General features: G+C 37.0%; 2 protein-coding genes across 2 annotated transcripts; both read left to right on the forward strand.

Annotated features, from left to right (window-relative positions):
* The first annotated feature begins 22,918 nt into the window (after positions 1-22,918).
* On the forward strand, positions 22,919-43,328 carry LOC127429154 (voltage-dependent anion-selective channel protein 1-like). Its single transcript, XM_051678019.1, has 9 exons — positions 22,919-23,008; positions 27,602-27,671; positions 28,053-28,102; positions 29,617-29,769; positions 30,275-30,327; positions 32,491-32,718; positions 33,932-34,082; positions 42,037-42,094; positions 42,476-43,328. Exons 2-9 carry the CDS (start codon positions 27,605-27,607, stop codon positions 42,565-42,567), a joined length of 852 nt encoding a protein of 283 aa, XP_051533979.1. The 5' UTR covers positions 22,919-23,008; positions 27,602-27,604; the 3' UTR covers positions 42,568-43,328.
* Positions 43,329-44,058: 730 nt separating this feature from the next.
* LOC127429153 (keratinocyte-associated transmembrane protein 2-like) lies at positions 44,059-53,441 on the forward strand. The gene is made up of 3 exons (XM_051678018.1): positions 44,059-44,211; positions 46,619-47,274; positions 51,968-53,441. The coding sequence occupies exons 1-3, from the start codon at positions 44,106-44,108 to the stop codon at positions 52,097-52,099; spliced, it is 894 nt and encodes a 297-aa protein (XP_051533978.1). The 5' UTR covers positions 44,059-44,105; the 3' UTR covers positions 52,100-53,441.
* The last annotated feature ends 18,648 nt before the right edge of the window (positions 53,442-72,089 follow it).

Consider the following 72,089-nt stretch of genomic DNA (forward strand, 5'->3'; position numbering starts at 1 on the left):
CATCACTATTGTAATCTCACATTCTTATTATTAGTAGTGCTTGCGGAGCAAAGCATCACTTTTGTATTCTCACATACTTATTATTATTATTATTAGTGGTGCTTGCGGAGCAAAGCATCACTATTGTAATCTCACATACTTATTAATATTATTATTATTATTAGTGGTGCTTGCGGCGCAAAGCATCACTATTGTAATCTCACATACTTATTAATATTATTATTATTAGTGGTGCTTGCGGAGCAAAGCATCACTATTGTAATCTCACATACTTATTAGTGGTGCTTGCAAAGCATCACTATTGTAATCTCACATACTTATTAGTTGTGCTTGCGTAGCAAAGCATCACTATTGTAATCTCACATACTTATTATTAGTGGTGCTTGAGGAGCAAAGCATCACTATTGTAATCTCACATACTTATTATTAGTGGTGCTTGCGGAGCAAAGCATCACTATTGTAATCTCACATACGTATTAGTGGTGCTTGCGGAGCAAAGCATCACTATTGTAATCTCACATACTTATTATTATTATTATTATTAGTGGTGCTTGCGTAACAAAGCATCACTATTGTAATCTCACATACTACTTATTAATATTATTATTCTTAGTGGTGCTTGCGGAGCAAAGCATCACTATTGTAATCTCACATACTTATTAGTGGTGCTTGCAAAGCATCACTATTGTAATCTCACATATTATTAGTAGTGATTGCGGAGCAAATCATCACTATTGTAATCTCACATACATATTAGTTGTGTTTGCGGAGCAAAGCATCAATATTGTAATCTCACATACTTATTATTATTAGTGGTGCTTGCGGAGCAAAGCATCACTATTGTAATCTAACATACTTATTATTATTAGTGGTGCTTGCGGAGCAAAGCATCACTATTGTAGTCTCACATACTTATTAGTAGTGCTTGCGGAGCAAAGCATCACTATTGTAATCTCACATACTTATTATTAGTGGTGCTTGCGGAGCAAAGCATCACTATTGTAATCTCACATACTTATTAATGGTGCTTGCGGAGCAATGCATCACTATTGTAATCTCACATACTTATTATTATTATTATTAGTGGTGCTTGCGGATCAAAGCATCACTATTGTAATCTCACATACTACTTATTAATATTATTATTCTTAGTGGTGCTTGCGGAGCAAAGCATCACTATTGTAATCTCACATACTTATTAGTGGTGCTTGCAAAGCATCACTATTGTAATCTCACATACTTATTAGTGTTGCTTGCAAAGCATCACTATTGTATTCACACATACTTATTAGTTGTGCTTGTGGAGCAAAGCATCAATATTGTAATCTCACATACTTATTATTAGTGGTGCTTGCGGAGCAAAGCATCACTATTGTAATCTAACATACTTATTATTATTAGTGGTGCTTGCGGAGCAAAGCATCACTATTGTAGTCTCACATACTTATTAGTGGTGCTTGCGGAGCAAAGCATCACTATTGTAATCTCACATACTTATTAATGGTGCTTGCGGAGCAATGCATCACTATTGTACTCTCACATACTTATTATTATTATTATTAGTGGTGCTTGCGGATCAAAGCATCACTATTGTAATCTCACATACTACTTATTAATATTATTATTCTTAGTGGTGCTTGCGGAGCAAAGCATCACTATTGTAATCTCACATACTTATTAGTGGTGCTTGCAAAGCATCACTATTGTAATCTCACATACTTATTAGTGTAGCTTGCAAAGCATCACTATTGTATTCACACATACTTATTAGTTGTGCTTGTGGAGCAAAGCATCAATATTGTAATCTCACATACTTATTATTAGTGGTGCTTGCGGAGCAAAGCATCACTATTGTAATCTCACATACTTATTATTAGTGGTGCTTGCGGAGCAAAGCATCACTATTGTAATCTCACATACTTATTAGTGGTGCTTGCGGAGCAAAGCATCACTATTGTAATCTCACATACTTATTAGTGGTGCTTGCAAAGCATCACTATTGTAATCTCACATATTATTAGTAGTGATTGCGGAGCAAATCATCACTATTGTAATCTCACATACATATTAGTTGTGTTTGCGGAGCAAAGCATCAATATTGTAATCTCACATACTTATTATTATTAGTGGTGCTTGCGGAGCAAAGCATCACTATTGTAATCTAACATACTTATTATTATTAGTGGTGCTTGCGGAGCAAAGCATCACTATTGTAGTCTCACATACTTATTAGTAGTGCTTGCGGAGCAAAGCATCACTATTGTAATCTCACATACTTATTATTAGTGGTGCTTGCGGAGCAAAGCATCACTATTGTAATCTCACATACTTATTAATGGTGCTTGCGGAGCAATGCATCACTATTGTAATCTCACATACTTATTATTATTATTATTAGTGGTGCTTGCGGATCAAAGCATCACTATTGTATTCACACATACTTATTAGTTGTGCTTGTGGAGCAAAGCATCAATATTGTAATCTCACATACTTATTATTAGTGGTGCTTGCGGAGCAAAGCATCACTATTGTAATCTAACATACTTATTATTATTAGTGGTGCTTGCGGAGCAAAGCATCACTATTGTAGTCTCACATACTTATTAGTGGTGCTTGCGGAGCAAAGCATCACTATTGTAATCTCACATACTTATTAATGGTGCTTGCGGAGCAATGCATCACTATTGTACTCTCACATACTTATTATTATTATTATTAGTGGTGCTTGCGGATCAAAGCATCACTATTGTAATCTCACATACTACTTATTAATATTTTTATTCTTAGTGGTGCTTGCGGAGCAAAGCATCACTATTGTAATCTCACATACTTATTAGTGGTGCTTGCAAAGCATCACTATTGTAATCTCACATACTTATTAGTGTTGCTTGCAAAGCATCACTATTGTATTCACACATACTTATTAGTTGTGCTTGTGGAGCAAAGCATCAATATTGTAATCTCACATACTTATTATTAGTGGTGCTTGCGGAGCAAAGCATCACTATTGTAATCTCACATACTTATTATTATTGGTGCTTGCGGAGCAAAGCATCACTATTGTAATCTCACATACTTATTAGTGGTGCTTGCGGAGCAAAGCATCACTATTGTAATCTCACATACTTATTATTATTAGTGGTGCTTGAGGAGCAAAGCATCACTATTGTAATCTCACATACTTATTATTATTAGTGGTGCTTGCGGAGCAAAGCATCACTATTGTATTCTCACATACTTATTATTATTATTATTAGTGGTGCTTGCGGAGCAAAGCATCACTATTGTAATCTCACATACTTATTATTAGTGGTGCTTGCGGAGCAAAGCATCACTATTGTATTCTCACATACTTATTATTATTAGTGGTGCTTGCGGAGCAAAGCATCACTATTGTAGTCTCACATTCTTATTATTAGTAGTGCTTGCGGAGCAAAGCATCACTATTGTATTCTCACATACTTATTATTATTATTATTAGTGGTGCTTGCGGAGCAAAGCATCACTATTGTATTCTCACATACTTATTATTATTATTCTTAGTGGTGCTTGCGGAGCAAAGCATCACTATTGTAATCTCACATACTTATTAATATTATTATTATTAGTTGTGCTTGCGGAGCAAAGCATCACTATTGTAATCTCACATACTTATTAGTGGTGATTGCAAAGCATCACTATTGTAATCTCACATACTTATTAGTTGTGCTTGCGGAGCAAAGCATCACTATTGTAATCTCACATACTTATTATTAGTGGTGCTTGCGGAGCAAAGCATCACTATTGTAATCTCACATACTTATTAGTGGTGCTTGCGGAGCAAAGCATCACTATTGTAATCTCACATAATTATTATTATTAGTGGTGCTTGCAGAGCAAAGCATCACTATTGTAATCTCACATACTTATTATTATTAGTGTTGCTTGCGGAGCAAAGCATCACTATTGTAATGTCACATACTTATTAGTGGTGCTTGCAAAGCATCACTATTGTAATCTCACATACTTATTAGTTGTGCTTGCAGAGCAAAGCATCAATATTGTAATCTCTCTTACTTATTATTAGTGGTGCTTGCGGAGCAAAGCATCACTATTGTAATCTCACATACTTATTATTAGTGGTGCTTGTGGAGCAAAGCATCACTATTGTAATCTCACATACTTATTAGTGGTGCTTGCGGAGCAAAGCATCACTATTGTAATCTCACATACTTATTAGTGGTGCTTGAGGAGCAAAGCATCACTACTGTAATCTCACATACTTATTATTATTAGTGGTGCTTGCGAAGCAAAGCATCACTATTGTAATCTAACATACTTATTATTATTAGTGGTGCTTGCGAAGCAAAGCATCACTATTGTAATCTCACATACTTATTATTATTAGTGGTGCTTGCGAAGCAAAGCATCACTATTGTAATCTAACATATTATTATTAGTGGTGCTTGCGGAGCAAAGCATCACTATTGTAGTCTCACATACTTATTATTAGTAGTGCTTGCGGAGCAAAGCATCACTATTGTATTCTCACATACTTATTATTATTATTATTAGTGGTGCTTGCGGAACAAAGCATCACTATTGTAATCTCACATACTTATTAATATTATTATTATTAGTGGTGCTTGCGGAGCAAAGCATCACTATTGTAATCTCACATACTTATTAGTCGTGCTTGCAAAGCATCACTATTGTAGTCTCACATACTTATTAGTGGTGCTTGCGGAGCAAAGCATCACTATTGTAATCTCACATACTTATTAATGGTGCTTGCGGAGCAATGCATCACTATTGTACTCTCACATACTTATTATTATTATTATTAGTGGTGCTTGCGGATCAAAGCATCACTATTGTAATCTCACATACTACTTATTAATATTATTATTCTTAGTGGTGCTTGTGGAGCAAAGCATCACTATTGTAATCTCACATACTTATTAGTGGTGCTTGCAAAGCATCACTATTGTAATCTCACATACTTATTAGTGTTGCTTGCAAAGCATCACTATTGTATTCACACATACTTATTAGTTGTGCTTGCGGAGCAAAGCATCAATATTGTAATCTCACATACTTATTATTAGTGGTGCTTGCGGAGCAAAGCATCACTATTGTAATCTCACATACTTATTATTAGTGGTGCTTGCGGAGCAAAGCATCACTATTGTAATCTCACATACTTATTAGTGGTGCTTGCGGAGCAAAGCATCACTATTGTAATCTCACATACTTATTATTATTAGTGGTGCTTGAGGAGCAAAGCATCACTATTGTAATCTCACATACTTATTATTATTAGTGGTGCTTGCGGAGCAAAGCATCACTATTGTATTCTCACATACTTATTATTATTATTATTAGTGGTGCTTGCGGAGCAAAGCATCACTATTGTAATCTCACATACTTAATATTAGTGGTGCTTGCGGAGCAAAGCATCACTATTGTATTCTCACATACTTATTATTATTAGTGGTGCTTGCGGAGCAAAGCATCACTATTGTAGTCTCACATTCTTATTATTAGTAGTGCTTGCGGAGCAAAGCATCACTATTGTATTCTCACATACTTATTATTATTATTATTAGTGGTGCTTGCGGAGCAAAGCATCACTATTGTATTCTCACATACTTATTATTATTATTCTTAGTGGTGCTTGCGGAGCAAAGCATCACTATTGTAATCTCACATACTTATTAATATTATTATTATTAGTTGTGCTTGCGGAGCAAAGCATCACTATTGTAATCTCACATACTTATTAGTGGTGATTGCAAAGCATCACTATTGTAATCTCACATACTTATTAGTTGTGCTTGCGGAGCAAAGCATCACTATTGTAATCTCACATACTTATTATTAGTGGTGCTTGCGGAGCAAAGCATCACTATTGTAATCTCACATACTTATTAGTGGTGCTTGCGGAGCAAAGCATCACTATTGTAATCTCACATACTTATTATTATTAGTGGTGCTTGCAGAGCAAAGCATCACTATTGTAATCTCACATACTTATTATTATTAGTGTTGCTTGCGGAGCAAAGCATCACTATTGTAATGTCACATACTTATTAGTGGTGCTTGCAAAGCATCACTATTGTAATCTCACATACTTATTAGTTGTGCTTGCAGAGCAAAGCATCAATATTGTAATCTCTCTTACTTATTATTAGTGGTGCTTGCGGAGCAAAGCATCACTATTGTAATCTCACATACTTATTATTAGTTGTGCTTGTGGAGCAAAGCATCACTATTGTAATCTCACATACTTATTAGTGGTGCTTGCGGAGCAAAGCATCACTATTGTAATCTCACATACTTATTAGTGGTGCTTGAGGAGCAAAGCATCACTACTGTAATCTCACATACTTATTATTATTAGTGGTGCTTGCGAAGCAAAGCATCACTATTGTAATCTAACATACTTATTATTATTAGTGGTGCTTGCGAAGCAAAGCATCACTATTGTAATCTCACATACTTATTATTATTAGTGGTGCTTGCGAAGCAAAGCATCACTATTGTAATCTAACATATTATTATTAGTGGTGCTTGCGGAGCAAAGCATCACTATTGTAGTCTCACATACTTATTATTATTATTATTAGTGGTGCTTGCGGAACAAAGCATCACTATTGTAATCTCACATACTTATTAATATTATTATTATTAGTGGTGCTTGCGGAGCAAAGCATCACTATTGTAATCTCACATACTTATTAGTCGTGCTTGCAAAGCATCACTATTGTAATCTCACATACTTATTATTAGTGGTGCTTGCGGAGCAAAGCATCACTATTGTAATCTCACATACTTATTATTATTATTATTATTATTATTCCGAACAAAACTTCGTCACGTAACGCATCCCGCACCGTTTGTAGTAGACCCATGAATTAGGTGTCAAATCGACCTGCCTGTTGACGACACCTGTGTTATGACTTTTTTAAGGGATTGGGGGTACAGTGCACCCCTGGGGGGCAAAAAACGTCCCGAAAATGTGCCATAGGCATACTATGGCAAGGGTCTCGCCCATGAAAAAGTTTTTTTCCCCCTACTATGGCAGTCAATGCAAGAAAGTTGCCAGATCATATCTCCCAATCAGAATGACATAGATACATGGGGGCGGGCTCATTTCAATCGAGATACCAATCACTCTTTACGTATCATCTTGTAAATGGCATAGCCACGCCATAACAACCATTTATGGGACCCTAGCAACCAACCCCCATTAACTTCCATTCAAAATGTCTCAGAAGGATATCTTCAGAACAGAATGTCGTGAACACTTGGGGATTGGCTCTTATGAGTCAGGTTAGTAAGCAGCCAATAAGAATATCTCTGTTCACTGGCTAGCCACGCCCTGGCAACTATTTAGAGCACCCTAGCAACCAACACTATTGCTTTCACTTAGTGTGATATCTTCAGATCAGAATGTCCTAGAGACATGACAGTTGGCTTGTTTTAATTGGGTTAGCAATCAGTCTACAGCTATCATCATGGGAACTACTTAGCCATGCCCTAGCAACCATTTAGAGCATCCTAGCAACCAAACACCTTTGACTTCCATTCAAAATCACTAAGATGGGTATCTCTGCACCAGAATATCGTAGACACTTCCGGGTTCACTTATTTCACTCAGGAGAGCAAGGAGCCTCATTAAGTATCACTCTGGTAACTGCCTAGCAACCAGATGGAGTTACCCTAGCAACCAAGTAACAAATCACATATCTCTGCAACAGAACATCGTAGAGACTTCCGGGTTGACTTATTTCACTCAGGATGACAAGGAGCCATGTTAAGCATCACCCTGGTAACTGCATAGCAACCAGATGGGGTTACCCTAGCAACCAAGTAACAAATCACATATCTCTGAACCAGAAGATCATAGAGACTTCCGGGTTTACTTATTTCATTCAGAATGGCAAGTATCCATGTTAAGTATCACCTTGGTAACTGCCTAGCAACCAGATGGGGTTACCCTAGCAACCAAGTAACAAATCACATATCTCTGCACCAGAATATTGTAGAGACATCCGGGTTGACTTATTTCACTCAGGATGGCAAGGAGCCTTGTTAAGTATCACTCTGGTAACTGCCTAGCAACCACATGGGGTTACCCTAGCAACCAAGTAAAAAATTGCGTATCTCTGCACCAGAAAGTCGTAGAGACATCTGGGTTGACTTATTTCACTCAGGATAGCAAGTAGCCTTGATAAGTATCACCCTGGTAACTGCTTAGTAACAAGATGGGATACCCTAGCAACCAAGTAACAAATCGCATATCTCTGCACCAGAACATCGTAGAGACTTCCAGGTTGACTTATTTCACTCAGGATAGCAAGGAGCCTAGTTAAGTATCACCATGGTAACAGCCTATGAACCAGATGGGTTACCCTAGCAACCATGGAACAACACCAATATCTCTACAAAAAACATCCTGCTGTCATGGGGGTTGCCTCTTTCAACTTGGGGCAGTTGGTGGGACATTGTGGTGAGAAATTTTGCCACGGCAAGCACCACTCACATTTTCTTCAGGAAATGTACCTATCTAGTTATATTTATTATTCCTCCCCAATGGTAGTCTATGGAAGACCATAGAACCATTCGTAGGAAAATTATGAAATTTGGCACACTGATAGGGGTGGCCAGGAATAGCCCCCATACCAAATTTGGGGTCTCTAGGACCTAATCTATAGCGCCACCACCATGTCAATAAAAGTGTATCTTTTTAACAGTTTGGCCTAGAGACACAATTCTTTTTTGTCTGATTACTCTCCTTTTGATGATTCAAATGGACCCTTACATTAAAACTGAGCCACTCAGTTGAAAACTAAACACTGTTAACTGAGTGGCTCAGTGTGTTAAAGCATTGGTTTTATAGTTCAAAAGGTTGTGGGTTTGAATCCCTATCTCTACAAGATGTTCTGTAAAAAGTTCTGTAGGTCTGGTGATTTTTGTATTGGCTTAATGAATGGTTGCTGGGTTGTTCCACATTCAAATTCTGAATTTGATCTCTGTTGAAAAGTTACATGAAAACAAAGTTGATCATATTGACTGTTGTGTTTGGCTGTAAAAAAATTCTTAGCATAGCATGCTCTTCTTGGAGGCTGTTAGCCCAGTGGCTGAGCCATGAAATGTAAAATGGAAGGTTCCTGGTTCAATCTCCACCTCATCAAGTCATGCATTAGAAATGTGTGTAGTTCTGAAGGTTTTTGTATTGTGCTTACTGAATGAAGGCAGGACTTTTCCCCAATCAAATGTTGATTGGATCTCTGTTGAAAAGTTACATGAATATAAAGTTGATCATGGTAACAGCTGTGCTCAGCTGTGATTCATCTAAGCTTGGTATGTCCCTTCCTTGATAACAATATTATGGTGCTGTGAATAACACACTGAACTGTTGAACAGAAAGTCTTGGGTTCAGATCCATCCAGAGACAATGTGATCTGTGTTTACTCTTTGAGATCTTTGAGTTGTGCAATGGTTTCCATGTCAGTCCATGGCACTGTAATTGCTGCTTGCAGCTATATTTATTATTATTATTCTGGCTGGGAGTCTATAGCAGCCCTATGAAACGTACATAGGAAAATTATGATATTTGGCACGCTGATGGGGTGGATATTTGGCACACTGGTAGGGGTGGGCATTTGGCCCACTGGTAGGGGTGGGCATGAATAGCACTTATACCAAATTTGGAGTCTCTAGGTCATACTTTATAGTGCCACCACCAGTTCAGAAATTCACGATTCTTTTGCGTGTATCTTTTGAACCGTTTGTCCTATAGACAACATTCTTTTTGTCGATTACTCTCCTCCTGATGATTCGAACGGGCCCCTTACATTAAAACTCAGCCCGTTACAGTGGTCATTTGCATTATGACATTTTCAGTTTAAGCTTTTCACATCCTTCAAACTTTGTCCATTTTGTCCAAACGATGGCTCAAAATAATCTCCAGACATTTTCATTTGTGCTACCATTCAGAAATTATGCCAATGTGAAATTAACGAGGTCAACATGAAAATGTATTTAAGGCTGTATCTCTGCGATTCTTTGTCCTATCGAAATGAAACTTGGTATACTTCATCAGGACCATGATCCGAGGTAACATGCAAAGTTTGGTGACAGCGTCACTTATGGGTCAAGAAATGTCAAAATTAGCTATTTTTGCCTGTAACTTTTGAACCATTTGTCCTAAAATTATGAGTTTGGTGTCTTTGGATTCCTTAGGTCATTTCAACTATATACATTTTTCCAACATCAGCCATACAACCTCTCCGCCATTTTGAAATTTATGAAAAATAATGTATATATTAAACGCTTTTTCTGATTTGAATGAAAATTGGAAGGAGTCTTTGGCATCATGTCCTGAGGGTACCTAAGCAGTTTGGAGACAGTGCCACACAGTGGTCAAAATTCTTAGTCAATTTAAACAAAACTTTTAATGTATCATTGCTTCCTTATTCTAAGTCATCTGAAATTGGCAGAGAACAATGTCTAAATGTATTTATTACATTTTTTTATGATTTAAAACCTGCTGCTCTCTGCTTGGAATGTATCTTTGGCACTTTTGCGCTGTGTAAACTGAATGGCCCACTGGTTAACGCATTAGAGCATAAGTCAAAAGGTTGTGAGTTTGAGTCCAGGAAAGAGTGGTTTTAACATTTGTGCTTCTGTTGATCTCTGAGTTTTCATATTGTGCTTACTACAATTCAGTATGTACTATATTGTGAATTCCTGCTTCAATTAAAAAAAAAAAAGCTAAGCTCTAACTATCATCTCAGAAATAGTTGTATACCCTCAACCATGAATGTCTGGCCCAGTGGTTAAAGATCTGGGCTTTAGTTCAAAGGACTGGGTGAACTCTGGTTTGATACCTGTTTCAGCTGGTATATATGTTGTGACTCTGTTGTGCCAGAGCTCTTTGCTTAGGCTGAGCATTGCTATTTACCGCTATATTTGGTGATTGGATCAATTCAGAAGACACGGATTACACCACTGTACTCCTATGGGTCACTTTTTGGAGCTTCAAAGTTTTGGGATGGCACGTTTTGGTCATTTTTGGTTGAACTATTAATTTAATGCATGAGCATCTTGCAAAGCAAACTCAGCATGTGATATCTTGACACAGACCTCAACACTTGACACACAATCCTCAGTAATGGTGGCAATCAACAAATATCTAAATAAAAGTTTAGCTCTGAGTCTGAACATCACCACACAACAATTAACTAATAGTAATGATGAAAACAACAACAACAGCAAAGATAAAGTCTGCAAACTGCAAAAAATATGCCTATAACATTAACCATAAAAGTGTATTCATGCCGCAATGCATGCTGGGAGCTGGCAAATCAGCATCATTGTTTAATTTTAAATAATTTGTTCAGACAACTTTGTTAAGCTAGACGGGGCAACATTTAGGGTGTTATTGTTCGTCTAACATGTGTTTAGATTCAGAGTAATAATTTTTTTTTTTTTTAGTGTTAAAGGAATAGTTCACCCAAAAATGAAAATTATCTCATTATTCACTTACCCTGATGCCATCCCAGTCTTTTTTCAGCAGAACACAAATGAAGATTTTTAGAAGAAGATAGAGCTCTGTCGGGTCCTTATAATGGAAGTACATGGGTGCCAGCAATTTGACGGTCCAAAAGTCATATTTAGGCAGCATAAAAGTAATCCACATGACTCCAGTCGACCAATTAATGTCTTCTGAAGCAAATCGATATGTTTGTGTAAAAAATAAATAAATAATGAAAACGTTATTAACTTTTAAAAAGAACTTCCTGCCAGCAGCTGACGCAAAGTGTAACGTAAGCCTGTCGGCGAGTTCACACGAGAATTCGGAAGCGGTGCTTACTTATAACAGAAGACTGAACGTCATGCGAGAGTTCGGCCATTTCAAACAGCATCAGAGCCCTGGATGGAAGTGCCGACTTAAAGTTAAAAACATTTTAATTATTGACTTGTTTCTTACACGAACATATCGATTTGCTTCAGAAGACATTAATTGGTCGACTGGAGTCGTGTGGATTAATTTTAAGCTCCCTAAATATATCTTCTGGACCATCAAAGTGCTGGCACCCGTGTACTTGCATTATAAGGACCTGACAGAGCTCTATCTTCTTCTAAAAATCTTCATTTGTGTTCTGCTGAAGAAAGACAGTCATACACATCTGGGATGGCATCAGGGTAAGTGAATAATGAGAGAATTTTCATTTTTGGGTGAACTATTCCTTTAAAGACCATGCAATAAATGATATGAAGTTACCTGGCACAAATGTTGTTGATTCAACATATGTTTTTGAATTGATGTTGCAAATACGCTTGTTAATTCAACTTAAGTATACAAATTGATACAATGACAACTTAAAACACTCTAAAATTTTAAGTTTTGTCTACTAAAAAAAAGCACCTCATATAATATAAAAATTTGGTTCATTGTTTCAAATAAATTGATTGAACTAAAAAAAATTCAGTAGAATTACAGAAATCATGAATATCATCCACTTAACTCAAAACATTTAAGTAATGGAGGATATATGTTAGGATTCATGTTTTATTGTACTCAATTTATTTGGGTTAAAACAACATCAGGGATAACAGTATTATAAAACATAACATGGGCTATTAAACTATTAAACAGTACTATTCATTAAATTGAGATAATAAATAACTGCAGTACAATTTATAGCCTATAATATACATGGACATTAGTTTTTATTACACAGATAGACAATAGTTAGTACTTTAAATAAATCCTACTTAATGCAAAATTAAGTACATAAAAATCCATATGACTGGTATGATGTACATATTTGTAGAGAACTTTATTTGGAGTTTGCAACAAAAAAAAAATGCTGTTTTGGATTAGAAGTCACAGGAATTTTGTGTGGATGACTTTTATGCTGCCTTTATCTGCATTTAGGAGCTTGGTACTTGGTCAAAATGTTGGTACCCATTCACTTGCATTGTATGGACCTACAGAGCTGATATATTCTTCTAAAAATCTTTGTTTGTGTTCTGCTGAATAAAGAAAGTCATACACATCTGGGATGGCGCGAGGGAGTAAATGATGAGAGAATTTCATTTTTGGGTGAAGTATTCCTTTAATATCATGTTAACATGTATAGCGTTTATGTCTTGTGGCTACAATTTTAATCTTTATGGACTGGCCCCATTCACTTCTATTGTAAGTGCCTCACTGCAAAAAAATTATTTTTTTTTTAAATAAGCGAGGGACGAGTCAAATTATTTTTGTGATAATCAACATTATGTCATGTTCTGTTGTTTGAGCTTAACTTGTATTGAACCTGGAACATTCATTTACATGTATTTCTCTTATTAACTGTGACATTCAGAAAATGTGCTTCATTTGTAGATGGAAACACTTGATTGCTCAAGAGTTGTAGTGTTGCATACGAGCAGGAAATGCTCAGTGCCAGGTAACTGTCTGAGTTAACGCATCTAGAGGTCTTCAACACCCACACAACATCTCTCACCGTCACAATAACACCAACATTTTCCACTCGCTCCCCATCAGCACTAACACAACTAACGAATCTAGGGCAAAAGTGCTGGTCAAAAAATAGCTCATGTTTTCCACAACTTCATGCATAAATAATAAACCTTTTCTTTTGTTTACTAATAGGATATATCTTTTTTGTGTGATGTCACCAAATGCCTGACAGAAATAACTTAAGATTGATATTTTCATAGATCTTTCCAAATGGCATTTTATCTCTCCTTTTCAGGGGACTAGCTAATGAATAGTAGTCTACTGTGGCCACTGAGTTCCAGTTCTAAGCTAAACTACAGAGTGAAAAGATTTGATTATAAACAAGATTTTTTACATTTTTCAAAGAAAATGAGAGAAGTGCTTACCCTTGCAAAGGTTGGTGCCACAGTGTTGTGGGTGTTTGCCAGGTCATTACAGGGTGTTTTGAATGATTGTTTGAGTGTTGCTTTGCAGTTACTGGGCTGTTCTGGATAGTTAATAGATAGACATCCAAACGCAGACACCATATTCAGCTAATCGGGATACATCAACTGCGCCGCCACCTTGTAACTGTCAACAAGGAGACCTGTTTGAATGTAAGTCACTGGAGGAGAAGCATCAGGGTGCTGCATAAACTGCTTTTGTGTGGAAACAGTTCATCATATAATAAATTGACTGACTGGATGATAATCTTCAATACGATTTCTATGATGTATACATTTGTAGAGAATTTTATTTGGAGTTTGCAACAAAAAACTGTTTTGGAAGAGAAGTCACTGGAACTTCATGTACACACTACATGCAGTGAGGAACTGACAAACTTAGAAACCTTTTATGAAAGTGGCTGACTTGAGATATCCTGTGCCAGTTTGATTGCCCTGTTAACCTGAACAATTCCTAAAAATAATACATTCTGTAAGTAGGCTTCAACGGGCCTCCCAGGGTAAAATGCACTTTTGACTGTATTTTTTCCCAAAACACTAAACAGTAAGAGAAAATACCAAAGCACTTTCCTAAACACGTCTTTGTCACTATGTATTTACTGCAAAAATGTTCCTGGTCAATGAGGTCATCGCATGCATTGCTTTTGAGTTTGATTTTGAGGTAATTGTTTTTTAACATTTAATTACTTTTCAAATATTGCAAATTTGTGTAGCTAATGAGAATCCCTGAAATTATCACATTCATTTTGAGACAAAATACTTGCCATTTTTAGTTTCGTTCAAGTTGATTAAATCAAAACTTTTTCAATAACTGTCCAATTATTTGATCTGTCACTATGCACTATTTCATATTCATATGCATACTTTGTACATACAGTATATTTCTTCTTTCTCCTATTTTATTGTGTATTTTATTGTGTTGTTTAATTGTGTTTTTTTACTTCTATTTCTACTCCTTATCTATATATATATATATATATATATATATATATATATATATATATATATATATATATAATTTTATCGTAAACTGTAAAACTGTGGTGAGAAAAGTTGTACCAAGAATTTCACTACATGTCATACTGTGTATGGTTATGTATGTGACCAATAAAACTTGAAACTTGAATTAGTAAAAGGATAGTATTTGGGGTAAAAGCCCCTTGTTTCAGACGTTAAAGATCCCCAAAAGACCCACTATTTAGTGGGGGGAATAAATTAGTTATGAAGAATGTTATGAGTAGACTCACGTAGACCAATCCAATCACAATGGAGATTCATTTATTTATTGAATGCTTGAGATGTTATGAAATGCCAAGTGTGATTGAAATGATCAGGAAATGTTAACCCTTTTCTGAAGTGGTTGTTTTGAGTAAGGATTATCTTCATTTGAAATAATAAAAAAAGCAGCTTGCCTTCTCAAAAGCTTTTACATAAGCTGACATACACTGGCGGCCAACAGTTTGGAATAACGTACAGATTTAGCAATTTCAAGCATTGTATAGCCTTCATTCCTCAATACAATGATTGACTGATGAGTTTCTAGAGAAAGCTGTTTCTTTTTTGCCATTTTTGACCTAATATTGACCTTAAGGCATGCCAGTCTATTACATACTGTGGTAACCCACAATGTTAAGCTTCATTTAACGAATCAAATAGCTTTCAGCTGTGTTTGATATAATGGCAAGTGATTTTCTAGTACCAAATTATCAATTTAGCATGATTACTCAAGGATAAGGTGTTGGAGTGATGGCTGCTGGAAATGGGGTCTGTCTAGATTTGATCAAAAATGACTTTTTTCAAATAGTGATGGTGCTGTTTTTTACATCAGTAATGTCCTGACTATACTTTGTGATCAGTGTTGAATGCCACTTTGGTGAATTAAAGTACCAATTTCGTTCTGAAACAGCAAAATCTGAACATTATTCCAAACTTTTGGCTGCCAGTGTATTTTTCAATGTAACTATTGCCCCTATATCTACAAAATATTACTACACTGAAAAAAGGGAAGTGATATATATAAATACAGTCATCAAACTTTTATAAATACATTGCTATTAAATGTTCAAATGGATTCAGACATCTAATGGATGGTGTCACTAAACGTAATTTTCACTGCTTGCTCAATTAATATGTTAAGATAATGCAACACAATTCTTTAGCATTTTGTTTCAACATAATTTAATTGTGTACAATCCATCTATGTTCACTAAATCCAACTGTGTTGGTCTATGTGAATAGTATTTGTTGCATGAATGTATTGCTAAATCCGGGCAGGGGATCTCCAGTTCACAGCATGCACAGCAATGCAAAATTAAGTTTATGAAATCCATATGATTGGTATGATGTACACATTTGAGAACTTCATTTGGAGTTTGCAACAAAAAGAAATGGCTGTTTTGGAAGAGAAGTCACAGGAATTTTGTGTGGATTACTTTTATGCTGCCTTTATGTGCATTGTGGAGCTTCAAAATTTTGGGCACCATTCACTTGCAGTGTGAGGACCTACAGAGATTATATATTCTTCTAAGAATGTTTGTTTGTGTTCTGCAGAAGAAAGAAAGTCATACACATCTGCAATGGCATGAGGATGAGAAATGATGAGAGAATTTTTAGTTTTGGGTGAATTATCCCTTTAAGTTGACATAAATTAATCCAACATATTTATTTTTTTCCAGCATATTATCCCCTCAGGTGGGCTTTTACCCCAAGTGTGATGTAGTCAGAGCTAAAGGGTGTCAGGTATGACACTCAGCACTTTAAGCTGTGACTATATCATATTAAAGCACAAACTCCAGTGCCTTGCTTTTGTAAAGTGGCTTCTACATAATAAAGATATTAGGGCACACATTTTAATTTAAAAACATGATTTTATTAGGCAAATTCATTACGTGCCATCCTATCAATAGACAATATAGTTCCTGACATGTACGGTTAATAGTTGGTCTCTATGGATGGTCTCTATATCTCTTTTATAAAAACTCAATAATATGAAAAATAGATTAATCAAAGAGTTATTGTTGAGTTACGTAGTAAGTATTTTGTAAGACTGAACAAGTTTTTATCATGACACATCTCTCCACAGGCAACATGTGCGGATGTCGTCTTCACAGTCGGGTTTGATAATCATCTTTCTCGGTAGAAACAAAACAAAAGACAACAAAACAAAGATGCCAAAGTGTGCACTGCCATGTTTGTTTAAGGGGAAAAAAGAAAAAGCGCTGACCACATACGCTTGACATTTCTGATACCTTTCAGTATTTACTGAAGACAGGAAGCATGCAGTTCTTTTTTTCATTTTAATGTCAACAACTTGGGTAATGTTTCTTGATAAGGATGTAGTGGAAAACCGCTTTTCTCTCTGTTTTGGCATATTAGATGTAAATAGTCAATTTGATAAGGATGTATGCCATTTTTCTTACATTAAAACAGTAGTTTGTAGAAGCTTGCAGTGCAGTAACATGTCATACTTTGTTTTATGTACTTCTGGGTGTTCTGTAATATACTCCAAAGGAAATCATTTTTGATGTCAACACCACTGCTTACGTAAATGACTTTTCATTATGCACACCATGGCTAAACACTGAAATGCCAGCATCTCTAATTGTTTTTCAAAGAAATAGTCTCATGCAAATAAATAAAATGCAAAACTCCTTTTACATTTGCAAAGAAAATACTCATATGATATTCAAATATTCAATAGAAAGAAAGAGCTCAAATTTTATCCTTGCCTGTAATGCTTGTTTTTTGGTTGTTAGTTTTTTTTTTTCAGATACTGGGCTTTGATAATCGAGATATATTTAAGGCATATTGGACGGTAGTTGTATTTAGCATATTTAAATTCTTTAAATAACTTACACAAAGACATCCTCTTCTCTCAACTATACAATAGTAAACAGTAAAAGGTTAAACAAATATGACCAAACGTCAATCAGCCGCTTAGTACAGAAACCCCCTGCAGATGAAGCCAAGCCCATATTTAGACTATCCAAAAGTCATACTTCAATGTTCCTTTCATCCCAAATCATCAAAAGCGACAACTACCAATCACACTGGCCAAAAATATCAACACGACACAAAATACTATCCAAATCAGGAAATCATGTGCAGTGCTGAAATCCTAAACAGATGTTTAAATTAACAGCTTGAGCAGACAGAAGTCCACTGTCATATTTCTCACAACAGTCATTCTACTCCAGGGGCGTAGATTCCGGGTTGGGGCATAGGGGGTAGACAAATCTACGCTCTTGGTCTACTCAGTCTAAACTGTATTATGAATCATTCATCCAAAACCCACTGAACACATGGATATAAAAGTGGATTATGGATTTGATCAAATCTTAATGAGCTAAGGATGACCACAACAGTGCTGACATCCAAGACAATATATTTCCATCCACAATGTTTATTGCAAACCACAATTATTTGTCCACACATAACATAAATAATTAATAATGCATTAAGTAAACATTACCGATTCATTACATTTTTATGTAATAGTTTATTATAATGCATTTTTTTAATATCTAAACAAAGCATGTCTTAGATATTAACTAAAGATTTATATTGATTTACAGTAATTTAGCTGAAGTATATGAAGATATTAACCAAAATGACTTATTTTGTTAATGGAACATTACAAGAGCACACTTACGAAAAACATTCCTATGGATAAACGGAATGTCCATTTATGTGTCATTTTCCACCAGCAAATACGTCTCCTACCAAAGACAGTTAGATTGATTACACTGCCATCGTCTGGTTACTATTACAAATTGTCATGTAATGCGTAATGACAACATTAACACTTATAGGCTAGTAATAATATTCATGTAAATATGTAGATATAATGTAGAGACTTTCCATGTTTTATAGCCTGTTTTTTTTTTTATTTCCTATTGCACTCATTATAAAATAATTGTTTGATTCACTTTTCTTATTACTAGAATTACTTAAATTAAAATAAAAAAAGTAAATAACAAAAATTTATAATTTCATATAATCATTTAAGGTATGTTGCTTGGAGGCAACAATTTTATCACACTTTTCATTTGTATAATTGACTTTACACCATCTGCTATATGGCACAGTCTAATAGAATGTAATAATTACCTATCTTAATGATCTAAATTTAACTTAAATGTTAAAGTGATAGTTCACCCAAAATGTAAAATTCAGTAATTGTTTACTCACCCCTGTGTTGCTACAACCCTATATCAGTTCCCACGCTTCCTGGAAAACCTTGAATTTTGCAATGCAGTTTTCTAGTCATGGAAAATGATTATTTGTCCTGGAAAATATTTATAATAAAACTGCTTGACTGTGTGGCTAACATGGTTTTTGTTACATGTACAAAAACATGGTAATGATCAGGACTCGTGATAGGTGTTTTGTCTCTGCCAGCAGCTGCACATTGTGAAACAACGTCAACGGTTGACCGTCATGAAATAAGCCCTGTACCTTACATTCTCTGCTCATCTCTGATTTGCTCCGACAAACTGGTTTAAGTACTGATATAGTGAAAAATATATATTTTTTTCATTCTAACATTGCTGTTGTGTTAACTACAAAAACATCTGAGTTGTAAACCTTAAACAACGGTCGACGGTCAGACTGCTGATTTTTTTATTTTTTATGAATTCACAACCTGAGGTGGTAACATGGTGATGTGGCTTTCACACCTCGGGATGTGAATACATTTTCAATAATAAATGAACGATACGAGTCCACTTATACCGCAGTTACCATATTTAGGGTCCTATGATTTCCGTGATGTGAAAAACTCGGTTGGAGTCATTGAATCCAGTCATAATATGGCATTAGCTACATGTATAAAATGCATAATGTCTCAGAAATTTGACAAATTTGGGACAAAAAAGAATGTTTGAATGCACAAATAATCAAATAAAAATTGCAATATATCCTAATGTGATTTTTAAACTTCAAAAGGCTGAAATTGTATTAAATATGATCTGCATGTGCAGCGCGCTTTAAAATAAATGTGTGTAATGAATTCAGAAGAAATAACCATTCAGGAACCATAATATACATCGTGACCTCAGTGTTTTTGCTTAAATATTACACCCGTTGGGCAAATAAAATGTCCAGGAAAATTGTGCTTTGAAAAGAGTGGGAACCCTATATATGACTTTCTATCTTTTTCTTAACACAAAGGGAGAAATTGTGAAAAAATATTGTGCTCAGTGATGTCATACAATGGCAGTTTATGTGACCACCTCTTCAAGCTTCAAAAGAACACAAAAGTATAATTCAGAAGTCTAATAAATTATTTCACGAGACTCATGATTGTTATGAAAGCATATGATAAGGTTTGGTGAGAAACAAACCCAAATCTAATGTATTATTTAGTGAAAATATTCACTGACAGGGCACTAGACAACAGTTCATGCAGCCCCCCTCACGACATTGGGGCGTTCAAGCGAAAACTCGTTTGTTTATCTAAAAACAGGTCCTGCACAGCGATAGTGACAACAGAACACAACACAGCTGCACACAAAACAGAGAACAGAACTTACTAAACATGTCTGAAGAGTTTGTAGTCGAAGAATTGATGCATTTCTATGCCCAGCCTTATTTTTTTAAATGTTTTTGGATGGTGCCAGATCACAGTGGACGGAGCTACACGCACAATGCCAAAAATAGAAAACAAGTGATCAAAAGAATGTACCATTGTTCGTCACGGCTGGTTAGGACAAAAACTCTGATAGAGATCATAGGAAAGATATCGCGTGTTGTTTGCCGTCAGGTTAGGACACCTGTGACTGTGGCTGCCTGTAGCCTCCTCTATATTTCTGTTTGATTTCCAAGTAGTCCGTTCAAAAAAATAAGGCTGGGTTTCGCTTGAACACCCCAATGTTGCGAGGGGGTTGCATGAACTGTTGTTTAGTGCCCTATCATGAACGCGCACAGGAGATCAATGGTCAGTGGATATTTTCACTAAATAATACATTTGATTTTGGTTTGTTTCTAGCCAAACCTTATCGTATGCTTTCATAACAATCATGAGTCTCATGGGATCATTTATTAGTCTTCTGAATTATACTTTTGCACATAAAATACCTAACATAACTGAGAACAAAATTTTTTCACAATTCCACCCTTTGTGTTAAGAAAAAGAAAGAAAGTCATATAGGGTTATAACAACACAGGGGTGAGTAAACAAGGACTGAATTTTCATTTTTGGGTGAATCTTTTAATAATTTTAGTTATGTTGCTTGGAGGCAACAATTTTATTACACTTTTCATTTGTATTGTAGACTTTACACCATCTGCTAAATGGCACATTCTAATAGAATTGTCCAATTACCTATCTTAATGTGAACTTCTGCAGTTAATCCAGACTGAATGTCAAAGACATTAGTCATTAAACTTACAGTTCATACAAAATCTTTGTTTAAACACTGGCACCTAACACTTACTTAGTTTACAAATTTTAAACCATGACTTGCATTGCACATAAATAACTAATATTGCCATTATATTCATGCTGTTTAACCAGAGGGGAACTGGCCCCCACTGTGAGTCTGGTTTCTCCCAAGGTTATTTTTCTCCATCAACCAACATCTTATGGAATTTTGTGTTCCATGCCACAGTTGCTTTCGGCTTGCTCACTGGGGTTCTAAATACAATTATTATTTGACAATTTAATGATTTATACACAATTTACAATCATATTTAATTAAACTACACATTGATGACTAAGACTTTATAGATATTACAGTTTCATTTTCTGTTAATGCATAATTTTCTGTAAAGCTGCTTTGAAACGATGTGTGTTGTGAAAAGCGCTATACAAATAAAAATGTCTTGACTTAATTACCTACATTTGACTTAAATGTTTAGTAAATACTTAAAAATTGTATAGTTTAATAATGGATACTAGAAGAAAAAAAATCAAAATAAATAACATATACATTTAAAACACATTAAAACAATGACTTATACAAATAATAAATATAACTCTTAATGTTTTAAAATTAAAGGAATAGGTCACCCAAAAATGAAAATTTGCTGATAATTTACTCACCCTCAGGCCATCCAAGATGTATATGACCTTCTTTCTTCATCAGAACAGGATTTAAGATTTTTAGGAAAGCATCCCAGGTTTTTAGCTTCATCCAATGCAAGTGAATGGACACCAATTTTTGACAGTCCAAAAAGCACACTTAGTCATCAAAGTAATCCACACGACTCTCGCCAATCAAGTAATGTCTTCTGAAGTGAATCAATATGTTTGTGTGAAAAACTAAGCACTAATTAAAACTTTATTAACTTAAAAAAATTGCTTCCTGTAAACACCGAATGACTCACGTCACTGTCGTTTGTCGTCATCACATTGGCGCGTTCATGTGAGAATTCAGAAGTTCCGCTCTGTTCACCAAAGAGGAACGTTCTTTACGCGAGAGTTAGGTCAATTCAAACAGCAGTTCAGAAACGCAGATTTAAAGTTAAAAATGTTTAATTAGCGATTTGTTTTTCACACAAATGATTAACTTCAGGAGACACTTGATCTCGGGGGGGGGGGGGGGGTGAGTCATGTGGATTACTTTGATGCTGACTAAGTGTGCTTTTTGGACCATCAAAAATTGGTGTCCATTCACTTGCATTGGATGAAGCTAAAACCTGGGATACTTTCCTAAAAATCTGAAATCCTGTTCTGATGAAGAAAGAAGGTCATATACATCTAGGATGGCCTGAGGGTGCATAAATTATCAGCAAATTTTCATTTTTTGGGTGAACTATTCCTTTAAGCTTACTCACTAACAAATCTGAATAATATTTTTTAATGGGTGAAAAATCGATAATAAAAAAAAAAAAAATCTGTCCGTTCGTCCGTCCGTCCATCCATCTATCTCCATCTTGTGGAATCTGCTGTGCTGATGCTCAAGATTATTTCGTAGGCGTGGCGCTGTTGTCGTACGCTCTATCCGTAACGCCTACGCTATTTGCGGACGTTCTTGCGTAATCCTCGCATACTTCAGTGTGCCTGTCTCATCCTACTGGTTGAGTCCTGACTGACCGGGCGCTGTCCACACCAGCAACAGAGGTACGTTTAAATGTAACATATGATATTTATCATGCAGTACAATTAAAACACTCTGTTGCACTATAGATTTTATACGTTTTATATTTAATATTTCAAAGTATAATTGAGCAATGCCCGTGTGATGGTGCAGCGCATCAATGTCGCGAGCAAGGCCTGAACCCACAAAAACGATCATTCATTTAATGCTTTACTGTAATATGCATGTAATGCCATTGACGATGTTAGGATTGCACTCACTGTCTTTATACACTGGCATCGAGTATACAGTGTGATATGACCAAATGTGCATGTGTGCTTGAAATGAATTGATCCTGCGCTCGTGCTCACGTGCACGTATCAGTCATTGTCTCACAGCACAACGAAATTATTCTTTGTGACCAAACAAGCAAAATATCAAACTGTCACAACAACTTCCAGAAGATGTGGACCATTAGTGTTAGTTTTAGCTTGTGGGCTTGTTCTTTGCTCTATTTGACTTCAAGCTCCTGTGATAATGTCCTAAAACCTGTGACATTGACCTCTCAACACATCAAACGCACAATGAGCTCATATATTATCATTCAGAGTTGAATTCTCTCTTTTCAGATTACAATCATGAGAATATCATAGCGGTGATTGGGATTTGATATTCCAAGGCATTCATTCATTTGTAAGGCTAAATAAACACAATGGTTGGTGTGCTTTGTCTCCATATGGGGTGGATGATGCTTGAAAGTGCTCTCTGGATTTGTGCTACTGACATAAGGTGTTTATTTGATGTTAATATGATTTTGCATCCACTTTGTGGTTAATTATGAGAGAATTATTCACATGTATCTCATGTTTGCAGAGTATAGAATGGGCCTTGTAAAGCAGTGGTACTCAACTGGTTTTGCTTCATGGGTCTAGATTTGTTTCCATTGCACATCAAGTGGTGGCCCTCACCACAGTACCAAAATTGTTGATCATTTAAAAGTAAATGAACATGTCACTATAAACCAAACATTGGAATTTATTAGTACTGCAAAGGCCCAATAATATGCTGAATTATTGAGTGTTTGGTTTCTAAATGTCTCTTAAATTTTGAGTTTCATAGACTTGACAGCCAGTAATTCACCACACATTCATACTTGTTGCAAGTTCAATTTAATGTTGCCTGTGGGTGTATTTAATGTAGTCTAGGTTGTTATTATTTTTATTTTTACCTTACATAGTTTTGTTCATGGCATGTCATGCAACCTGCTCATGTTGGTATCTGCCTAGTTTGGCTTGCTTCTACCAAGTGACACATTAATCGGTTCATTGGGCTGCAGTTCAGCAGAGTTTTGGGCCTGTAGTCAAGCATTAGGCTATTTTAATTTTTTTTACAAGCACAGCAAATCTGCCAACTCTTTCTGTAAAAATGACTCGAGCAGGGGGAATGTGGTGTTTTCCATTTTGAAAATGACCCATGAGGGCCAATGGTCTGTGTTATACCCAAACATGTAACCAAATATTGAATCATTCATCTGAATATATAAGGGTTATGGCCTTGGTTACACTCCTCTCACAGGACTTGTGAGAGATCTATATATACTGTAGGCTACCTTCTATTGTATAAACTGGTAAAATTCAAAATGTATAAATTCTACAATTGTGTGATTCTCATGAAATCTGTTAAGAAAATGTCCAGGTCCAAATTTACTCAAATCAAAAGAGACAAGTTTTTGCAGATTTTAACCTAAAAAAATCTTTGTACAACAGCATCTTTTTTATAATTATAAGAACCATTATTGAAAACAATAGGAATAATTAAAGGAAAATGTGCTTAAGTGTGTTGAAAATAATGTCACAATGCAAAAGTCTCAATGGTCCTAAAAATAGATTATTTTCTTTATGCAAAATTAGGGGTGTCCTGATACCGATACTGGTATAGTAATCGGGTCCGATATTGTGCTCATTTACTTGTTCTTGTCAATATGCTCTGACCATCTGACGTATGAATGTCATTCCGTAAACATTCAGTGCACAAATTAAATCACGTTATGTCCTAGTGTGATTGTTGAACTGCAAAGGCTGAGACTTAATGAGATAAATATATCTCATATCATATTTTTTTTCAAGGAAAGGTTTGCAAAAAATGTCCCTACTCCCTGAGAGATATTACTGAAATAAGTGTTGTAAGAAATCTCACCTGTCTCTGTGACAGCTGTAGACCTTGTAAACAGCAAACAAAAATGATTCCGCAGACCACGGACAATGACACTTTCGACCTGTCAATCATTTTGCACATTCTCATAGTATTGTAGTTGCAGCGAATTATTGAGATATACTGCCATTTTTAAGCCATGTTGTTCATAACAGTTGTCAGTTGAGGATGCTATTTTGCTGCTGTTGGTTTTAAAAACTGTTTCTGCACTATGTCGGCCTCAGTAAAGCTCATTTGGTATCTTTGGAGTACGGGATTTTGGAAAAAGGGGGCGTGGCTAATCCAACGGCTTAGTCTCGTGGAAATAAAATGGATAAAATTGCTTACAGCACCTTTAAGGTTATTTTAAAGCCACACACCTTTCAGCCCTCCAAAGCTCTCACAGTGGATGGTAAAGTCTTCGAAGGGAATAGGGCATAGGGATGATCACTTCTGAATGAAACACCCCATGTCACACAGCGACCTGCTTTTCCAGAGGTGAGAAGCTACCGTCAAAAAACACACAGAAACGGAAAGGGCTTCACTCCAAAATAAAAGCTTCTGCCAAAATAAAAGCTAAATTTAAATAGGGAAAAAAGTATAACAGAAATATATCACTACTGTATAGTTATGTAATATTCATTGTAATACTACTACTACTACTACTACTAATAATAATAATAAATCAATAGTAATTGTATTATATTTAGCCTAATCAGTATCACACATCTATGATGCTCTGTTATGCAGCACTTTGACAAAATAACTACAGTACAGTGTTGTATTTGGGATTGTGCTGTGAAGATTTGTATAAAAGCACTTCATTTCATAATAATACAATTATGTTGAAAATTAATTTTTCAATTTCCATTTGATTTAAAGTTTTAATAAATGTTATAATTTGATGATAAATTGAAAAACTGTTGAATATGGAATGCAGAAAAAAAAAAAAAAAAAATAGGTATCTGTATCAGCGAGTACCAAAAATGAAGTGTCGGTACTCGTTTTCCAAAAAAATAGTAGCGAGATATCCCAATGCAAAATAGATTTATTTTTTTTTTGATTGATTTTGGGTAGGGATGCTTCGATCAGTATTTTTACAGCCGATAACGATCACCGATCTTCTTGTCACCTGATTGGCCGATACCGATCCCGATCATTTCACCTTTTATCAGGATCTCTGTCATAACTGGCTGTATGTAAGCTTTCTGCACACTGTCACTATTAATTGAATTTTCCTCTTCCCAGTAATATCACTTTGCCTAGTTTTTGCTGACAAAGTTTAGAAAGTTTAAAAGGCTTATTAAAAAAACTTTTTTTTTAAATAAGACTTTAAAAAAAGTATAGGCTAACAAAATATGTTCTGTATTAAGATAGATAGAAGCTTAGTGTCAAACTGATAACCCATAGGTGCAATTAAACTTAATGTGCCATTAATGGTTCTTTGATTCATTGTCATTATTTCATTTAATTATTTTTGTTCCTCATTTCTATTTTATTTTTGCATTATATTTAATACATTATATTGTGGTATCTTAATATTGTATAAAGAATTATATTTATAAATCTCTTCCCTGCCTTTTCATTTAGTTTGATGATTGTATTAATAGTTAATTTTTCACTTGTTGCTGCTTTAACTTTAATGAAGGGAACACGTGCCCTCTCATGAGGGCAAGAGATGAAAGAGCGCATGTTTCTGGACTCTACAGATGCTACTATTGTTAATGCCGTTTAATCGGGAGATATTTAATAAAGACATTTGAATTACACCACATCTTGTAACTTGCAGTATTACTGAGATGCCTGTGCCCAGCGGAGACTGAGAAGCTGCCACCATGAACGTTAATAAAGACTTTATCACAGCTCGGCCTGTTTTCCCTTTGCCTTGTCGTGTGTGAAATGCCACATTAGCAGTACAGTACACAATGTTCATATTTGCCATACCCTTCCGACTGCATCGTTCTTAACTGCTGAATCAAGTTTGTTGTCTTACAAAACACTGCCAGTGTTCCCCACACTCTGTAATGTCATGACAGTGCTGCTCATGTCTTAAAGGAGCCATGTGTCTTTTGCGACGTGAGCAATTGGTTTATGCGGTCGGCCAAATTACCGATCACGTCCTATGACTCAATCGGTGAATATCGGCCAATACTGATCGGTGGCCGATCGATTGGAGCATTCCTAGATTTGGGGTTAAATATGACCAGAACGTTTTCTTGACTGGTTTTGTCAGAATCACTCAATTTATGTTTCAATTATTTCTCAATCATCCATTGTTAAATGATTATTGTATTATTTTGCTGATTTGCTATGTGTAAAACAATTTTGCATTTGAGCGTTGAGTTTTAATTGGCCCATAGGTTTCTGAGCCACTTCCTGCATGTGTCTTAGACGTGGCCTCTCTCATAGTATAGATACATACACATTTTCACCCTACTCTGTTGCAGACAATGGCTGTTCCTCCAACATATGTAGATCTGGGCAAGTCTGCCAGGGACATCTTCACCAAAGGATATGGTATGAATTCATTCTAAACAGTTTAAAGAAACGTTCTTTGAAATCAGAGTTGATTTTAAGAAAAACCTCTAGTAAATCATTCATTTCAAAGAATAAAGTAAAGGATTGCCTGTAAAATAAGTCACAGCTGAGATATTGAGATACTCTCTGAGGCTTCAAATAAATGGAGTGCCTGTGGGGTTTCAGATCAATAATTTTCATATTGGCCTGGTGGTATTGGGCCAGTGTTGCCTTTGATTGGTTAAACTCTGAATGTGTTGAAACCATCCTTAATCAATTTCTGCCATGACCTAGTGTAAGCCTAAAGTGAGATCACACATTGATCACACTTGCTGTTGTTTGGTGTGTTAATGACATGTTTGTCTTTTTTTCCTTTTAAAGGTTTTGGTCTTATTAAGCTGGACTTAAAAACAAGGTCAGAAAATGGACTGGTAAGTAGCCAACAGGTTCTGGTTTCAGAAGCCTTAATGTCAATACAAACTAACATTCTTAAGTTGTATGCAGATGGATTTAAAATGTTGAGAAGCATAACTGACAATATCAAACTATCCTAACAAATGGCAACATGGTATACACGCTGACGTTTGTTGGGACAGTGTGAATTAGTCTATAGACACAATCTACACAAGAAAGTCACTGCACATTTCTGCCCAGAATAATTTAGTTAAAATGAGTAATATAAACATGCAGAACGCTGTAGAAACACTGCTGCTCTGAAGTAGTACAAAGCCAGAATGTTGAAATGATTTGACTTGGCAAATCAATAATCCGACCTGAAGCTATTCTAGCATACATTTGAAACATTATTGAGGACATCAGCAGCTGAAGGAAAGAGGTTGTTGATCAGGTCTGGAAGAGCAGCTCTTGGACAAATGCAAAGCATGTGGTGTCTATGAGAAAGATGTGACCGAGAGAGTTAAGCAAAAATGTTGCAAACATAATATTTATTGTAATAGATTACATTTTGCACAACATGAAAAAATGAAACTCGCCAAATATTTTCAAGGTATACGTGCCATAAATATGTCACAAACACAGAGGTCCACACTGAATACTGTCAATGAGACACTTTAAAAGTGTTAAATCTTGCCTCTCTTATTTAAAGCTCTTTTTGGATTTCTAATGATTAATAAGTTGAATAATTATTTGGAGAAATCTTTGCTTCTCACTTTGAAACTTAATGAAATAAAGCCTTTTGACCAGTATGAGTAACCTCCTGAGACCTAGTAAAAAAAAAAAAGTATGGCATTTAAATGTTTGGTGCGCAAGAAAAATGTTTTGAATTGTGTATTCTTATTTATCATATTATTCTTATTTTTAGTATTACAGTTACATAATAGTGATATTATGTTTCACCTGATATCATTATAAAATCATATTAATATTCATATTCTGAAGTGATCCAGTTGGTTTTGGATGATAACAGACCAGAATATAACTCTATTGGCACTATAAATCATGACATCTGCAAACTCCTTGGCAATCACGATTTCAAGCTCAATTACACTTCCTAGCTTGACGCATGCACAGAGCGCTAGATGGCGCTAGGATGTGTAATCGAGTTTGAAATCATGACTGCCAAGGAGTTTGCAGATGTCATGATTTATACTGACAATAGAGTTACATGTTGGTCTGTTCTCACCCAAAACCAACTGGATCACTTCAGAAGAAGACATTGATTAAACCACTGGAGTCATATGGATTACTTTTATGGACCTTTATGGACCCAATTCACTTGCATTGTATGGACAAATTCTTCTAGAAATCTTAATTTGTGTTCTGCAGAAGAAAGTCACACATTTGGGATGGCATGAGGGTTAGAACTATCAATGTTTATCTTGGATTGGTTTTGTCAGTGTGAACTCATTATTTTACAATTACATTCAATGTTGTCTTATTAATGTAAATAAGAAAATAACCTATATACTTTTTCATTTTACTGTAGGAGTTCAAAAGCTCTGGCTCAGCTAACACAGAGACCAGTAAGGTGGCAGGGACGCTGGAGACCAAGTACAAGTGGGCAGAACACGGGCTGACCTTCACTGAGAAGTGGAACACCGATAATACTCTCGGTACGGAGATAATTCTAGAGGACCAGGTAAGACACATCAATCAGTCTAAGACTAGTAAGTACTACATAAGTACACACGGCTTGAGCTACTGAATTAGGTTCCTATCTAGGGAGTTACCAAATAAATACAGTATTGATAAAAATGCTTCTTTTCAAGGGGTGTTAATACAGTACCACAAACACCATTCCAAGTAATTAGCTGGGATTGCTAAGGCCATCATCACTATTACTATTTCTCATAGGTAGAGTTACACAAAGTATTAAACTTTGGGGCGTAACTCTTCCCGCACAGTTTGTGCTTCGGACATGAATGATACCTCAAGCAATGCGACCAGTTGAGGAGAGATGTGCTTGTACTTTTCCAAGTGATTGGACATAAGGTTTTTGCTGTGTGGATGAAAAAAACTGAGCAAAAGAGTAGGACTGTGGAGCCAAGACTACAGCTTTATATCATACTTTATTATACTGTACTGTTCTTTAAATCAGTTACTAACTTGACATTTAACATGGATCATGGATATTTTTTCCTTAGTTGGCCAAAGGGCTGAAGCTGACATTTGATTCATCATTTTCTCCAAACACTGGGTATGTGTCTATGTCCGGCCCCTGGAACAGGCCTACTAAAATAGAGCACAGTCTGGTTCCGGAAGTAAAAATCCCCTTCATTTTTTCCATATGGGAATTGATTATTAACAATAACTTATAAACCTTTAAAGACAGACCTACCATGACTCCAAGGTTGTAAATCCCATCAACTGTGGTAATCACATCAATGTGCATCTTTTGAAGCCAAAAGTCTCCGTTATCTTCATTTTTGTTTCATAGTGGAATTTTTGACCCATTAGGATTGTCACGATACCAAAATTTCAGTAGGCTGTACCAATACCTGTGTACACCAATGAGCCAAAACATTATGTCCACCTGCCTAATATGCTGTTGTTTCTCCGCGTGCTGTCAAAACATCACCGACCCGCCAAAGCATGGACTCTACAAGACCCCTGAAGTTGTCCTGTGGTATCTGGCACCAAGACATTAGCAGCAGATACTTCAAGTCCTGTAAGTTGTGAGGTGGGGCTGCCATGGATCAGTCTTGCTGGTCAAACATAACCCACAGATGCTCAAGTCGGATTGAGATCTGGGGAAAACCTTGAATGTTCCTCAAACCATTCCCGAACAAATGTATGCAGTGTGACGGGGTGCATTATCCTGCTGAAAGAGGCCACTGTCATCAGGGAAGACCATTGCCATGAAGGGGTTGTACCTGGTCTGCAACCATGTTTATGTAGATGGCACGTGTCAAATTGACATCCACATAAATGTTATTCGCTTCACCTGTGAGTGGTCATAATGTTTTGGCTCATTAGTGTAATTTCATGATTCTCGATACCAATTTGGATACCACACAAAATAGGTAATATGCTATTGAACACACTCCTTAGCCTATATAACAAAGTTAAATGCATCAATGTAGTAATAATAATAACAATTGTCATTGCAGTAAATATTCAGTATATTCAGTAAATAAAATTTTACTTTACTGTATTGTAGTAATCTATTACTGCCGCGATTTCTTTAATTTCATGCATCAAGCTTTTATTTTGATTCAAGCTTTTATTTTGACAAAAGCTTTTCCATTTTATTGATTTGTTTTTTTTTAATGGTAGTTTCACACCTCTGGTTAAGACATTGGTTATATGGGCCAGTGTGATAATTAAAGCGCAAAATTCAGCGATTAAAATTACATAAATACAGTGTATTTAGTCTGCAGGCTCTGCATGATTCACAGTGAATGTGTGCTCTCTTCTGTCATCTTCTACAGCAAGCACAGCGTGCGATGCTCATAAAATGTAGTGTTTTCTGCTTATGAGGGACTTCACACTCCCTTAGATGCGTGCAGCACATGCAGACTGTATATTTAATTAAATCACATCCTTTTGTGGTTTAATAATCATACTAGGACATATCACAATTTTTATTTGATTAATTATCCATTTCAGTGTAAAAGGAGTAATGGAGCATATGCTCAAATAAACATGTGAGCATTTGAAATCAGTTGTCTGACAGTCAGCGTGCAGGGACTGAATTGAGTCATTGCTCTGTACTACTGGTACTGCTGAAAAATCTGGTATCGTAACATCTTTTTTATTTTAGTATTGACTTGGTACTGAAGTACCGGTACTTTTGACTTCCCTATTACCAGTGATCGAGATGAAGAAACATCCACCAATCAGAGAATCGTGTCAAACAAAGAATGCCAATAGAGCTCTGCAGCGACTGCCCACTTTCATGACGCACTATGAATGACACAATTGAGTCGGTCTTCCGACATTCTCAAACTACTTGTGTATTTGCATATATCATAATATTTTGCAATAAATCTAAATATATTGTTTCTATACAAATAATGAACGACTTTGAATCAACTGTTAAAAATATTATTCAATTACGTCATTCACAATGCTTCATGGGATTGTAGTTAATTTTCAAATACTTTTCTGCTTTAAACCAAAGATTGTAATGTTGTGATTCACCTCAGGGCTGGATGGTTTGGTTTATGCTTAACTCTTTGATGAACAAGTTTATGAAATCTCTAGAAATGAAAGAAATGGGGAAAAATACTTCCAGAACCAAGAAGTGGGTGAGCATTGTTGCGCTCTATAGTGTTATACAAACACATCATAAAAACATATTGCCAGAAGATGTCTGAAAATATTTCCTCTGATATTTAGTTGTGTTCTCTTGTCATAGCAAAAAGAGCGGTAAGATCAAGAGCAGCTACCAGCGTGAGCACATTAACCTGGGCTGTGACGTGGATAATGACATCAATGGCACTACGGTGCATGGAGCTGTGGTGGTGGGCTTGGAGGGCTGGCTTGCCGGATACCAGATGACTTTTGAGGCCGGCAAGAACCGCATCTCTCAGAGCAACTTTGCTGTTGGCTACAAGACTGATGAGCTCCAGCTCCACACAAATGTGTATGTTCTCAACACATGTCCACGAATCTTTACAGCTAAATTAGAAGTGTAAAGCAGTGTCCATGTCTGATTTGTTGTGCCAGTCTCAAGGTTAGAAAGGTGGGTTATTTTTATACATGTTTATTCCCTGGCGATTGGATTTGTCAAGGGCTTTGCAGCAGGATGGACACTAACGTTATTTGCTCCCTGCTGGTCAGATGGAAACTAACAGCTTGTTTCAATCTGTGAGGGTTTATGGGAACTTACAGAATGAGTTTGGTTACAGTTATGTTCAGGGCTGCAACATTTGCATGTTTAATCGGTCTAATCAAATAATTCTAAAACATTAATCAAATGAAAATGGAACAGTTCATTTTCAACATAACATATTGCATTATTTTGATCAGATAAATGGCTTCTGTACACATCCTCCCTGCACTGTCCAAAATACAACTTCAGAGTTATTTTTTGTCAAATAAAGTGCTGCACAACAGAGCATCACTTTGATGAAAACATTTATTTTATACAACAGCACTCTTTGAAAGATATTGCTTGAATATAATATAATGTAGTATCATTTTGTTATAATAATAATCTGCAGCACACGCAGACTGTAAATTTAATTAAATCGCATCCTTTTGTGGTATAATTGTGCACTCATACGTTAATTTTATCTGAAATATGTCAAATTCTGAGAAGTGTTTTATAGTTAATTCAATTTTATGACTGGATTCTGCAATTCCGTCCATGTTTTCCGCATCGTGGAAATCATAGGGCCCTAATAAAACAGGTTTCCGGAACACTCCCCCACCTGTCATTGGTCAGGCAAACATAAAGTCCTGCCCAAACTTACACAATTGGTTTAGCTAATATTACTGTATAAAACTTGACTGGATGCTCAATGTTTTGCTAGCACTGGAGTGTTTACAGTTTTCAGGAAAATCAAGCTACAAATCATTTACTTATCTTGACTCTGTGTAGTAAGCTGGAATATGAGAAAGTATTTAACATCCAAAAAATTGCACAGGTTAGCTTCAAAGTTGAAATATCCTTCTGGATAGATTAGTAGGCTAAATATTTTTTCTAAATATTACAGTGTTCTAATTGATTTACTGTTGTTTGATGAATGTGGACATGCATTGATGTATGAGTTGAGTACATCAATTGTAAATTACTAATTTTAGTCATGTAAAAAGAGTCACCTCATTAATTCAGTGGTATTTTCAAATGACAGGAATGATGGTACAGAGTTTGGCGGTTCCATCTACCAGAAAGTCAGTGATAATCTGGAGACAGCAGTGAATCTGGCCTGGACCGTTGGCAACAGCAACACTCGCTTTGGCATCGCTGCCAAGTATCAGATCGACGATGACGCTTCCTTCTCGGTACGTGTTCTTACTGTGCTCAGGATGGAATGCTGAGCATGTTGTATCTGCTTATTGATTTGGGACTGGACTATCATTGTACAAGTCACTAATGTATACACTCTTATGATCCGTAATGTAGAAATGACTAAGTTCAGGCATGCAACTCTGAATGGCGCAAGCTGATAGGTTCTTTGAACTTGTTATCTGTTTGCCAATCAGCTCACTCATATGTGATATGTGAAGCCAGTCGGCTCAAGGCGTAAGCTGATAGGTCCTTTGACATGTAATCGTGTAGCCAATCAACTTGTGTAGTCTTAGCCTAACATTTAAATTTGCCATCCGGTTTCACTGCAGCACGCTGTGGGTGTTTTCTCTGAAACCCTCCTCCTCCCCAGCTCCACTTAGCAAGTATCCGTACTTGCTCTGCAACAGCAGCGTAGCAGATCTAGCACACTAAGACCAATAGCCTATCAATATGTTATAGGGCTGGGCGATATGACAATATATATATCGTGGCAACGATATAAAGTGTCAATCGATAGAGATTTTGCTGGATCGTGTATATCGTGATATGTAAATATCCATGTGCGCAGCATGGGCTTATCTATCAGTGGGCAAGACTCCACGTGAGACTGAGAGAACTGAAGAAACATGGACAGGGTTTTTCCGGCATTGAAAATGTTTCTGCGGCCACCCATACAAATTGAATAACCTTCATCGTGTGTTTGGTGCTTTAAAATCGCTAAATATTCTTTTCTTTTTTTTTTTTTATCCCCTTTTCTCCCAATTTAGAATGCCCAATTCCCACTGCTTAGTAGGTCCTTGTGGTGATGCGGTTACTCACCTCAATCCAGGTGGTGGAGGACAAGTCCCAGTTGCCTCTGCTTCTGAGACCATCAATCCACGCATCTTATCACGTGGCTTGTTGTGCATGACACCGTGGAGACTCACAGCATGTGGAGGCTCATGCTACTCTCCGCGATCCACGCACAACTTACCACGTGCCCCATTGAGAGCGAGAACCACTAATCGTGACCACAAGGAGGTTACCACATGTGACTCTACCCTCCCTAGCAGCCGGGCCAATTTGGTTGTTTAGGAGACCTGGCTGGAGTCACTAAGCACACCCTGGATTTGAACTCGCAACTCCAGGGGTGGTAGTCAGGGTCAATACTTGCTGAGCTATCCAGGCCCCCAAAAAAAGCACTAAATATTCTTGTCATGTGACGGTGACAGCTATGGAGCGCCGAAGTGTGCACAAATCCAGCAGGCTTCCCGATGTTTGTGCTCCAGAGACAGGCGAGCGGGATAACTCGAGCTACTCAATCATTTTTTAATCATTTTGACATGGCGTACAGGAAAATGCAATCTGCAAACTGTTTCGCATGACGATAATCACTTGTAATACAAGTAGTCTGTTTTACCACCTCAAAATTAAGCATGCAAAAGAATATTATGAAAGCCAAAAGATGAACCGCATTAATTCAGTCATTTTTGTTTTATTAATTTATTTAGCAATAAGTGATATTTATTTGATACTTATTTTCTTCAAGAAGTGTTTTAGTTGGATGTTTTTTTTTTTTTACCTACATTGGCAGCCAAAAGTTTGGAATAATGTACAGATTTTGCTCTTGGAAAGAAATGGGTACTTTTATTCACCAAAGTGGCATTCAACTGATCACATTGTATAGTCAGGACATTGTTAAACTAAGTTAAACTACTTCAAAAGAGTTCTCATCAAAAAATCCTCCACATGCAGCAATGACAGCTTTGCAGATCCTTGGCATTCTAGCTGTCAGTTTGTCCAGATACTCAGGTGACATTTCACCCCACACTTCCTGTAGCACTTGCCATAGATGTGGCTGTCTTGTCGGGCACTTCTCGCACACCTTACAGTCTAACTGATCCCACAAATGCTCAATGGGGTTAAGATGCATAACACTCTTTTCCAATTATCTGTTGTCCAATGTCTGTGATTCTCTGCCAACTCTTAACATTTTCTTTTTGTTTTTCTGTTTCAAAAGTGGCTTTTTCTTTGCAATTCTTCCCATAAGGCCTGCACCCCTGAGTCTTCTCTTTACTGTTGTACATGAAACTGGTGTTGAGCGGGTAGAATTCAATGAAGCTGTCAGCTGAGGACATGTGAGGCGTCTATTTCTCAAACTAAAGACTCTGATGTACTTATCCTCTTGTTTAGTTGTACATCTGGCCTTCCACATCTCTTTCTGTCCTTGTTAGAGCCAGTTGTCCTTTGTCTTTGAAGACTGTAGTGTACACCTTTAGTTAGTTCTTTAGTTTTCTTGGCAATTTCAAGCATTGTATAGCCTTCATTCCTCAAAACAATGATTGACTGATGAGTTTCTAGAGAAAGCTGTTTCTTTTTTGCCATTTTTGACCTAATATTGACCTTAAGACATACCAGTGGCAACTCAAAAACAAACACCATGTTAAGCTTCATTTAACAAATCAAACAGCTTTCAGCAGTGTTTGATATAATGGCAAGTGATTTTCTAGCACCAGATTTTCAATTTAGCATGATTACTCAAGGATAAGGTGTTGGAGTGATGGCTGCTGGAAATGGGGTCTGTCTAGATTTGATCAAAAATGACTTTTTTCAAATAGTGATGGTGCTGTTTTTTTATATCAGTAATGTCCTGACTATACTTTGTGAGCAGTTGAATGCCACTTTGGTGAATTAAAGTACCAGTTTCCTTCCGAAACGGCAAAATCTCTACATTATTCCAAATGTTTGGCGACCAGTGTGTGTTTTATTTTCTTTGTCACATTGCTTTGAGATGATCTTAAGTTTCTTGAGCAAAGTTTATAATAATAATATTGATATTGGTCAACAGCATTTTAATCTGAAATGTGGCATACTGTTATATTTAGCATTTTGGAAAGGTTGATTTTTGAAAACAAGTTGATTTTTATTTCTTTATTTCTTGCTCCAAATAAAGAGGAAGTAGTTTTAATTTGTAAAGTAGACTGTTTAATTCACTGACTGGAGTTCCAAAAATAGGCATTACAATAAGGTTATTTAATATATAAACCAATTTTTATCGATTTTCCAGATAACTTTTAATATATCATGATATATATCGTTATCGTGATATCAAATTACTCGTATCATAATATAAGATTTGTCATATCACCCACCCCTAATATGTCATACTAGTGTTGTCACGATACTAAAATTTCCATAGTTGGTACTGATACCAGTGAAATTGCACTGTTCTCGATACCAATTTCGATACCACAGCAAAAATATGCTAATATGGTAATGTGCTATTGAACACACTGCTTTTATCTATTTAAAATTTCAATGTAAATAATAAATTAAAAGAAATGCATGTTTCCTTCAAGTGTTTCTCAATTAAGTATGCATTGTTATTTTTAAGTAGGGCCCTACTGAAATATTTTTTTTTTTTTCCATTATTATTTTTCCAGAATTCCAAGTTTAATTTATTTTCATCATCAAAATGGTGTCTAATCAAATTAACCGTTAAAGAGAACAATGACTTTTCCACATACCATTGCATACCACCAATTTTTATTCAGTACAACAGCACTCTTTGTTATATAATGCTTATTATTATTATTTATTAACCATTAATAATATTTCTACAGTGAATATTACATTTTACAATACAGTTGTAATATATTTATGTCACAATTTCTTTTATTTCAGGCGTCTAGCTTTTATTTTGAATCATGCTTTTATTTTGAAGCAGGGCTCCAGACTAAAAAAATGACTTGGGAGCCATTGGCTCCTTAACTGAAACATTGAGCCAAATGGCTGTTTTTGGTCGCCAAATCATATAATTTCTCAATTTAGATTGTTTTCAGAAACAAGATAGAAAGCAGAAGAAAAGACAGCTAATAACCCATTCATCTGAGGTTTAATAAACAGTATATATAGTTGAGAAGATATGTAAGTTTGCATTCCTCTTTTGTCTCAATGTTCACACCCCTTTCATAATTTATACAAATATATTTTATATATTTTTTATTTTTAGTACTGCCCTTCAGAATCTACATAAGCAGATATTTACATAAAGCATAGCACACACATAGTAGTGTGTTGCCTTCTTGAGCATCAATAAATGTTTGCCCCTTGTGTAATAGTTGTGTATGAGTCCCTCAATTGTCCGAAGTGTCAAAAGCTGGATCTTAATACATCAATCAGCCACAACATTAAAACCACCTGCCTGGGGCCTGGGTAGCTCAGCAAGTAAAGACGCTGACTACCACACCTGGAGTAGCAAGTTTGAATCCAGGGCGTGCTGAGTGACTCCAGTCAGGCTTCCTAAGCAACCAATTGGCCCGGTTGCTAGGGTGGGTAGAGTCACGTTGGGTTAACCTCCTCATGGTCGCAGTAATGTGGTTCTCGCGTGTGGTGAGTTGTGTGTGGATGCCGCGGAGAATAGCGTGAGCCTCCACACATGCTAGGTCTCCGTGGTAATGCTCAACATGCCACGTGATAAGATGCGTGGATTGACTGTATCGGACGCGGAGGCAACGGATTGAGGTGAGTCACTACGCCACTACGAGGACTTAGAGCTCATTGGGAATTGGGCATGCCAAAATTGGGGAGAAAATCCTTCTTCCCCCCCCAAAAAATAAATCACCTGCCTAATATTGTGTAGGTCCCCTTGTGCCACCAAAACAGCGCCAACTGCATCTCAGAATAGCATTCTGAGATGATATTCTTCTCACCACAATTGTACAGAGTGGTTATCTGAGTTACCGTAGACTTTGTCAGTTCGAATCAGTCTGGCCATTTTCTTTTGACCTCTCCAATCAACAAGGCATTTCCATCTGCAGAACTGCCACTCACTGGATATTTTTAGTTTTTGTCACCATTCTGAATAAATTCTAGAGACTGTGTGCGTGAAAATCCCAGGAGATAAGTAGTTACAGAAATACTCAAACCAGCTCATCTGGCACAAACAATCATCAATGCTATTATCTAATCCGCCAATCGTGTGGCAGCAGTGCATAAAATCATGCAGATACGGGTCAGGAGCTTCAGTTAATGTTCACATCAACCATCAGAATGGGGGAAAAAATTTGTTCTCAGTGATTTGGACTGTGGACACAACAGTCTCAGAATGGTACCAAAAATAAAAAACATCCAGTGAGAGGCAGTTCTGTGGACGGAAATGCCTTGTTGATGAGAGAGGTCAACAGAGAATGGCCAGATTGGTTTGAACTGACAAAGTCTACGGTAACTCAGATAACCAATCTGTACAACTGTGGTGAGAAGAATAGCATCTCAGAATGCTATACTGAGATGCGGGTTGGTGCTGTTTTGGCGGCACGAGGGGGAGCTACACAATATTAGGCAGGTGGTTTTAATGTTGTGGCTGATTGGTGTATATAAACTCAGCAAAAAAGTAACTTCCCTTTTTCAGGACACTGTATTTTAAAGATAATTTTGTAAAAATCCAAATAACTTTACAGATCTTTATTGTAAAGGGTTTAAACAATGTTTTCCATGCTTGTTCAATGAACCATAAACAATTAATGAACATGCACCTGTGGAACAGTCATTAAGACACTAACAGCTTACAGACGGTAGGCAATTAAGGTCACAGTTAGAAAAACTAAGGACACTAAAGAGACCTTTCTACTGACTCTGAAAAACACCAAAAGAAAGATGCCCAGTGTCCCTGCACATCTGCATGAACGTGCCTTAGGCAGGCTGCATGGAGGCATGAGGACTGCAAATGTGGCCAGGGCAATAAATTGCAGTGTCTGTACTGTGGGACACCTAAGACAGCGCTACAGGGAGACAGGAAGGACAGTTGATCGTCCTTGCAGTGGCAGACCACGTGTAACAACACCTGCACAGGATTGGTACATCTGAATATCACACCTGCTGGACAGGTACAGGATGGCAACAACAACTGCCCGAGTTACACCAGGAATGCACAATCCCTCCATCAGTGCACAGACTGTCCACAATAGGCTGAGAGAGGCTGGACTGAGGGCTTGTAGGCCTGTTGTAAGGCAGGTGCTTACCAGAGATCACCGGCAACAATGTTGTCTATGGGCACAAACCCACCTTCGCTGGACCAGACAGGACTGGCAAAAAGTGCTCTTCACTGACGAGTCGCAGTTTTGTCTCACCAGGGGTGATGGTCGGACTCGTGTTTATCGTCGAAGGAATGAGCGTTACACCGAGGTCTGTACTCTGGTGCTGGATCGATTTGGAGGTGGAGGGTCCGTCATGGTCTGGGGCGGTGTGTCACAGCATCATCGGACTGAGCTTGTTGTCATTGCAGGCAATCTCAACGCTGTGTGTTACAGGGAAGACATCTTCCTCCCTTATGTGGTACCCTTCCTGCAGGCTCATCCTGACATGACCCTCCAGCATGACAATGCCACCAGCCATACTGCTCGTTCTGTGCGTGATTTCCTGCAAGACAGGAAAGTCAGTGTTCTGCCATGGCCAGCGAAGAGCCCAGATCTCAATCCCATTGAGGACGTCTGGGACTTGTTGGATCGGAGGGCGAGGGCTAGGGCCATTCCGCACCAGAAATGTCCGGGAACTTGCAAGTGCCTTGGTGGAAGAGTGGGGTAACATCTCACAGCAAGAAAAGGCAAATCTGGTGCAGTCCATGAGGAGAAGATGCACTGCAGTACTTAATGCAGCTGTGGCCACACCTGTAACAAGTAACCTTTTTACTTTTGATTTTGACCCCACCTTTGTTCAGGGACACATTATTCCATTTCTGTTAGTCACACGTCTGTGAAACTTGTTCGGTTTATGTCTTAGTTGTTGAAACTTTTTATGTTCATACAAATATTTACACATGTTAAGTCTGCTGAAAATAAAAGCAGTTGAAAATGAGAGGGCGTTTCTTTTTTTTGCTGAGTTTATATATAATATATATATATATATATAAAATATAATGTGTATAAAGTGGTGTGGGACTTTTAATTATAAAGAAGCCCAAAATACACATGGGTCTCTTATTTTGAAATGTCTGCGCTCCCAGTTGTGAATACACTGACGGATGATTCGCTGAGAAAGTGACCGATTAAACTGCTAACCTGAGCTCCTGAGTTCACTTCACACCCTCAGTTCTTTTTGGGTGATTCATGAAAAAGACACGGTTCAAAAGAGTCATTTGGTCACGTCTCTTTCGCGCTGGGTTTGTTGTTGCGTGCGGTGCAGCGAGCTCATCACAACAGAATGGGTGAAAAGCAGCTTGAGACACACTGGTTATACGCGCACTAAAGATGTATGCAGTAACTCAAGATGATATCTCACAAAACTGCATATGAATGCACACAACCCGACTGTCGTCAATGGCGACTAGATTTTATATTATTGTCGCAATCAATTATTTTGGTCACAGTCTGGAGCCCTGTGAAGTGAGCTTTTATTTTGATGTTTGGTTTTGATGGAAGCTTCACTTCTGATAAACATGGCCCTGTGTGATCATTAAAGTGCAAATGCTGTGATTTTATATAAATGTATAGTCTATATATGTGCTGCGCACTTCAGAGTGGGATTAATGCTCTGGTTTTTTTATCTCATACAATGTGAATGATTCTTGATGTCTGTGGAGTTTCCAGTGTAAGAGCGGTCGGCTTCACACATTCATTTAAAGCACGCAGACAAAGATTGCATCCTTTCCCAGTTTAGTAATCACACTCTGACATATCACGATTTTAATTGTGCGTTTAAGTTTTAAATAAGTGAGTGTTTAAAAGTAGTTGTGTGTCAGTCAGACAGTGTGCAGGTATGGGATTGAGTCGGTGCTCTGTACTACCGGTACTGCTGAATCTCTGGTATCGTGACACCTTTTTTTATTTATTTTATTCTTATTTTGATAACACTGTCATACCCACATTAAAATGCTAAATCTTTCAGAAAGTTGTCATGACTGAACTACTATATTTGTCATTACTTAATCTGAAAATGTGAGCTTTTCCAGTCACACATGTATGTCTGTTACAGGCCAAAGTGAACAATTCCAGCCTTGTTGGCCTGGGATATACTCAAACCTTGAAGTCTGGTAAGTGTGTTTGGATGTGCATGAGGTAGTGACGTGCACTACATATTTTCAATGATTATAATGATCTTAAAGGAATAGTTAACTCAAAAATGAAAATTATGTAACACAAAGAAGAGTATTCTTGAAGGATCTTTCACACAACTCTTTCCTATACAATGCCAGTTCAGCTCCTGAAAGGACAAAACCACATCAACCTTAGTTGTATGATATAAAAGTTGTCTATATGACATTGTGTGCTATATTCTGAAGCCATATGATACCTTTTGTATTGATGTGCTAAACTTTTTTCATTTTTTCTTTTGTATTCAGTTTGTGACTTTCTTTGGATTTCTTGGATATAATGGTTTGTTGTCTAACATGTCTAACCGTCTCTTGGTTTAGGAATTAAGCTGACCCTCTCTGCTCTTCTGGATGGGAAGAACATCAATGCAGGCGGCCACAAGCTGGGTTTAGGTCTGGAGTTTGAAGCATAGGATACTCAGGATTGCAGTGATCCTGAATTTATTTTTTGAATACCTTACCCTCACAAACCCTGTTTTTCTTAGATGCCCTGGCTAAGGAAACGTATTATACTCGGTCAAATTATGCATTGGTGGTGGCTCACTGTTTCAGAGAGTGGAACAAATATGTATTTATGAATTAGCCTACACTGATAGGTCACACAGAACATACAAAGAGCATTTGTGAAGTTTATAAATGGCTTAAAATGTATTTTCAATACACTACAAATAACATTATTTATTACAGTGTTGTTGAACATGTTAGAATATTTTACAAATGTTACATTTTTTTGGGAGGTGGTGAGGAATAGTTGTCTGGAAATGATGCTTGCATCAGAGATCACTAATACTTGATCACAACATTCCTGTTTCTGGGCCCAAATACAACCAATTTCACTCTGCGGGCTGCTGTTGGAGCCCTTCGCATTTGTAGACACCAAACTTTGTGTGTGTAGTGTTTTTGTTGGGGGGGTGAGAGAGAATCCACTTAAGTATCTTGTCCATTTGTTACATATGATATTGTTTTACTGCTGAATACCGCCTCTACATTTTTATGGCAAACCTACTTCAGCTGTCCCTGAACAAAAGGAGTTTTGAAACAACCTTCAGATGTATCGGGGATGATCATAAAACCATTAGTCTTCCATTTTAAATGTAGGTTTAGAATACTGTTGATTTAGCAGTATGTGTACTTTAAGTTGAATAAAACATTTCAACCTGTGTGTGTATATCAACTAGCCTAAATGTACTTTTGTTTTTTAAAACTTTTGACATTTTAAACTATCTTAGAACTTCTAACTTATAAACTTGGCTATATAAAAAATGTTATGCGTATGTGCACGTGCCTAAAATACAAGTAAACCCTAACTTTTAAACACAGTTACACAAGTGGGATTTTTGAAAAGTTAAATATTTTTGATATGCTGTTGTAGTTAAAATGTGCAGTGTAGTATTAAAGGTCCCAAGAAATTTTTACATTTTGGGGAATCACAATTTTCTGCTGTCTGCTACTATATCAGTGGTCTGGACAATAATTTACACCTGAATAATGACACTGGCTGACAAACTTAATACATGACAATACATAGAGAACTGATAATACAGACGTACAGTATCTTGGCGGTTTAGTAAACCGAAACCAAATCGGTTGAACTCACTGAATCGAAAGACTCCGAAGCCATTAAGAGCCGAACTCATTAAGAGTACAAAACAAGATTCGTAAACATAAACGTGAGCAAGTTAAACAAGAAGCACATTTTCTAAATTAGTATTTTATTGACCAAAACCAGTGTTAAAGTAGTAATTTGTGTGACTGATGGAGTGAAGAAACAAAGTTCAATGTTGATACAGTACGGGTTATAACAAGTTTGAGCGTCAATTCAAATAATTCTGAATTGTTGTAATCGATTCATTGAAACGAGAAGTTCGAAAGAATCGATTCGGTCAAACGAGCCGAACTTCCAAACTGCGACAGAAATCGCGCATGCGCGCCGATAAAGACAACACTAAAGATGGCGGTGATGCGGAAGACGGGAAGAAAGTACTCGGCTGTGGGAATATTCGCAGTATTATGCCTGCAAATCTGTTCTCTGAAATGTAATGCAATGCCAGTGTCAGGTTAGTGGAAAACTTTCACTTTATAATCTAGTAGTTTTTGCTCTTCTGCCAGTGGTAACATACATTTACCCAATAGCTCGCCTACTGTCAGATCGAGCACAAGTTTGAAAACGAACCTGGTTACATTTAATGAATCCTTAATGATGAGACCTCATCATGTCTTTGTCGTTTATCAATAAGTGGTACATTTCCATAAACTCGCCCAGGTGTCACTGCTACCGGAAGTCTCGTGCTCTGTGTGACGTGGTCAGTTTTGTAACTCATTTGTAAATTAGTTAAGAATGATTTAATACTAGCTACGCGTTATAGTGGTAATTATGGTAAATATTTATTTTTTTATAGATTAAGCTAACTATATTTTACAAGTGTTTTAAGCCACAGTCTGCTCATCTGACGAATCTAATGTAACCTGTCAAACAACTCTACAATTCATCAGTAAATATGTGTCATGTTTGTCCTGTGCTAAATAAAAAACGTCATTGTAGATTTTGGGAGTAGCATGACGATGCAAAAGCTATTCAGAAATCGAAGGCAAGAAACTATAAGAAACAATTCTGTGTTTTTGATCATTTCTAGGTTTGGGTTATATACAGCTCTGGAAAATAATTAAGAGACCAGGGCAAAATGATCAGTTTCTCTGGATTTACTATTTATAGTTATGTGTTTGAGTAAAATGAGCATTTTTGTTTTATTCTATAAAGTACTGACAACATTTCTCCCAAATTCCAAATAAAAATATTGTAATTTAGAGCATTTATTTGCAGAAAATGACAACTGGTCAAAATAACAAAAAAGATGCAGTGTTTTCAGACCTCATATAATGCAAAGAAAATAAGTTAATATTCATTTTTAAACAACACAATTCTAATGTTTAAACTTAGGAAGAGTTCAAAAATCAATATTTGGTGGAATAACCCTGAGTTTCAATCAGCTTTCATGCGTCTTGGCATGCTCTCTACCAGTCTTTCACATTGCTGTTGGGTGACTTTATGCCACTCCTGGTGCAAAAAATTCAAGCAGCTCAGCTTTGTTTGATGGCTTGCGGCCATCCATCTTCCTCTTGATCACATTCTAGAGGTTTTCAATGGGGTTCAAGTCTGGAGATTGGGCTGGCCATGACAGGGTCTTGATCCGGTGCTCCTCCATCCACACCTTGATTGACCTATCTGTGTGGCATGGAACATTGTCCTGCTGGAAAAACCAATGGTCAGAGTTGGGGAACATTGTCAGAGCAGAAGGAAGAAAGTTTTATTCCAGGATAACCATGTATGTGGCTTGATTCATGCGTCCTTCACAAAGACGAATCTGCCCAATTCCAGCCTTGCTAAAGCACCCCCAGATCATCACCAATCCTCCAACTGTTCATCTAATGGTTAGATGGGAGACCTGGAGAGGCCTACAAGCTACAGTGTCTCACACCCACTGTGAAATTTGGTGGAGGAGCGGTGATGATCTGGGGGTGTATTATATAGTATATTTTTTTTATAAAGTGTTGTCTGTAATAAAAATATACATTGAGATGTTTATATGTTGTATTATTATGCACACTGACATTATACATATGAATTAGCAGTGCATTTAATTGTCACATTATCAAAATGGGTATTGTCAACATTTAGAAAAACCAAAGAAATATAAATCTATGGTAATAAAAATAATCATTCTTCCAGAAAACCAACAAACATGGTTTTACTGTAGTAACATTTGCTATTTACTAAATTTGTAGTTCATTTGTGGTTCAATTGTTGTATAAAAAAACATGTTTTCCACCAAAAGAACATGCCCTTATGAAAATTAACCATGGTTTCACTATAGTAAACCTGCAGTAACCATGTAACAACTTTTTAAAGGTAAGAACCATGGTTTTTAAATCCATGGTACATGTACCACAAATTAACCATTTTGTTGTTTTTTTTGGCAAAATGATTGATTTTTATTACCATAGCTTTGGTTTTCCTGTATTATTACCATGGTTTTACCACAATTATCATGGTTAAAATTAGGTATGTGCAAAACTACCAATTTTCTTAATCGACTGTAAGTTGTTTGAAAGACTATTCGACTAGTTATCATCTTGAAATGTATTTTTGATGCAGCGCATAAAAAGAATAAACCTAAAGCATGATTGAGTGCATTTCTTGGAGAGGTTTTTACTGTGCTGACTGTTATTCACTGTTAAGCACAGCAAGCTATTATCATGCAATAACGCTCTCTAAACAGTTGCGTCTCAGTTAATTTGAGAATTGCATCTCCCATTAAAACCACAACACCACTAAAAATATTTGGCTAATGTTATTAGTTGACCCCAATAATTGACTAGTCACTTGTTAGACAACTAGATCCCTTACAAATGACACTGTAGATTTCACAATAAACTCTTAATTTGGCTTCATTTTTCAATCCACAGCTGACAAGGTGCTGGAGAGTACTGAAAATAAAACTGCTAACATCACGGTAATGCTTAACAAGAATGTGCCAACCACTCAGATTGACAGTAAGTTGAATGAAATGGCTGAAGTGTTGATTAAAACAGCAGTTACTGGCAACACCACCACCACCACCACCACCAAAGCATCAGCTGCTCCTACTCCTCCTGTAACTGCTGCCCCAGGCAAAAATATGACCCTTCCAGAGCATGCCACAACGACCAAATCCAATTCACAAGAGTCCACCAGCACACCTGCAAACAAGCAACCTACCACCTCCACTCCTGCTGGAGAGACAACAGAGATAAGTTTCAATTACAGGGGTGGCATCATTGCTGCTGGACCAGACGGGGGACTTCCTTTTTACACAAATGGCAAAGATGATGATGAAGATAATGATGATGATTATGATAGTATGAATGACAGTCAGGTAATTGAAGAAAACCAGGGCATTGGGAAAGACCTGATCCCTAAAGTTTATAACCCTCCCTTTGAAAGCTCTGAGAAAATTGATGTAAGCATCAAGGACACAACCATCTATACAACTCAGGATGAAGACTCGCACTTCTTCTTTCACCTGGTCATCATCGCCTTTTTAGTGGCCATTGTCTACATCACCTACCACAACAAGAGAAAGGTATGCTTCTCTTTGTCAAAGGGCTTGTAGCTCTTATTGTTCAGAAAGGTGCATGAAGAAAAAAACGGTGTGCACTGAATGGGTCAGTTGAGGAGCGCAGTTTCGTCCCTCTTTTGAAGCATCTGGCTTCCCATATAGTCATCATAACTAAATCAAACAGGCTGCGTGATTAAAGGCCCGAGTATAGTTTGTTTTTATGCGTTCCATATTGTGTTGTGCCCGGTTGGGTTGACCACATTGCCTTTCAAATTATACTCTTTTAACCGCAAGCGAATTCGAACAAGTTTGACGCATGCACACTACAACTGATTTGTGATACTCTTTTTGCACATTCAACAACACTTGTGCCGACGACTGTCCGCTGTGCACATTCCAATCAGCAATGCGGACAACTGAAGAATTCTTTGGCCTTAAGATTATTGTAAGAGGTCATTTGACATGCAGATGCACAGGACTTACAATTTTCTAAAATTATCAACAAATAAATACATAGAATTAATATTAAATTATTAATTCCCATCCACAAGTTTGTGTAACTTGATATGAGCTTGTCTGTCACAAAGTTCTAAATTAAGAAAATCTGGTACAAGTGCTTAGATGTAGGTCAGATGATACATATTGGATTTAAAACCACATTTTTAAAGTGGCTGAAATCGAATGCCAAAAAATCCAGTCTAATAAATGGATTTACTGCTTAGATTCAAAATCTAATCTCTGCCAGATGACTGTTTAATATACATTTATATATGAAATGCAGTCTTGGAAATAACATAAGTATTAAGCACCTACTATAAAGTTGTCTACACTTATGCGTATTTTATGTCCTGTTGTTTACTGAAAAAAATAAAATAAATAGTTGGTTTAACTTAATTCAATTGTGGGCATTGGTTCCGCACAATAAAAATGAGTTCTTGGATATGAAATTAAAATGAAAGCTCTACTCGAATACTTTGTGTAATGCCTAAATGAATTGAGTTAACCTAACTTAAATTTGATCTGTTCAAATATTCAAATAGCAGCACATATAGACTATATATATTTATATAATTAAATCATAGCCTTTTGCAGTTTAATAAGCACATTAGCCCATTTAGTGAACTGCTTTCCGGAGGTGAGAAGTGAAGCCATCTAAAACATCCAGTTTTCCGCCAAAATAAAAGCTCCATTTAAATAGACATGTGTAATTGAAAAAATGAAACAGAAATATTTTACTTCTGTATAGTAAAATGTAATATTAAATGTAGTTGTAGTAGTAATGATGATGATGATAATAATATATAAATAATAATTACATTATATTTAAGCAATATCTTAAGAGTTTCTTCACTGCTTTCATTAATACTTTGATGCTCTACTGTGCAGCACTGTATTTGACCAAAATAATAAAATAAAATAATTACGTTTTTTTTTTTTTTTTTTTTTTTTTAACAGTGCTGTGAAGATCACTATAGACACTCTTCATTTAATAAAAAAGAATGCAATGGTATGTTAAAAAGTAATTGTTCTGTTTTCATATTATTAAAATTCTATTAATTAATTAGATTTGACAGTTTATTTTAATGATAAAATTTAATTAAACTATAAAACCAAGAATTCAGAGAAAATAAAATGGAAAACACAATTTGGAAAAAAATAAAATGGATTTCATAGGGCCCTACATATTAGGGGTTGATAAAATTATTGATTTTCCTATGCATCGTAATCTTTATTTGAATGGACTTGATATTGATTCTTAAATCCCAAGATCGATCTTTTTCTCCCCTTTCTCCCCAGTTTGGAATGCCCTATTCCCAATGCGCTCTAAGTTCTTGTGGTGGCGTAGTGACTCACCTCAATCCGGGTGGTGGAGGACAAATCTCAGTTGTCTCTGTGTCTGAGACCGTCAATCCGTGCATCTTATCACATGGCTTGAGCGCGTTACCGCAGAGACCTAGCACGTGTGGAGGCTTCATGCTATTCCCCGCGGCATCCACGCACAACTCACCACACGCCCCACCGAGAACGAACCACGTTATAGCGACCATGAGGAGGTTAACCTAACATGACTCTACCCACCCTAGCAACCGGGCCAATTGGTTGCTTAGGAAGCCTGACAGGAGTCATTCAGCATGCCCTAGTTTCGAACTCGCGACTCAAGGTGTGGTAGTCAGCGTCTTTACATGCTGAGTTACCTAGGCCCCCCAAGATCGATCTTTTACTCTATGCGCAATCCTCCACATCACTCGCATTTGCAACCAAATTCTGTGCTATGCGACTAAAATGTATATATTTGGCAATTGGCTGGTAAATGTTTATATTTCACTCACCAGTGATTGTGTAGTATAGTATTCAGCATTGAGATTCTTTCACTGCGTGTTGAGAGTAAAAACTGTTCTGTGTAATGTGTCCAAAGATGAGATCCTCATGACCTATTTGTCATTGGATAATGTCTTTTTAACTGTTCTCTACAGTCAGTTGTTGATCAAAAACAATAAATAAGAAACATTTAATTCTAATCATGCATGGCACAGATGAGATAAAGCCTTTTGATTCTTCTCCCGTCAACATGCGCTCATCTACAGATGCTCTTAACAGGAATGCTGTTTTTTGTTAAAGAGACAGTACCGGTTTTAGCCTGTGTTCAACAAATCAGTCTAAATACTGGTAAAAAATTATGCAATTAAACAATAAACATGTAACAAAAAATTATGTAATGAATCTTATATGAAATCTAATTTATTGATTGAATACATGGATTTGTTCATTTTTAAAAAGCCAAAAAGTTACCAAAATGATGAAAAACGAATCAAATATAATAAGTAAAATGTATATTTTCATAATGTACCTAGTAAGAAGGTCCCCTGTATAATTAACAGCATTTGCTGGGAGAGAAATTCTTTCATATGTCAGCAAAAGGGACATTATAACTGAAATATGCTCATATGAATTGATATTGAATCATATTGAGAGCTTGTGAATCGGAATCTAATCAGTTGATACAATTGATCGATATTGATACCCAGCTCTTTTATATATATGTATATCTTTTTGGACTGTATAACTTTGTTGCTTCTGAGAGTTTACAGATCCCCATTCAGTCATTACACTGATGATCCAGTAATGTTCCCAACCTTGACCTAACATTAGCTCCACTCTTCCCCGTAACGGTAACCTCCAAAAAAATTAAACATGACTGAACCTCCTCTAAATCCCAACATAACAGAACATTCAACACTAACAAGGCTCCTTCTTGTTTCATTTTGCGTAGAAATACATTAAAATAACACTTAATTTTAAAATTCCAGATCCAAATCCAGTCCCATGCAAAGCATGCTGTGAACTGGAAATCCCCTACCTGGTTTCAGCAATACATTGATGCAACAAATATTATTCACATAGTCCCAACTCAGTTGGATTAAGTGAACATTGAATAGATTGTACACAACAAAATTTAAGTTTAGACCAAATGTTAAAGAATTATGTTGCATTAGCTCATTATAAATTAGTTAATTGAGTAAGCGCTGAAAATCATGTTGAGTGACACCATCCGTTAGAAGTCTGAATCCATTTGAAATGTGATTATCACTTTTTGATGATTGTGTTGAATATCACATGGACTTTACACAATATAATTATGTTCTCATCTCAAACATAAATGTATTAAAGGTGCTGTGAGCAATTTTTTTTTCACGGAAAGGTACGCACAAAATGTTCATACTCCCTGAAAGATATTACTGAAATAAGTTTTGTAAGATATCTTACCGGTCTCTAAACAGCAAACAAAAATGTGTCCGTGGACAGTAACACTTTCAATCTGTCAATCATTTTGCACATTCTCATAGTATTGTAGTTGCAGCGAATTATTGAGATATACTGCCATTTTTAAGCCATCTTGTTCATAACAGTTGTCAGTTGAGGATGCCATTTTGCTGCTGTTGTTTTTAGCAGCACTATTTTGCTGCTGTGTGGGATTTTAGAAGAGGGGGCGTGGCTAGTCCAACGGCTCAGTCTCGTGGAAGTAGAACAGATAAAATCACTTACAGCACCTTTAAGTAGATTTCAAGTGGACTGGTTTAGTATTTTAAACAGAGCTGCTTTCCCTTTTTTCAGTATTGCTCGAGTCTGTTCTTTTCTTGTTGTAGCAGAGGACAAGGATAAAGTTGGGTTAAAGAGCAAAGTTCAGTGATAGTAGACATGTCAACAAACATAATTTCCTGGTACACTTCAGACCCATCAACACACTAAGAAAGAATTGAGTACACATAACACAAAATGGAAATGCATATTAATATGCATTTTAACTCTCAAAAAATCATCCCTATTTACTTCACTTATTAGTGCTTCACTGTAACCTCAATTTAGCTTTTTTTTTTTAAAGAAAAGGAGGGGTTAGTAGAAGTAATTTTTGTGATAAACAACATTATGCCACAAATGCTATCGATTGAGCTTAACTTGTATTAGACCTAGAATTAATTAAATAAAAATTATGTGGGATTGCATGGTACATGTTTATGTAGGCAACACATCCAAAACAAGAAAAGAATGTTTTGTTAAATTACTTTATTGCTGTTACAATGCACAACCACTAATTGTGCAGCATGTTAGATTTCACATTAACTGTGAACAGCAGGTTATTGCAGTAGTCTAATTAAAGCTTTGAGAATGGTCTGTCATCATTATTTACATTTTGCTTTATATTTTTCTGCATGTGTAGCTCATGTTACTGGCTCAAAGTCACCGCTGGAGGGACGGCTTCTGCTCGCGCGGCATCGAGTATCACAGACTCGACCAGAACGTCAACGAGGCCATGCCTTCACTCAAGATGACCAATGACTACATCTTCTGACCAACTACATGAAGTTTACTGAAGAAAAACACATGCAAATAGTTGATTTCATCTACACATGGTGTCTTATTTAATCAGGGGAGGAGAGTTGTACTATAATAATTTATTTTATGTGCACTCTCTAAAAAATGGTCTTTCCTTTTAAAAAAAAAAAAAAAAATGTGATTGTATTTTTTTGGTTTTACTTTGTGCTTTCTTTGGTTTCATGAATGCAGGTGTTTTAAAATGGTTGATGCAACTGATGCATTTCAAGTTTTCGAACATTTTTGCACTTCATTTTGTAGACTTAATCTCTGTAGGATGAATGTAATGGATTCATTCTAAAGAAAAGTAAATGAAGGTATATCCGTGCAAATATTTGATTATAACACTTCCTATTAAACCTGGTATGAAAAAGGCCTAGAATGAACAAAGTAATTTAGATTTTCTCTGCTACATAAAAGCGGCACAGAAATGTGGGACGTTACGCCTTCAATGTTGAAATCTGCCCTGAAACACACATTTTATATTTTGTTTTGACTCCATAACTGCATTTGTTTTCTTTTTGCCTTTATGATGATATAGTTTGCAACAGCAATTGCCAATAGACATTGTGAGTAATACTGCCATACAAAGGCAAAACGCTGTAACTACACACTTTTGTCAAAATTTTGTTAAGACTGAAATCGAGTCTTTTAGACAAGGATCTCTCTTGCCACAGATGAGTTTGGCTCAACAGTTCTCAAGTTTAGAGAAAATTGAATTTTAAAATTGCAGTAACTACAAATCCACATGGGGGAAAAAAAAACTCACTTTTAGTGTTGGTGTAGTTGCTGTGTTTTGCCTTTGTAGGTCACAATAGTTTTATTAATGTGCATATCTTGTAACTCCAGTACAGCAATACCATAAAGTTAAAGCTAAATTTGAACTGCTGTGTGCTTTGCTATGCAGCAATTTTTGGGCTGGTTCCTATTTGTGTTACGACTTCAATGAAGTTGTTATTATTGCACATACTGACCTGGATCTGTCATTACCAAAGGTCTGGAGATATTTATGAAAAATTAGGCTCTTAAGTGTTTTGTTTCCTTTTTTTACTCTGAAAGCACTACATATGAGTGTTGCCCAAATTCAACATAACTATGTCAGGAGCAGTCAAAATAGAGCTGGATTGCCGTCGCTTTAACTCTTTAGTAAGCCTTACTTTTGTCAATGAAATAATAATTAAAGCATTGATGTACTGAATCACGTCACTGTTTTAAAAGAAAGCACAAGAAGATTGTGTCTATGCATGCAGTATGTATGATGATAGGCTGTTGGTTGCCTTAGAAATAATTTCTTCAATAAAGCATGAACTGTAACTGGATCATTCATTGTGTCTCACTTCTTTTAATATGAAACGTGTAATTTTAAGGGAATGCTTTATCAAATATATATACAGATATGAGCAAATAATGCCAAAACCATGACAAAATGCCTTAATTTTTGTAGATTATTGACCTTTGTTGAAATATTCCACTATTTTAAATAATTTTCTTAACCATGTATCAGCCATTAGTTGGATGATTATTATTAGGCAGGTTATATTTCACTCTTAATTAATGGAATTAAGAAATTCTATTTCTATAATTATTTTAATGATAGATTATAATTATGTTTGCTTAAAGAATTAAATAATATCTAAATCCAAATTAAAATAAGCAGTAAATTGAATGTTAAATCTATGCATTACTTTGTGTGTGTGTGTGTGTGTGTGTGTGTGTGTGTGTGTGTGTGTGTGTGTGTGTGAGGAGCCGATGGGGGGCAGTAGAGTCCATGGAAACAAATTTCTCTAGAAAGTAATCCATTCTTTTTAAAAACTACACAATGAACCCTATTGTACACTGAAAGAATTAAATGCTTTTACTTTTATTATAACAAACACAACATTATTTGTGTGTGTGAAAATACACATGCTCATACTTCTCATGGCAGTAGCCTACTTCAAAATGTATTTAATTGAAGAAATACACTGTAATAGAACTTATCTTTACCTGTATGGCCTAGATGTTTTCTTATCTTTCAAGAAAAATCTGGGGAAAAATAAAAACACTGCTGATATAAAGGTGCAACAAGTTCACATAGAGTGAAAATATGAGCAATTCATCTGCAAAATATCTGTAAAGAGGTATGTTTATATTTTAAATATATTTATATTTGTACATATTCTGGGCAACTTTCTGTTTTCTTTGATTAAAATAATAATAATAATTATATATATATAGTTGAAGTCAGAAGTTTACATACATTTAGTTTGAAGTCATTAAAACTAAATTTTTAACCACTCCACAGATTTAATATTAGCAAACTATAGTTTTGGCAAGTCGTTTAGGACATCTACTTTGTGCATGACATGAGTAATTTTTCCAACAACTGTTTACAGACAGATGTTTCACTTTTAATTGACTATACCACAATTCCAGTAGGTCAGAAATTTGCATACACAGTTAACTGTGCCTTTAAGCAGCTTGGAAAATTCAAGAAAATGATGTCAAGCTTTTAGACAATTATCCAATTAGCTACTGATAGGAGGTGTACTGAATTGGAGGTGTACCTGTGGATGTATTTTAAGGCCTACCTTCAAACTCAGTGTCTCTTTGCTTGACATCATGGGAAAATCAAAAGAAATCAGCCAAGACCTCAGAAAACATTTGTCTGGTTCTTCCTTGGGAGCAATTTCCAAACGCCTGAAGGTACCATGTTCATCTGTACAAACAATAGTACGCAAGAATAAATACCATGGGACCACACAGCCATCATCCCACTCAGGAAGGAGATGCATTCTTTCTCCTAGAGATGAATGTAGTTTGGTGTGGAAAGTGCAAATCAATCTCAGAACAACAGCAAAGGACCTTGTGAAGATGCTGGAGGAAACAGGTAGACAAGTATCTATATCCACAGTAAAACGAGTCCTATATCGACATAACCTGAAAGGCTGCTCAGCAAGGAAGGAGCCACTGCTTCAAAACCACCATAAAAAAGCAGGACTACAGTTTGCAAGTGCACATGGGGACAAAGATCTTACCTTTTGGAGAAATGTGCTCTGGTCTAATGAAACAAAAATTTAACCGTTTGGCCATAATGACCATCGTTATGTTTGGAGGTAAAAGGGTGAGGCTTGTAAGCCAAAGAACACCATCCCAACTGTGAAGCATGGGGGTGGCAGCATCATGTTGTGGGGGTGCTTTGCTGCAGGAGGGACTGGTGCACTTCACAAAATAGATGACATCATGAGGAAGGAAAATTATGTGGATATATTGAAGCAACATCTCAAGACATCAGCCAGGAAGTTAAAGCTTGGTCGCAAATGGGTCTTCACAATGGACAATGACCCCAAGCATACCTCCAAAGTTGTGGCAAAATGGCTTAAGGACAACAAAGTCAAGGTATTGGAGTGGCCATCACAATGCCCTGACCTTAATTCGATAGAAAATTTGTGGGTAGATCTGAAAAAGCGTGTACGAGCAAGGAGGCCTACAAACCTGACTCAGTTATACCAGTTCTGTCTGGAGGATTGGGCCAAAATTCCAGCAACTTATTGTGAGAAACTTGTGGAAGGCCACCCAAAATGTTTGACCCAAGTTAAACAATTTAAAGGCAATGCTACCAAATACTTACAAAGTGTGTGTAAACTTCTAACCCACTGGGAATGTGATGAAAAAATAAAAGCTGAAATAAATCATTCTCTCTACTATTATTCTGACATTTCACATTTTTAAAATAAAGTAGTGATCCTAACTGACCTAAGACAGGGAATGTTTTCTACGAATAAATGTCAGGACTTGTGAAAAACTGAGTTTAAATGTATTTGGCTAAGGTGTATGTAAACTTCTGACTTCAACTGTATCTCTCTCTCTCTCTCTCTCTCTCTCTCTCTCTCTCTCTCTCTCTCTATATATATATATAAATAAACATTTACACATAGTTATGTGGGTAAATGACATTAAATTTTAAGCATTGTCATCAGTGTCCTGCGGTGTGTCACACTTTCTTCATCTAAATATTTTAAACAACATTTTCTGATCTTGTATAGCTATTTGTAAATAGTATATTGTTATTATTATACTTGTTGTTTCCACAACCTCATATTAACTAAGACAATAGTTTATCTGCACTTCAAGAAAAAAGTTGAAAGATTCCAAATCATCATATTTGCAGTGGTTCAATAGATGTTTTACAGTTATGACAATTTTTGCACTGGTGGGGCCCATTGTCACAAATATCATTCAATATTAATGTCTTTTTTCAAAACAAAAATTTTAAATTGAGCTGGAAAATGAAATCAGTGAGACAGTGTGTTATGGTGTGATGTGGTGCGGGCCGGGTTTGGTGGGCCGCTCAGGGCCAGAAAGTCCAGGGCCACTTTTAGTACCAGTCCGCCCCTGTATACAGTATTTATATATATACCTGAGAAGCAGCATGACAATATATTAAGTCTTGCTTTCAGAGATATAAAATTTAGTGAGGTAAGACAAGAATAAACAATTTACCAATGTGGTAAGATACTTGTTTGACCTCTGAATCATTTTTGTCCTTAACCTGTTGGTAAATATATATATATATATATATATATATATATATATATATATATATATATATATATATATATATATATTCTTGTTATAAGCATAAACATTACTACATTTTGGTAGATTGGTCTAAAAAAAGACAAAACATCTAATCTAATTTTGCTTTTCAAGTAAATGTATCTTTATTTTAAAGAATATTTAGGTATTTTTAATGGAAAACTGACAAAAATACTCATATTTTTATTTATTTATTTATTTATTTTTTGCAATACTTATTTTTTCATTTATACAAACTAAAATTACAATATCATCATAATTTGTTGTAAACAAGTGAACACAATAAAACCATTCTAGCATACATTCAAGCAAGGCAAGGGTCAACAATAAAATAAAATGTACAGATTCTCAGAGTATTTTCCATTAATGTCAGGTTGGAGACAGGTTGTCACTTGTGTATATCATGAAAGACGATTTAAAAATCTTCTTTTTCTTGATTTTTCTTCTGTTAATTCATGTGTACTGCTACACAAAAGACCTTCAGTGACATACAGTGGCAATAAAAAATATGTGAACCCTTTGGAATTACCAGCATTAACGTATAAATTTGTCTTAAAACCTGGTTTGATCTTCATCTAAGTTACAATTATGAACAAACACAATTAGTTTAAACTAATAGCACACAAAGTATTGAATTGTTCTTGTACATATTGATACATCATTAAAACATTCACAGTGTAGGTTGGAATAAGTATGTGAATCCCTAGGTTAATGATGGCATTGAAAGCTAAATAGAGTCAGGAGTTGGCAAACCTGGCATCCAATTAATGAAACGAGATTGAAAGTGTGGGTTAGATCTACTTTGACTTATAAAAAGCACTCAAATTTTTTGAGTTTGCTATTCACAAGAAGCATCTGCTGACGTGGAACATGCCTCGCATAAAATAGACCTGCGATCAAGAATTGTTGCTTTGCATAATGCTAGAAAGGGTTACAAATAGGGGTGTAAAAAAATATTGTGTCATATTGTATCGTACGATACGACACTCACTATACAATACCATATGTATCGTACGATATATAAACACATTACAGTGTAATTAAAACCAAGCAGCGCAATACTGACAGCTGCGGAACAGTCTCCTCCCTGGTGAGGTGGCGCTGAGCGCTCACATGAAAACAGAGCAACACACTTACAGTACATAGGCGAGAAAATCGATGGCAAACGCCAAGCAGATTGTACTGTAGCGGTACAGCTGGTACAGCTTGTCGAATTTGCCAAACAACGGTTTCGTGTCCTATTGCTACAGTACATCAAAAATGTCGTTTTATTTAAGCCAACATCACTGCGCAAATCTGTGGATTTGTGAGGCAGAAACAGCAGCAGTAAGTTTAACAGCCGCCTCTCTCAGACCACACTGAGCGCGACATGCACAACAAGACGCTCATATGTTATGAGTCATAACTATCAAAAAAACAGCGTATTAAAAAACCCCGACAACATACAGTAAGAAACCCATGATTACATGAGACTTATAACTTCCTGCTTTTGATTTCGAAATGTAAACAGCTTTGAGAACAACACTTGCACATGTTTTAAGCCAGTAATAATGCCGGTAAAGTTTAAATGCAAAGTGAAATGGGGAAAAGGGCAAAAAAACAAACAAAAAAAAAAACAAAAGTTTTTGCTCAAGATGCTAAATGATATTAGATTATGTACATATATTGTAAAACCAGAGGTCAGGTTCCTCTCTATTTTTTTTTTTTTTTTTTTTACCACTTAACATCGAAAGGAGTATTTTACAGTCACTTCAGCTTGTTCACAGCTTGTTGCTTTCAGACAACAAGGCATGATTTTCTATAAAGCTGCTTTGAGCTCTGCTATTTGTTGCCAATGTCAGACACTTTTGTGGAATTTATGATTTAAAAGACATTTATGTCGAATCCTTAAATAAGTTTGAGTGAAACTTTTGTGGTTGCTCGTATTGTATTGTATTATTTCGTATCGTATAGTGAGGCTATGCATTGTATCGTATAGTGAAATTTGTGTATCGTTACATGCCTAGTTACAAAGTTTTCTCAAGGAGCTTAGATATTCATCTGTCCACAGTTAGACAAACTGTCTATATATGGGGACGTTTTAGTACTGTGGCTACTCTCCCTATAAGTGGCCTTCCAGCCAAGATGACTCAAAGGGCACACTGCAGAATGCTCAATGAGGTAAGAAAGAAACCTAGAGTGACAGCTAAAAATTGAAGGAATCACTGGAACTGGTTAAAACCTCCGTTCATGAGTCTACTATACGGAAAACATTAAACAGTCATGGTGCCATGGCAGGACACCACAAAAGAAACCGCTGCTTTCCAACTTAAACATTGCTGCATGACTGAAGTTTGCCAAAGACCACCTTGACACTTCACAACACTACTGGGAAAATCTTTTGTGGACTGATGAAAGTAAGGTTGAATTGTTTGAGAAGAACCCACAGCACTACGTATGGTGTAAATAGTGCACCGCATACCAAAATGAACATCAAACCAACGGTAAAGTACAGTGGAGGGAGCATCATAATTTGGGGTTACTTTGCTGCTTCAGGGCCTGGACCATCATCAAGGGAAACATGAATTCCCAAGTTTATCAAGATATCCTACAGGATAATGTCTCGGTGGCTGTGCGCCAGCTGAAGCTCACTAGAAGTTAGGTGATGCAGCAGGATGACCCTAAACACCAAAGTAAATCTACTACAGAATAGCTTCAAAAAGAAAATCCCCATTTTGGAGTGGCTCGGTCAAAGCCCAGACCTTAACCCAATAGAGATGCTGGGAATGACCTCAAGAGAGCCGTTCTCACCAGACATCCTAAGAATATGGCTGAACTGAAACAGTTCTGTAAGGAAGAATGGTCCAAAATCTCTTCTGAAAGTTGTGCAGGTCTAATCAGCAACTTATGGAAATGCTTGGTTGAGGTTATTGCTGCCAAAGGAGGATCGACCAGTTATTAAATCCAAGGGTTCACTTAATTTTTTCACAGCACAGTGAATGTTTAAAGGGATGTGTTCAATAAAGACAAGAAAGATTATAACTGTTTGTTTGTTATTAGCTTTAGCACATTGTGTTTGTCTATACTTGTGACTTTGATGAAGATGAGATCACATTTTATGACCAATTAATGCAGAAAAACAGCTAATTCCAAAGGGTTCACATACTTTGTCTTGCAACTGTACATACAGTATTCTTGTGAAGTCAATGCACTGCAGATATTATTTTCTTAATTAGCATTTTTGACTTGTTTTCCAGTAAAAATATCTAAACATCCTTACATCAAGATAAATTTACTTGAGAAGCAAAATTATGTAAGATAATAAGACTTGTTTTCAGAAAGTATATCTTGAATTATGTAAGTGTATTTTTCTTACCCCACTAACAACATTTTTTCTTCTGTTAAGCATAAACCCAACTAAATTTGGTTATATTTATGTTTAAAACAAGAAAAATAAACTTATTTCAAGATTCATCGTGTTTAAATGATGATTGTATATTTGAAGTGGAAAACAAGGTTAAGGTAAGTTACACACTTAGTCAGATAATGAGCAATGTTAGCATGTCACTTTACAAAAACAGTGAACAAAAACAATTTAGGAACACATACAAAAAACTCAGGGACCAACAGAAACTCTGACGAAATGACCTGCAGTCCCACAAACAAATCTTTATTTACTCCTTTTTGAAGTCCAGGACATGGAGAATTGCGAGGCATGGACCAAGACCGGATGCCAGTGTGTCCTTTGAGCTGTTCATCCAATGATCTCTGGCACAGAGTCCTACACATCTTCTGTCTAGAGGGCACGAGGGGGGCACTTTCATCTGCCGCAGGGGCCCATCTGACATCTCCGGGCCCTTTGCATGGCCCTTAATGAAATCTTTCATGTCACACAATGCAGCGGCAGGGAGGCAGGAAATTGCTTGCCAGTACGAACAGCAGCTACTGATGGGGCCTTGATTGTGGTCAGGTGAAAAAAACGTCTTCAATAAAGAAAGAGGAAAATACAGCAACAGAAGGATTTGAAACAACACTAATAATCAGCTTTGATTCGAAGAAAAGAATGCTACGATACAACAGCATATGATGCCTTGATTGTTTTTGTTGTTCTCTCACTACCTGTCTCATAAAGTGTTTCATCCATTCTAGCCAGAACATCATTTACCTTTTAGTTTTCCACACCCGTTAAATTCTGTTTCAATATTTGTTCAAACTAATTAAGATATAAAATATTCATATTGTATTAGTAGACATACAGTGACATAAAAATGTCTGAATGTCATTGCATTAAATAAGAATATTAATGCATGTCCCATTTATTTTAAGGAAAGATAGCACAAGCACACTTTTCAAACAAAACATTCACAATAAAATTTAATGGTTTATGATAGATAGAAATAGAAATAGTGTTTACAATGAAGACAATGAATGAAGCTTCAAGGAATATTCCAGGTTCAATACAAGTTAAGCTAAAACGGCAGCAATTGTGACATACTGTTGATTACAACAAAAATAATTTCAACTCGCCCTTCATTTATTTAAAAATCCCAGTCACAGTGAGGCACTTAAAATGGAAGTGAATGGCAGTCCATAAATATTAAAATACTTATGGTTTCAAAAGAATAGCCACAAGATATAAACAATATGCGTATTAGCTTGATTTTTTGTGCGTATGGAAAATCTCTGTTCTATACGATTTTAAGAAAATCGCTAATGGGGTTTAAAGCATTGCGTCGTCATGGCAACAAAGTTGTAATATTGGATATAATTTTACACTGATAAGGTTAGTAAGCAATTTTGTTATACTAAACTCATTTTAACACATATAATGTTTATATCTTGTGGCTATAATTTTGAACCAATGTCTTTTAATGTGTATTTGTAACGAATGAGGCTGGTATCCCTTCAGCCGGCCACCAGAGGGAGGCCTTTCCTGAATACTGACACTGTACCGTTTCTTCTATGGTGACTTCCTGTCTGCATCATATAAATAGCCATGCTTTTCCATTGTTACTTTGTGAAGTATTGCCAGTTTCACTGCCTTACCAAGCGTTATTCTCATTGCCTGTTTTTTGCCTACTTGTTTTGACCATTGTGCCTGCTTTACTGGATTACCTATTTTGGATAACTGTTTTGCTCTGTTTGCCTGGTTGGACTGATTAACTGTGTAATGACTACTTTGCCTGCTTCAACAATTATGTCCCTGCCTTTTGTCTTGGATTTGTGTGCTGATTGTAATAAACTTCTTGCATATGGATTCTACCTTCGCCTCCATGTCAAGTCCATTACAGTATTGACTTCCATTGTAAGTGCCTTACTGTATCACATGGTTTTTGCTTTTTTTTTTTTTTTTTTAATAAACGAGGACTGAGTTGAAAATATTTTTCAAATGTTCATATACATATAGATATTATACATATATACAGAGATTTTCAAAATTGATACCACGAGGGGGCAAAAGGGGGAATTTGTGCCCCCTCAGTTACATTTTTGGGTTTAAAGTCTACATAGGCTTCATAATCAGTCATTTACCATATACTGTAAAAAATACTGTGTAATAAAGACACTTGTCTTTTGTTGCCTGTGGGCTACCTTGTTTCATGGGGTGGGAAAAACAAGGCACATGAACAACACACAGCCTGTTAAATTTCAATTAGCGTTATAAGGCCGTGGTTTTGACATACAATTTTAGATGTCCAAGCAAGTAATATCTGTTCAGTTCAGTTATACTGTGTTGAGAGCAATCAATTATCATCATCAGAAAATGGATATCAGAAAATATCTATGTCATGCGTCAAACTTGGAGAAGGACACTAAAAGTGAGAGTAAGCCTGATGAACATAACACCCATCAAAATGCAGCCACATACTTTGACAAGAGCCAAAATACAGAGCCAGCGTGGAGCACATGTGTGACAACAATTTCAAGTCCCCAGAACCAGGCCCAACCTCCTTCACCAGTGCCTGATGACCTTGGAACAGAGAGCCCAGTCCAGGTCTGCTTGCAAACGTACCCAAGTCAAATGTTCAATGGCAGAAAACTTGATTTTGTAGTAGCTCGTTTCAAGGAAGGGAATGGCTGAAATATCTGCATTCCTTAGGTTTGTTTTCCATGTGGAAAGTTCAGTACGGGCATCTAACCCAGACAAGGCCTTAACACTAACTGGCTATTCTAACTGGCCATATGCAACTGTTTCTTCTTTTGGGCCTCATGTATTCAGATAGAAGACAAAGGCAGGTCTTACACAGTCGTAAAACCTAACTCAGGCCCCCACATACCAGGTCATAAATTATACTGATAAAAATCGTGCCAAAATCAAACAAAGGGAGTCCAAAACAGACTACAAATCCCATGAAGCCTTGCTCACTAAAGGATCGACTCTCAACTCCTATTGGATGAGGCACACAACAGAACGTCCCTCAACAATGACATCATCGGGAGTAGAAATACCTCTGAAATGCTTCCGGGATTTGCTTCCAACAACTTTGCTCGCCGTGGGTAGACGCAGCTCATCGCTGCTCTCAGGTGCAGTCTCGCGGCACAAGGAAGTAACATCTGACTTGAAACTGTGGCCATACAATCTCCATCTCGCTGGACGAGTTGAGATTACTCTGTGTTCAACCGAACACTCTAACGGATCCGAAGGAGACTGCCGAGCAATCCGCATCATCATCCGTTTGCCTGCAGAAGTGAAGAGATTAAAGATTTCTCCTCCATCTTCAATCAAGTCAACGTTTCTGATTTCCCCACCAGCCTGCCGAGAATCAGCAGCCGTACCGCCCGCCGACAGAGCGAGGAAAAGGCCTCCCGTCATCACCCAAGCCTCGAGGAACCGAGTCTGAGTTAAAGGACGGATGAACACACATTCCACCTGCATCCTCATGCGATTCAAGTAAGAGGTTTATGTCTGGGCAGAGATAGAATATTATAGAGTGTTATTCTTGTGTTTCAAGGTTTTTGCTTGTACAGTTTACGGACCGCCATGTCCGCTCATTATTAATACTCGGTATTAATTATCACGAATTTGATTTGCTGTATTGTGGTCCAACCACAGTGGGCTGTTGTGCATTTCCACCATCGCGGGTGAGACCAGCAAACTGAGTTTATCCATTAAAGAATCAAAGAACGTGGGACTGTTTACGAGCCGTCCACCGCGTCTCTGAGTGATAAACTAACAGCTGCTTTCTCTCCCACGATCGCGAAATTGGCTTTGGGGCCGTCACTTAATTCTCTCTCTCTCTCTCGTACTAACACACACACACACACACACACACACACACACACGCACCCCTCACAAACATTCTGGCACACAATTTTGGCTCGTAGATAGCTTCGTGATAAAGCTCAGCTTTGTCCCTAAGCTATCGTACAAGCGGAAACACGCGGTAACTGGTAGACGCCATTGACTGGTTTCTCTCCGCCCACATTCGCGGCCATATTCCCTGGCAGGAAATCTCGCGTGACATACTCTCCACGAGTCAAGTCCGCCATTTTGTGCGTGTCCCTCCTTACACACACACACTCGCTCTCACACACACACACACACCCTCATGTGTTATAGGATTATTTTGATTTCCATATCTAATCATATCACTGTTTAGTTTGTAGTTGTAAGTCAGAAGTTTATTGACTGCATTGTATTAATTATTAATTGATATTACTGCATAAATAAACTTTGTTTATATTACAAAGAGAAGTGTTTTGGTTTGTTTTGCATACACCTGTGTCATGCTGACGAGATGTCAGCGCTCGGATTCAAGCCTTCATTCATAGTTTTTTCCCGAAAATCGATATTCTTCGGATGTCGATTTTCCTAAGGAAACAATCTAATATTGAGACTGTTATACTATCTGGTTATTAGTCCCTGATTCCAGCGTGGTACCCCGTCAATGTTAATCCTTATTAATATTCTGTTGATTTTTGATAATTGATAATTATCTTTGATGATTGTTGAATTTGAATGATCAATAAGCTAGTGTTAATTTTAATTAATGTTTCATCGATGTTAACAATTAACGATTATCTTTGATAATTGTTGATTTAAAGGATTAAAAAAAGCTAACATTGATTCTCATCAATGTTCTATTGATTTTAATAATTAATAATTATCTTTGATAATTATTAATTATTGCTAATGACCAAACCCGCTCCTAAACGTAGCGCACTACATTTACTGGAGCCCCATATGAGGTTTTAATGAGTTAGATTCAATTAATTAATTTAAATATTAATTAATAACTAAAGAAATAATTATTAATTATTTCTGATAGTAACACTGATCTAAACAACCAGTAAAGCCCTACACTTCAAAAAGATTTGTCACGCATGCGTCTGCAAAATAAAACTTAAAATGCGTAACATTGTGGAAGGAAAAGAAATCACGCAATGCGGGAGGAGCAGAGGTGTCAAGTTAACTTGGGACAGCTAGAGAGAAAACACAAGTGTTTGTCTGCAATTGTAGACATAATTGAGATTCTTGTTTCAAACAGGCTTCCTCTTAGGGGTTCATTAAATGCTTTTGACTCAATGGGACATGGGGAGTGGGCTTTTTTGTCCATGATGGATTACACTCTCCGAAAAAACAAAAAACCTGCTAAAGTGTTTAGCAACATACCTGCCAATGCCAGATACACGTCACATGACATTCAAAATGAAATTATTGGGCTTGTGAGTGACCTTGTAACTGAAGAAATTGTGAAAGAGGTAGGAAACTCAAAGTACACACTGAAAGTAGATGGGACAGAAGATGCTAAAGGCTGTGAAAACATTTCCATTGTCATTCGCTACCAGAACGAACACAACGAAGTCCGCGAGCAGCTGTTGTCTATGGCAACAACTGGAGAGTTGGCCTTAGCACTGAAATCATTCTAAGCCAATGTTATAATGGTGCCAGCATGATGTCTGGGAAGAATGGTGTTATGCAAAAGATTCTACAAAACTGAACAGAGACGTGTCATACATTCACTCTTTTAACCATCAGTTGCATTTGGTGGTGGTGCATGCAATGTCCTTGGAGAATGCACTGGAACATTTTTTCAATGTGTGTGAGAACCTGTATAAATTCTTCTGATTAATTTTTTTTTTATTGATTTATATAGATAACAAAGCAAAGCAAAATATATATATATATATATATATATATATATATATATATATATATATATATATATATATATATATATTATACACAGAATCAACATTTAACCCCACTATTACCCCTCCCCATCCCAATCTCCAACCCCACCCTGACCCTCAACAACATCCCTGTGGTCACACATGATTATAGACACACACACAAAATATTATAATCACACAGATTTAAAACTAAACTTCTCTCTCCACTGCCCCTCCCCGAGAGCCCTCCAAAAACACCAAATAGCTGTCCCATTTCCCATCAAATGAATCCCAACTCCCCAGCCTTCTACATCACGCTTCCTTGAAAGTCGCTATCCTCCCCATCTCCATGCACCATTCTTGAAATGAGGGCACTCCAGCCAACTTCCCCTTAAAACAATTTGTCTGCCAATCATGACACTGGTTAGAACCCAATTTTGTATGTTTTTATCTCCTATATTAATGACTGCCCCATCTCCTAAATTATAAATTATAAATATTTATCACACATTTGCACATATACAGTGAAATTCTTTTTTTTTTCACATATCCCAGCTAAGCTGGGGTCAGAGTGCAGGGTCAGCTGTGATATGGTGCCCCTGGAGCAGATAGAGTCATGGGCCTTGCTCAAGGGCCCAACAGTGGCAGCTTGGTGGTGCTGGGGCTTGAACCTCTGACCTTCTGATCAGTAACCCAGAGCCTTAACCACTGAGCCACCACTGTCCCTCTAAAATACAGAGTCTGGGGCAAAATGAAATTTGAGTGCCCAATACATCACACATAATACTCTGAACCTTCAACCAAAATTCTTGGATCTTAACACACCACCAAAAAAAAAAATGGGTTGTGTCTCCATGTTCTGATTGGCATCACCAGCAGGTGGATGTGTCTTTAAGACCAAGCCTATACAATCTAGAGGGGGTCTAATAGAATTGATGTAAAATCTTGAATTGCATAAGGTGCACCCTTGCATCTCTAGATGCAGACTTTACCTTTTTTAGAATCCTAGCCCACACTCCTTCCTCCAATACCAAGTTTTTTTTTCCTCCCCTTTTCTGCCCAATTTAGAATGCCCAATCCCAAAATGCGCTCTAAGTCCTCGTGGTGGCATAGTGACTCGCCTCAATCTGGGTGGCGGAGGACGAATCGCCTCCAAGTCTGAGAACTTCAATCCGCACATCTTATCATGTGGCTTGTTGAGTGGGTTACTGTGGAGACATAGCGCATGTGGAGGCTTCACACTATTCTCCGCAGCATCCATGCACAACTCAACACACGCCCCACCGAGAGCGAGAACCACATTATAGCGACCACGAGGAGGTTAAACCAGCGTGACTCTACCCACCCTAGCAACCGGGCCAATTGGTTGCTTAGGAAGCCTGACTGGAGTCACTCAGAACGCCCTGGATTAGACCTCCAATACCAAGTTTAAATCTTTCTCCCATAATCTCTTGACAGAAGTTAATGCTCCATCCCCCAGACTCTGAATTAGCAGGGAGTAATACACTGATGCCTCATGACCTTTTCCAAAAGCCATAATCTGCAGCTTTAGGGGGGTGTATGCTACTCCTAAAAATAGAGCAGGTTGCGCAGCTGTAAATAACTAAAGAACTGAGATCTGGGAATCCCAAAATGTTGAACCAAATTTTTAAAGGTTCTCAACACTCCACTCTCATATAGGTCACCGAGTGTATTAACCTCCCTCACAATCCACTCTGACCAGCAGAAAGGGGACTTATTAATTGATAATTTGGGGTTCAGCCATATGCTCGAGGCAACATTTAAATAAATGTCCGAATTAAACACTCTGGACACTTTTGTCCATACTGAGTGCAAATGCGAGATAACGGGGTGTAACTTAACTTTTCCGATTAGTTTGATAGAAAGGCTTTGCAATGGTGAAATAGGGGCAAGAACTTCCTGTTCAATACACAAGCAGGGAGGGGCTCTCTCAGGTTGCGGCCAATGAGCCAAATGTCTGAGACTGAATGCATAATAATAAAACAAAATCTTGGGCAGGCCTAGCCCACATTTGTCAATTGGCCTAGGCAACTTACTGAAATGTAATCTGGGACGTTACCATTCCAAATGAAGGACATCACTATGCTAGCAAACTCCTTGAAACAATAGAGGGGGACATCTACAGGGAGAGATTGTTGCAGGTAGCTGAATTTTGTATTATATTTTGTACATTTTTATAACATTAACCTTTCCAATCATAGATAAATATAATGAAGCACACCTGTCCACATCACTTGAAAAACTTTTTATTAAAGGGTCAAAATTGACTAACTAAATCACACAGATTTGTTGGGAATAAAATGCCCAAATACTTAATGCCCTGTTTGTGGCCAAACTGAGAATAGATAAGGATGGCCACAAATTATTTACATGCCCGCAGCAAGCATTGTCTTTCATAGAGACAATGGGGTGAGTTAGCCATTTGTTGTTTCTCATGTGGCCCCCGAGTGGATGGACTCGCTGTACATACACTCAACTGTCTGAGGAAGCTGGGTGCCATTCTGTTTCTTTTTGTGTTGGTTCGGCCTAGTGGCTGGAGTAAGTTTTGTGTAATAACACTCCTTCAAGAAACTCTTGCATTGAAGGAGGATTGCTTTTGCACTGATGTTTCTAGCCAAATTGAGAATAGATACTAAGGATGGCCGCAAAATATTTACATGTCCACAACAAGCTATGTTTTTCATAAAATCGATGGACTTAGGAAGTCATAGTGTGTTTCTCACGTTGTCCCCAAGTTGGTTGTCTCGCTGAATATACACTTGACCATCCGAGGAAACTGGGCACCTGATTTGTTTCTTTTTGTGCTGGTTCCACCTAGCGGCTGGAGTTTGTTTTGTGGAATAACACTCCTTCGGGACAGTTGTGGATGAAACTGCTCGTGCTTTGTGTTTATGCCTCCTATTGGCTGGAATTTGTTTTGTGGAGTATTTTTTGTAGGACATTGGGAGTATTAAGTCATCTGCTGCACTCATGAACAGCCGGCTCACTGAACATTTGTTTGACTGTCCGAGGAAACTGAATGGAATTTTGTGTGTGTGTGTGCTGGTTCCGCTAGCAGCTGCCGTTTGTTTTGTGGAGGAACACACCTTCGATACAGTTTTGTGAATGAATCTTCACGTTCTTGGTGTTTATTCTGCCTGTTGGTTGTGGTTTGCTTTATAAATTATTTTCTGTTATGTAATTCTGTCTCGCAGAATCTGTATAGAAGAACTGGACTTGAGAAATCTGACGGCAAAGTTGTCGCGGGGACTCTCGCAGGCGTACATGGACTTCTTGAGTTTAGAGGGGTTGGCGCTGTCATGCACGGGGTTAATGCGCACGTTTTTCTTTTCTCTGTTTGGTTCTGGGGGAAGTTCTGGGGTTGATTGTTGCACTAATGTTGGAAGGTGGTCTTTATAATTTTGTTTTTGACACACAATCTATTTTTTCTATTATGTCAAAATGTCAGATGTTAATATGAGTGGATTATCTCTCTCCACATGGAATGTGAATGGGTTGGGACACCCCATAAAAAGAAAAAAGGTTATTTCTTTTCTTAAACGTAAGAAATATGATATAATGTTCCTTCAAGAAACACATCTTTCCCCACAGGAAGCTGAAAAATTTGGGAAGATATGGGGTGGACATGTTTTCTGTAGTGCTGGCTCAAGTAAGAGCAGGGGAGTCATTACATTGATAAGTAAACATCTACAATTCAAATGTCTCAAACAGTTTAAAGATAAATTAGGAAGAGTCATTATTGTTTTAGCAGAAATTCAGGGGCAAAGGTTGATTTTGGCTAATATTTATGCACCTAACATTGATGATCAGGGCTTTTTTATAGATCTTGAAGGGATGTTGCAAGCCGCTGGCACCGCTCATGATATAATATTGGGAGGAGATTTTAATCTTTTGATGGACTCAGTCCTTGATCATAGTGAAGAAAAAGTGTGCAAGCCCTCTAGTGCAACATTGATGCTTCACAGGATGTGTAAAAATCTTGGTCTTACGGATATTTAGAGACTTCTGAACCCATCTGGTAGGGACTATAATTTTTTTTCATCAGTCCATAAGATTTATTCTAGAATAGATTTTTTTTTTTATATCTAAGTCCCTCATTTCATCTGTTGGTGACTGCTTAATTGGAAAAATCTTAGTTTCAGATCACACCCTGGTGAGTTTAGTGGTGTTGCCACATACAGAGTAAAATAAATCATATAGTTGGCACTTTAATGTATCCCTTTTACAAAATCCTGATTTTCAACAAATGTTTATATGGAGACCAACTGGTCCTTGGTATCCTCTGTGGGCGTGGCTTGGGAGGCACTTAAGGTGGTTCTTAGGGGCTGGATCATACAGTATGCCTCATTCATCAAAAAGTCCAAAGCACGAGAACTCGTGGAGTTAGAAGGGAATATTAAAAGTGCCGAGGCAGAGCTGAAGCGCCGAATGTCGTCTGTTGGCCTCAGGGAATTGACCCGATTGAATTGACCCGAAGTGGAGTTTTGGTTATTCATGGCAAGACAGTCATACTTTGAGTCGGGGGACAAAGCAGGGAAGCTTTTGGCTAGATATATAAAGCAGAGAGAGGCTTTTTCTACCATTCCCTCAGTGAAAACTGCTAGTGATGAAATATTTACCTTGGTCATTGATATTAATAATGCTTTGAAAGAATTCTATCTTGATCTCTATGGTTCCACGTCTTCATCTACTGATGTGGATATTAGAAACTTTGTGGAACCATGAGATCTCCCTAAACTGATGACTGAGCAAAAATATTCCCTTGATTCTGAGATAACCTTGGAGGAGCTTGATGAGGTAATTAAGGCTTTACCTTCAGGCAAGTCTCTGGGGCCAGATGGCTTTGCCTCAGAATTTTTTAGATCTTATGCTACAGAACTGGCTCCACTTTTGTTAGAAGTTTATATGGAATCAATAAAGTATGGAAAGCTTCCGCCAACCACGACACAAGCCGGAGTCAGTCTGATAATTAAAAAGGACAAAGATCCAAGCGAGTGTAAGTGTTACAGTCCAATTTCCCTGATTCAGCTAGACATTAAAATTTTGTCCAAAATTCTAGCTAATCGATTAAGTAAAGTTATGACACCTCTTATACATATAGATCAAGTGGGGTTTATTTGGGGTCGTAGCTCTTCTGATAACATTAGGCATTTCATCAATATCATGTCGTCAGTGGCGAATTCTTAGACTCCGGTCACTGCCGTCTCACTTGACACTGAAAAGGCATTTGATCTCTGGAATATCCACGTCTGGCTCCTGGACGGGACGCAGAGGACCTAGCAGGCCTTCCACCAGCAGTGATCGTGGTAGACATGATCACTCAGGTCAGACCCCCTCCACGAGGTGGCTGTATGCTCTGAAGTGGCATCTCTTCGCAAATCGGAGTTCTTCCCACGGGGAAGATCCATGGAGATGCGCAGTCGGGTCTGTGTTGTCCTTTCTAAAAGAGGGACTGGAGAGACAGCTGTCTCCCACTACCCTGAAGGTGTACGTGGCTGCTATTGCAGCACATCACGATACACTGGATGGGAGACCCTCTCGACAGCACAACCTGATCACCAGGTTCCTCAAAGGCACGAGGAGCTTGTCTTGGTCCCTGATGGAGGGAACGAGATGTTGTGTCCCTCCTGCCGCAGCTGAACTGACCGCTGACATGGCTGGGACTCGCTCTTGGCTCCTCAGCACAACTCTGAATGAGTGGTGCACACCATCTGCTTTTATACCTGTATGTCTGGGGCGGAGAATGGCATGCAAATTCCACTCACCAATTTTCATTGGCCTTTTCTGAATAAAGCAAAGGTGATTGGGGCTCTCAAGAGCGAACCCCTAGTGTCACTACATCGACACAACGTCTCGTTCCCTCCATCAGGGAACAGAGGTTACACCAGTAGCCAAGACGATTTTCCTGATGATTATCGATATATATATCTGTATTTTTTTCAGATATAATTAGGGCTTCTCGTTGCACAATAGTATTTGTCTTTTCAACACTACTTTGGTAAAGTATGAGCGGGTTAATTAAAGTGGTTTGCACAATGGACATGTCTGGTGGAAGACATGGCTCATTGTAAAATTTGAAACAATTATTTTCTATGAAGGTACGCACACACCGCAGGCTCACCGTCTCCAGAGGCTGTTAAAAATTCTGCCACGGAACATAACTCGCATAGTTTTCCATTAAATTCGACCTAAATCATTATCAAAGGACATAGATTATTTACTCTATTCATTACTGGATCAAATATATTGTGTATATATGTCTTATATGTATGTCT

Source organism: Myxocyprinus asiaticus, chromosome 38 (assembly GCF_019703515.2).
Source record: "Myxocyprinus asiaticus isolate MX2 ecotype Aquarium Trade chromosome 38, UBuf_Myxa_2, whole genome shotgun sequence".
NCBI lineage: Eukaryota > Metazoa > Chordata > Actinopteri > Cypriniformes > Catostomidae > Myxocyprinus > Myxocyprinus asiaticus.

Excerpts from the sequence above, each read along its gene's own strand:
- LOC127429154 (XM_051678019.1), top strand. The coding sequence starts at position 27,605 with ATGGCTGTTCCTCCAACATATGTAGATCTGGGCAAGTCTGCCAGGGAC. Across the intron at positions 28,103-29,616 it reads CAAGGTCAGAAAATGGACTG|GAGTTCAAAAGCTCTGGCTC; the intron begins GTAAGTAGCCAA and ends ATTTTACTGTAG. Across the intron at positions 29,770-30,274 it reads AGATAATTCTAGAGGACCAG|TTGGCCAAAGGGCTGAAGCT; the intron begins GTAAGACACATC and ends TTTTTTCCTTAG.
- LOC127429153 (XM_051678018.1), top strand. The coding sequence starts at position 44,106 with ATGGCGGTGATGCGGAAGACGGGAAGAAAGTACTCGGCTGTGGGAATA. Across the intron at positions 44,212-46,618 it reads TAATGCAATGCCAGTGTCAG|CTGACAAGGTGCTGGAGAGT; the intron begins GTTAGTGGAAAA and ends TTCAATCCACAG. Across the intron at positions 47,275-51,967 it reads CCTACCACAACAAGAGAAAG|CTCATGTTACTGGCTCAAAG; the intron begins GTATGCTTCTCT and ends CTGCATGTGTAG.